At 38.8% G+C, this 72,089-nt stretch overlaps 3 protein-coding genes across 3 annotated transcripts; 2 read left to right on the top strand and 1 right to left on the bottom strand.

The window, feature by feature from the left end:
• Positions 1 to 36,108: 36,108 nt before the first annotated feature.
• LOC145117488 (protein FAR1-RELATED SEQUENCE 5-like) lies at positions 36,109 to 40,699 on the top strand. The gene is made up of 10 exons (XM_079053777.1): positions 36,109 to 36,114; positions 36,292 to 36,447; positions 36,576 to 36,587; positions 37,524 to 37,578; positions 37,660 to 37,723; positions 38,058 to 38,128; positions 38,203 to 39,001; positions 39,082 to 39,277; positions 39,602 to 40,237; positions 40,331 to 40,699. The coding sequence occupies exons 1-10, from the start codon at positions 36,109 to 36,111 to the stop codon at positions 40,697 to 40,699; spliced, it is 2,364 nt and encodes a 787-aa protein (XP_078909903.1).
• A 16,002-nt stretch (positions 40,700 to 56,701) lies between these two features.
• LOC145117479 (uncharacterized) lies at positions 56,702 to 57,313 on the bottom strand. The gene has a single exon (XM_079053768.1). It carries the CDS (start codon positions 57,311 to 57,313, stop codon positions 56,702 to 56,704), a length of 612 nt encoding a protein of 203 aa, XP_078909894.1.
• An 8,217-nt stretch (positions 57,314 to 65,530) lies between these two features.
• Positions 65,531 to 67,452, top strand: LOC145105762 (uncharacterized). The gene is made up of 2 exons (XM_079042838.1): positions 65,531 to 66,653; positions 67,159 to 67,452. The coding sequence occupies exons 1-2, from the start codon at positions 65,636 to 65,638 to the stop codon at positions 67,398 to 67,400; spliced, it is 1,260 nt and encodes a 419-aa protein (XP_078898964.1). The 5' UTR covers positions 65,531 to 65,635; the 3' UTR covers positions 67,401 to 67,452.
• Positions 67,453 to 72,089: the final 4,637 nt, after the last annotated feature.

The following is a 72,089-nucleotide window of genomic DNA, read 5'->3' as shown; positions in this document are numbered from 1 at the left end:
ACAAATGGGGTTTGGATCGTTTAGGGTTGCTTCTGGCCGTCAAGAGGTAGTAAGGGGGCTGAGGTAAGGACTTAAGGTCCTTTAAATAGGGTGCAAACCCTAAATTCTAGGGTTTTTCTCTTCCCAGCACCAACTCGTCGAGTCCAGCCGCCGACTCGGAGAGTTGGTCACTTAACACGTGGCCAAAATCCCGCTCCGACTCGACGAGTCGAACACCTACTCGCCGAGTAGACTCTTCTATTTACACATAGGACCCCGAGATCGTACTTCTGAAATTCGGGATGTTACAACTCTCCCCCACTTAAATTAGGCTTCATCCTCGAAGCCTGCTGCGGTACACGATTTTTGATGACACTCCTGCATTGCAGCCTCCGATTTCCTTGTCAACCCTGGTCCTTCCAGAAACTACTATCGTACCCTTTTCAAAGACAACTCCTTCCTGAGCAGGATCCTCGCCTGATGCTCTAAATCGGCCACCGACCTCTTCTCCTTAATGTCAGTACACATCACTCTAAGTATCACCCGATGATAATGCCACCTTCCTGTCATGAGCATACCTTCATGACTTGCGCAAGTTGAATACTACTATAATCCACTGGGCTCTGCCATAGTACTAATCTATCTTCCCCTTGCCAAAACTGGCGATAAACCGGATAACTTGCAATATTGGAAACTCATCCTGTTCCCTTCCTGAATCTAGTCCCTTTTCCGTGCTGACAGGATGACGCATCCTTCAGCTATATCCATAAACACTCATACCTGGCCCAATCAGCCTCGGGCTGGAATACCAGGTATGCCTATGACAGGTCCAGTCATCTCTAGGATGGAATACCCTCGTATCCCCACACATGTTTGACCCAATCAACCCTCGGGTTGGAATACCAAACACATCAGGTCCAGTTAATCATAGGGTCTGGTCATCCTCAGTATGGAATACCCTAGATTGGAATACCACTATATACATAACCCAGGTCCACACTCGTACTTGGAATCCAAGGATCTATCCTTGCATCTCCTTCAAACTCCTCTGATTCAGCACAACCGAGTACAACTTGCCCAAATCTCAACAATACGTCTGCCCCAATCACGCTCCAGCAAGGAACATAACTATCACCATCCCTACGCCCATAGCCTATGACTGGAATACCCTCACATGGTCCTCAGCATAGGTATGGATTGCTTCCGAGTCTGTCGACCCCGCTACTTCCACTTTTGATGTCCAATACTCCATCCTGGAGATACTCACCTCTTCTATTTCCAAGGAGGCCTAATCCATGCCCTTGCAAAATCAATCAGTGCATCAGTGTCGAAACCTCACCCTACACCATCCACTTGTGGAACATGTCGCTATCCCATAACACATATATACTCAGAACCTGATCGTATAACTAACAAATCCATACAGAGTCTTCAGCATACCCTCTCAACATATTCAACTCTTGGGAACAGACCCACTGATTGCTATAGCATAGCAGTATACTCAATACCCGCACCTAGATCTACCAACACCTACAAAGTCTTCAACATAACTGAACCACCTTACTAGACCTTTAGTTTATCTGGAGCACTCTCAGAATCTTCAGCATGTTTGGACCGTCTCCCCGCACCATTCTTGGAGCCGTCATCCGAACTGCAATAGGCAGCATCTCCCAAAGCGAACGTCCCATCCGAGAATTTCCAATTCTCCCCCACATAGAGCACTAACTACTGCCTACCAGTGGCAAAGCTGGTACGCAACTCAATTGTCCTTATCTAATTAATAAACTTCAAAAGAATTCGAGTTTCTGCTGATGATCTCCGAATTTCTAAATTGTGACTACTAGTACTGTCTGGCGGTTTTCTATCCTACCTCTTTCTCTTGAATACATCACCGGACCCTAACCACCTACGATCCCTCAAAAATAAATTCTCCCTAGCATCTCCTATGCCCTAATAACTCACGCGGAAAGGAAATGAAAACTCATAATACAAACATGAACAAAAGATAGGAGAAAAGACATAATGGTCGCCACCTCGGGTACTGCCCTGACCTCCTCAGCTGTAAGCTGAAAGGCACGTCCTTGAGCCCTCGGAGGCTCTGCTCTACCCTGACCCCCACCAGTAATCCTCAGGGTGGCTGGTACTGGGGCCTGCACTGACCTAGCAGCCAATAAAGGGCACTGGGCCTTCATATGGCCCAGCTGCTTGCAATGGTAACAAAGTCGGACTCCGACAGCTGGAGTCTGCTGTCTGTAGTCCCTGGCTATGTGACCCTCCTTGCCACACTTGTGGCACCCATAAGGAGACCGACAACCTCCATCATGTACCATGCCGTACTTCCCACAAGTGCGACCCCTCTGACTTCCCTGTCGATAATCAGTGGCCCTCAACCGTTTCGGCGCAGGCTGTGACTGCACCAGGGCCTGCCTCTTCTCCCTCAACTTGAGCTCAATCTCTAACTCGTGCCGCCTGGCGGCCTCCTACAGCTCCAACAAGGTATCACATCTCTGCGTGGACACGAACTGTCTGATGTCCGTCTTGAGCATGCTCAGATATCGGGTCATCTGATCCTGCTCCGAAGCAAACTCAGGGAAAAACATCGCCCTCTCTGTAAACATCCTGGTGATCTCCGTCACCGACTCTGAATCCTGTTTCAGCTCCAAAAACTCTTGAGCCAGTCTCTCCCGCTCAACCCGCAGAACATAACGAGTACTGAACATGTCCCGAAACTAATCCCAAGTTACCGCAGCCCGCTGCGCATCAGAGTATGATCCTGTAGTCAACCTCCACCAATCCTTCGCCCCGAGCCTCAAAAGGTTCAGAGCACACCTCACCATCTGATCAGTAGGGCTTGAACATGTGAAGAAACATCCCTCCACGTCTGACAACCATCTCATAGCAATGATCGGATCCTGAACCCAGTCTAAAGTAGGGGCTTCGTGTTATCGAAGTCCCGATACTGGAAACCCCGAATAGCTCCTCCTCCTCATCTTGCCGCTATTACAACCGCAGTGGCTGCAGCGGCAGCTGTCTCAGCAAGACCTGCATAGCGGTCATCGAAGTACTCCACCATAGCGGTCTTGATAGACCCAAACATTTCCGGTAGCTGAGCCCGGAACATAGCAGCAACCTCATCATGCAGGATTTCACGAATCCTGGCATCCAACTCATCCATCCTCATCTGACCAATGACCTCGGGTGGTGCTGATCCATCCTGACCACCCTCTCCTGATCCTGATCCCGATCTGGATCCAGCCCCAAAGCGTCTCGTACCCACCATACTGAAATACACCAGAAAGAATATCAGATACTCCTCATAACAACCCGGGAACCAGCACCCAACCAAAACCCTAGGGGTTGTGACTTCCTTGATACACATATGGGTCATGTGCTTTCAGTAGTACGGGCCCATACTACCTTCCACACCTACCCATATTTGTCTCAAGTATCATCACAACACCCTAACAATATACATAACCATAATAAGCGCTCAACCCTCACTCCTAGAGGAATGTTGAATATGTCATAAATGGCCTCCCGGCCTCTCACTACCCACCCATCCATGAAACTTCCACCAATCCTGCAGCACCAGTGTATGCTAGCCCTACATAACGCTGGACCCTATAGACTTTCGAATATCCAATCCTACCCTAAGCTCCCAATCAGACAAGAACAGAACATGAGGCCAAATCAAACATTCTCAGGCTATTAGATCTTAATTATGTATGACTGTGATGCATACACTAAACAACTGCAGTACTGATGTCAATCTCATATAAAGGAAACCTTAGGCTAGCAGGCATCATGTAATCAGGCAATTCTATCATGCAATTCCTGAAGATCCCTAGCCTAGTACTAACATGTTGTTCTAATATATCACATAATCAAATAACTTGTATGGTATTTTGGGGTCTACTTACTGGCTCCGGCTGATCGTACACCCTGCATCCTCCTTTACTTATTTTGAAAACCATTTTAGAAGTCATTTTGAAAACCTTTCCTTGATTTGAGAGTGGATGCACACGAATGTTCCTCCAATTCACTCAAACCAAGGCTCTGATACCAACTTGTAACACCCAAAAATTTCAAACCAATTTAAACTTTTTAGAAACATGTCAAATCCATTAAAACATTACAAATTGTTTTCAAAATATTATTTATCAGAGTATTCCCAGAAACATGAACAAAATATGAGGGGCTGTACAATCATGCCTTTGCCTTTCCACGGTCATCCGCTGTACCTGAAACAATAATCGATAAAATGTAAGCTCGAAGGCTTAGTGAGTTACCCCCAAAATACCCATACACACAAACATACACATACAACAAAGAAGAGCATACTATGGGTCCAATCAACCATCGGGTTGGAATACCCCAGGCCCTCAACCATCGGGTTGGAATGCCAACATACTATGAGTCCAATCATCCTTGGGATGGAATACTCACGGCCCACAACCATCGGGTTGGAATGCCCACACACCTATACATACGACAGCTACTATGTGTCCATTCATCCATCGGGATGGAATACCCCAGGCCCTCAACCATCGGGTTGGAATGCCAATCTACTATGAGTCAAATTATCCTCGGGATGGAATACTCTCAGCCCACAACCATCGGGTTGGATTGCCCACATACTATGAGTCCAATCATCCTCGGGATGGAATACTCGCAGCCCATAACCATCGGGTTGGAATGCCCATATAACCAATCAAACCTGTGCACCTATATCAGATAATCATATAACAGTCTACAAGATAACATACTAGGGTCCTATCATCCTCGGGATGGAATACCCTCCATTACCAATCAATCATGTGCACATACAACAGGTAATCTCCTACCAGCATATAAACAGTCAGACCAACTACACGTCACTAAGCATAACCACATCCGATCTACCAGGATACCGATCTAGCCGATCATACTAGCATATAACCATCCTATCTACCAGAATACCGGGCTAACATGTCACACCCGTAGCAATCTCAAGTAACAAATCAAACGGCCGGCCTTGGTGCCTTAGACCCTTGGGTACAGTGAGGATAACTCACCTCGCAGCTGTCGAACTGTAGAGATAAGATCAAATTCTCCGATCACAACCGCGAACTCCACCACCTAGCACTATCATGGAACCAAATCTATAAGTGCCCAAATTACCAGAATATCCTTGGAAGTCAAACCGGTCAACTCTTGGTCAAAGTTAATAATCAACACTCAAGGTCAACAATCCATGCTGACCTCACTCGCCGAGTACAGTGTACTGACTCGTCGAGTTCCTCACAGAGTCATAAACCCGAATCAACTCGCCAAGTTTCAAGGAAACTCGTCGAGTCCAAGCATGTGAAACAGTCGGGAAACTCCAAACTGACTCGTCGAGTCTTCTTTCAACCTCTTCGGATCCAAGTTTAACTTATGGCTGTGAATCCTTCTTCGACTCGCCGAGTTGGATTATCCAACTCGCTGAGTCCATGCAACCCATCTCATGTCCAGACGATTTTTAAGCATCTCTAAAGCTCCAAACAGTAGATCTTTCCTTCTAAGGCATGTTTCTCACGTAAAGTTGAAAACTTTACGTGAATACAAGGTGCTATTGGCCCAAATCAAGCTAGGGGTAAGGTTCAAGGCTAGAAATGTTCAAAAGCATGCCAAATGTTGATACTTTATCAATTCATGGACCAATACAAGTCTAGATCTGAAGTTGCAACCTCAGATCTAGACCCAAAACCCGAAATGCATCTCAAATATGCTTAAATGGCCCCAAATCTCATCCATGAGTAGATCTTGGTGTAACAAGGTTAAGGTAACATCTTGTTACCTTCGAACTGATGCCAACAGAAAAAGGGTCGAATCCTCCAGCTCCTCTATGATCAATTCCTCCTAGCCTTCTTCTTACAATTGCTTCAAGGCACACTTTCCTCCTTCTCACACTCACAAACGGGGTTTGGATCGTTTAGGGTTGCTTCTGGCCGTCAAGAGGTAGTAAGGGGGCTGAGGTAAGGACTTAAGGTCCTTTAAATAGGGTGCAAACCCTAAATTCTAGGGTTTTCTCTTCCCATCACCAACTCGTCGAGTCCAGCCGCCGACTCGGCGAGTTGGTCACTTAACACGTGGCCAAAATCCCGCTCCGACTCGATGAGTCGAACACCTACTCACCGAGTAGACTCTTCTATTTACACATAGGACCCCGAGATTGTACTTCTGAAATTTGGGATGTTACATAATTTCAACATTCTCCTCCTTAGTCCTGATTTTGTGTCTTGTAGATCTTCAACACCCAACAAATTTCGCATTTCAACAAACTCTGTAACCACAAAGCTTGACATGCTACTGAAGTCGCCGCCATGAACTCATATTCGCAAGACGACAAGTCTATTGTTCATTGTTTTTGTGAACACCATGTTTTTAGATTTCCTGACAAATAAAAAGCCATCCCAGATGTACTTTTCCGATCTTCACGATCCCCATTATGGTTGTTGTCATTGTAGTTGAGTATCTTCTTGTCTCTTCCTTTTCAATACACTAACCTATAGTTGATAGTCCCTTTGACGTATCTTAAAATTTGCTTAACTGCTTTGAGGTAACTTTCTCATAGTGACTCCATGTATTTGCTGACGAATCACACATAATAACTGAGATCTGGTCTGGTGTGACTTAAATAGTGTAGACTCCCAATGAGACACTGATAAAATGTAGCATTTACCGGCACCCCTTCTTCATTTTTGGTCAAGTCAAGCTTTGGATCCATCGACTTTTTGCTAAATTGCAATCATACATACTAGCTACTTGAAATATATTTTTCGCATACCCCATCTTCTCAATAGAGATTCTATTATTGCATTCTTGAACTTCTATTCCAAGATAGTATGATAAATTCCCAAGATCACTCATATCAAATACTTCCCTCATCCGCCTTTTAAATACAAGAATTCCTTCATCACTTGAACATGTTATTATCAAATCATCGAGATAGACTCCAACAATTAGTATGGATTTTGATTTCGTGTGCTTGTAGACGGCTTGTTCATGGGGACACTTTTGAAAACCCAACTCTTTGAATGTTTTGTCAAGCTTGTCATTCCAAGCTCTCGGTGCTTGTCGTAAGCCGTATAAAGCTTTATTCAACCTGTACACCATGCGTTCCTTCCTTGTGATCACGAAACCATCAGGTTGAGTTACGTACACCTCCTATTGTAAGTCACCATTCAAAAAGACTGACTTTAAATTGAGGTGGTGAACCTGCCACCCCTCAAAATCAGTCAGGGCCAACAGAGAGCATACTATTTCTATCCGATCCACCGGTGCGAAAACCTCGCTAAAATCTACTACTTTTTCCTGCACATATCCCTTCGCAAGAAGCCTCGCCTGGTGTCATACTATTTTACCATCAAAATCTCTTTTTAATTTGAAAATCCATTTCAAGCCTATGGGTTTTTTACCACGAGGTAGATTAGTCAACTTGCAGGTATTGTTCTTTTCAATCGACTCAAGCTTCCCTTTCATTTCTTCTTTTCATTCACCAATAGATGTCGCTTCTGAGTAGTTTGTTGGTTCATCACCAACAAGCATTAGCTCCTCTTGCTCATCCTCTATTGCTTGTTCGATCATAGGTTGAAGGACTTAACTCTTTATTGCTCCCAAAAGGTGCGATTGGGGTAATCATCATGTCAAAGGTAAAATTGATGAATCCCTCCATTCACTTTGAGTCGGGGATGGAGCGACTGCTTATGGTGATGAGTTTGAGTCAGTTGTTCCAATTTCTGTAGAGCTTCCAATTCCTTCTCCCTATGTTGTGTTAACTTGTACTTTAAGCCAATTTGATTTTGATGTGGGCTGACTTTCTTGGGCTCTAGTCGAATTCCACTTGACCTTTTCTTCAAAAACTACATCATGAGCCACACAAACTTTGTTTTGAATAGGGTTAAAGAGTCGATATGCCTTGATTCCATCTTCAACTCCCAAATACACCATTTTTACACTTCTGTCGCTAAACTTTGACAGGTAGTTTACTGCTTTTTTCACACGAACTACACAACTGAAAACTTTAATGTTCCCAAGAGACAAATTTCTCCTTTTCCACGCCTCGTAAGGAGTCATGTGTAACACCCGTGTTTTTCGGCTTGTCATTAATGATGATATAATAGTCTAGATTAACCTTTGTAACCAGTATCGAAATAATAAAAATGTATTATTTGAGTATTATGTGTTTATTACTTAATTATGTGACTTAAATGAATTAAGGATAAAAATAATCGTTATAATAAAATATTAGATAACCCCATTATCTATGAAGGAACTTGTAGTGGTCGCGACAAGGATTCCGGATATATAAAGAATGACGAAATCCGAGTTATAATGAAGAAGTTATGACCTGTCGAAGTTTGGCGATAGAACCGATACGACATTGCGTGATGTAAATCGTGAATTTACGATAGAGCGATTTTTAGCCTTAGCGATCTAAACAAAAGTCGTAGAAAACGTTAAACCGAGAGCGTGCATAGAAATAACGTCGAAATCTGACTTCGTATGAGGAAGTTATGATTTTTCTAAGTTTTGACTTAGCAGTATGCAGCCCAAAGTTTGAATATGAGATCGAGTGATTTCTAGCCGAAACAATCTAAACGAGAATCGAAGATCTCGTCGATAGTAGTTCAACGGTAAAAAGACAGATGAAAACGGACATCAGATGAAGGAGTTATGAATTTCTAACGGAGTTTTCCTGTCCCGACCTACTAAAAATAATATAATAAAAATAAAGTCAAAATTAGCCGACGGAGTCTAAATGAGAGTTGTAGAGCATAATCTCACCTACGCGTGGATATAAAGAACGTCGAAAACGGAGCTCGTATGCGAAATATATGAATTTCTGAAGTTCGGGGCACGAACTTCGACACTGTGTCAGAGCCCACGATGTGAACATAGGGTTCACGACGTGAACTCAGAGATGACGTCTCCCAAAGCCTGACAGGCTTACGTCGCGAGTACGCACCGGATGACGACAAAGGCCACGACGTGAACTAGTGGTTCACGACGTGAAATCTGAATTTTCAGCCCTATAAATAGAAACCGAAGGGCAGCCGGTTATGGTTGCTACTTCACTCTCTCTCTCACTCTCTATACCCTCTTTAAGCCTATTTTAACCCCCCGAAGTCCCGGTATCATCCCGATACCCGAAGCAAGTCCCGAAGCCCCGAAGATCCCGAGGAAAAGAGTTTTCAAGCCGAAACTCTGCCCACAAGAAGCCCAGTGTTGAGAAGATATCCCGGTTACATCGAAGCATATTACTTTATAGAGCCGTAGTGCTATCCGATCATCTTCTTATCAAGTGAGTGTGTAGTCATTTTCTTCTAACACATAGATATGAAGTATACTCTATAAAATATGTGCTATGTATTTATATATTATTTGTTATTTGAGATAGTGTTGAATGAATGTTTTACACAGGTTTATGGAACTGTATGTGTATTTTATCTACAAATATGTTGGGTAGAACATGGGTAGATAGTTGATGTGTGATTAAATAAAATGATGAGAGGCCTCGATGTTGTTGCTGATTCAGTCATCTAGCGGAGTTTAGATGACGACAACAGACTTTTCTAGACAGTCCAGTGGAACGCTGGCAGGCTCATAACTTGTAGGTGTTAATGAACATGGGTGTTCATTTGCTGTACTCCATCCCCCACATGGTTGCCTTTAGGATATTTATTGCTGAGGAACTCCCTTTGCAGTAGTGTCTGTCCCGATGAAAATCCTTAGACTAGGTACCTTGTGATAGCTATTTTAGGGACATAAAGTGAGGATAACGGGAATGGGTAATCGGGTTATTGTTGGTTGAAGAACTTAATATAATTATTTGTTGTGGGTTGAAAACCCTATATGCTCACCAGGCTCCCAAGCCTGACCCACTCAATTTTCTTTGTATTACAGGAAGTGGCACAAGAGCATAAGTTGGATGACTTATCAAGATATTTTCGATCATAGACCTGTTGCTGTAAATAAATGTTGTAAGGTCTATTATGTTTTGTTTATGCTTTTGGTCTGTATCGGAACATGACATCCCGAGATTTTGTAATATAATGAAAATACATTTCTTTAAGAAATGTGTTGATAAATTCTTATCATATTTTGTTTTGGGAACAAATTCCGCAACTCTTTTAATCATAGGATTACTCTGATTTTATTTAAAAGCATAAATTAAAACGGTCTTTTCTGGCCGTGAAAATGGGGATGTGACAGTTGGTATCAGAGCATTAGTTTAAGCGAACTAGGAATTTGTAGGATTTCTAGACTTAAACTTAGAATGCTAAGTGGTGATCGTGAGATGAGTGTCTACCATATTTTAAGACACAAGCACTAGTATATTTTAGGAAATATGCCTAAAATGCTTTTATGTGCTAAATGTTATATGTTTGCCATATATGATATTATTTGTTCGGATCAACGGTCTGTTGTCGACCAAATCTGAAAACCTTATGTGTTTAGGATTCTAAGCGTATGACTCCAGTATTAGAACTAACATGTAAACGTTTCGGAGTGATATGGATGATTTAAATATATATCGTAACTGAGGATCTAAATTCACCTTATTCGGTGTATAAATTGAAAATGGTAAGGACCAGAAGTGGAGTTGGAAACGCAAACGGAAGCAGGAATCAACAGCCTCAAACACCAGTGATTGAGCAGGCACCGGTTGTAGCTGTTGTACCAGAGCCAATGACAATGGCTGGAGTACAAATGATGATTCAGACGATGTTGGATCGTTAGATGGAGGAGACAAGACGTTTGCTTCGACAGGACCGAGAGGAACTTACTATACCTGTTGAACAACCCGAATTGAATGAAGGGAAATCAGAAGGAGGGAATTACAGTAGATCTGTTGGTCAAACCGAACCGCTTGTGGTTAGGACGATTAACCATGAGGATGGAATCGAGAGAAATGAGTGCAAGTACAAAGACTTTATGACTTGCAAGCCGTCAACTTTCACTGGAAAGGAAGATCCCATCGGAGTAATGGATTGGATCTCGGAAATGGAGTTAGCGTTCATGACATGTGGTTGCAAGGGCAAGCTACAAACCATATTTGCAGCACGTCAGTTCAGAGGGGGTGCTGTTCGATGGTGGAACACTCTGGGGAAAACCCTAAGCCCTAATGAGCCACTGCAACTAACTTGGACATAGTTCTTGGTTCAATTCAAGCGAAAGTATTATTTGGCCCAAAATCTGCTTGAGTTAGAGAACTAATTCCTAACATTGTCCCGGTCGAGCTGACAAAGATTGACATGTATGCAAAGGGACTACCATGGGAGTATGCGGTGCCAGTGCGTCAGGCACTTACTTTGGAGGCAGCTATTTGGGCTGCCAAGTCTGTTGAAGATATGATTAAGGGGAGAACCGCCAACAACGTTGAAGTTGGCGAAAAGAGAAAGTTTGAAGGAACTTCAGGTTCCAACAAGAAAAGTAAATTCTCAAAATATGGTTCGAGAAGAGGAGGAGGTGAAGCCAAGTGGTGCGATAAATGCAAGAGGAAGCATCAGGGGAAATGAGACGGAGAAGTCACATGTTTCAAATGTGGAAAGATGGGGCATTATGCCAACGAGTGTCCGTCCAAAAAAAGAGTGTGTTTTGGATGTGGTGAGGAGGGGCACATCTCGAGAGACTGTCCGAAAAAGAAGGAGACAGCAAAACCCAACATTCCACCAAAGCCAAAGGCGAGAGCCTTCCAGATAACACTCGAAGCAGCGAAGGAAGAAGCTGATGTCGCTTCAGGTACCTTTCTCGTAAACGAATTGCCTGCCCAAATTTTGTTTGATTCTGGAGCCAACTACTCCTTTATTTCGCATGAATTTGGTAGAAAACTATCTTTGCCTGTTGATAGACTAGATAATGCTTTATTAGTCGAAGTTGCTAGTGGTAAGTTTGTACCTGTTAGCTATCACATGAAAAACATCTTCATTGATTTGAATGGGAATACGTTCCACGAGGAATTATTGCCGATTGAGCTAAATGGTTTCGACATCGTGCTGGGAATGGATTGGCTTAGCGCCAATGATGCCGAAATATTGTGCAGAAAGAAGATAGTAAAAGTAAACCCGCCAGGGAAAGAGTAATTTATGGTGTATGGGGACAAATGCAGAGTGAACTCTGGAATCATTTCCCTAATGAAAGCCAGAAAGTGTTTGGCCAAGGGATGTACATCATATCTAACATTCATGATCGATGCTAAGAAGGAAAAGAAGGAGGCAGAGAATATTCCGGTGGTGTGTTATTATCCGGAAGTATTTCCCGAATATCTTCGTGGATTACCGCCTGATAGACAAGTGGAGTTCAGAATAGACTTGTTACCAGGAACGATGCCAATAGCAAAAGCACCGTATCGATTAGCACCAACGGAGATGAAGGAGCTGATGATGCAACTTCAGGAATTATTGGACAAAGGTTTCATGAGACCTAGTTCATCACCCTGGGGGAGCTTCGGTGTTATTCGTGAAGAAGAAAGATGGGAGTATGAGAATGTGCATAGATTACAGAGAGCTGAATAAGGCAACAATAAAGAATAAATATCCATTGCCAAGGATTGATGACCTGTTCGATCAGCTGCAAGGCTCAAGTTATTTTTCGAAGATCGACCTAAGGTCAGGATATCATCAGCTAAAGGTGAGAGAGCAGGATGTTGAGAAAACGGCTTTCAGAACAAGATATGGACACTACGAGTTTATGGTTATGTCGTTTGGACTAACCAATGCTCCAACAACATTCATGGATTTAATGAACAGGGTTTGTAATCCATTCCTTGATAAAATTATGATAGTGTTCATAGATGACATTCTGATTTACTCAAAAAGCCAAGAGGAGCATGACAGACACTTGCGAGAAGTGTTAGAAGTCTTGAAGAAGGAGAAGCTGTATGCAAAGTTCTCCAAATGTGATTTTTGGATTCGAGAAGTCCAATTCTTGGGTCACGTGGTCAACCAAGAAGGGATAATGGTTGATCCAGCAAAGATTGAAGCTGTGATGAAGTGGGAACAACCGAAAAGTCCCACAGAGATCCGAACTTTCTGGGATTAGCGGGATATTACTGAAGGTTTATCCAAGGCGTTTCTTCGATCGCTACTCCATTAACAGCTTTGAACCACAAATGAGCTACTTGTACTTGGAGTGATAAGCACGAAGAAGCATTCGAGAAACTAAAGAAGAAATTATGTGAAGCACCGATTCTTTCTCTACCCGACGAAGTTGAAGACTTCGCAGTTTATAGCGATGTGTTTGGTGTTGGCTTGGGTTGTGTTCTTTTATCTTTCCAAATTATTTTCAAACTCTTTTATAAAATGATTTTACTTTTGAAACAATTTCGTACCAAGTCCTTAGTTTGAGTTCAGACACACCCGAAAATGTGCCCGAATCCCTCAAACCAAGGCTCTGATACCAACTTGTAACATCCCAATTTTCAAGACCAAAAATTTCATTTTTATTAAGTTATAACATAAACCAACAGTATAAAAGCATTCATAATAATATCTCATGTCAAAACCAAAGTGTCAATAATCAAAACATAGTATCATAAAACCATATCAGAGTGTAATCCCAAAGATCTCATGTGCGGAAAACATAGTGTGATGCGCTGCGATCGAGTCGGCTCCTTTCCTTTGAAAATGAAGTACCTGAAACCAAAACTAAAAATCGTAAGCACGAAGCTTAGTGAGTTCCCCCATCATACCACATACCATACATAACACATACTGCCAGGCATATCTGGGTGCCTGACCTATCCCTTCAGTCCTCTCGACCGATATCCTTGCCTAGCATATTTGGGTGCCGGCCTACCCCTTCGGTCCTCTCGACCGGTCACCTTGCCTAGCATATCTGGGTGCTGGCCTACCCCTTCGGTCCTCTCGACCGGTCTTTGGGGACTATTTCACCCCCTACTACTTCCACATAATATCATGTCACATATATCATAATCTGTCTAGCATAGCAGGGTACTAAACTACCCCTTCGGCCCTATCGATCGATAACCAGGGACTATTCCCCCTACTACCACTATCACATAACATCATATCATGCTAACACATAAAACATATCAGGTAACAGCAAACCTAGATGAATATCACAAAGACAATCATCTATCATACTACTCCTACTGGTGGGCCGGCATTGTGGCCGTAGACCCACCGCTACTGGAAGGTAACTCACATTGCACTGCTGAAGTCCCGTAGACTCAACCCCACACTGCTGAAGTCCCACAGACTCAACCCTAGCTGCTGGATGACAGATTCCCGAACTGTCAACACCAAAATAACACCCAATTAATAATTGGGTTCCACTACATAACCATAAGTACATACTTTGGATAATTACTACTTTAACCCAAGCTCAGCTTTATTCAAGCCCAAGGCCCAATTCATAGGCCCAAAGGTCATCTATGAGTCAAAGCCAACATATGGCACAATTTTCCAAATTGGACCCAAACCTTCACATGGTCTCACTCTAAGGCCATTTATTATAGTCCAATATTTGACATTCTAATGGCCCAATATCATATGATCATTAAGGCCCAAACTATGGCCCATCTATGGCCCAATTTTCCAAATTGGGCCCAAACCCCTTACATGGGCCTTACCCTTGGCCCATTAAATTATTTTAGCCCATTTGCTTGTTCTTGGATGGCCCATTATTATCCCAATCACCAAGGCCCAATAGAAAGGCCCAACTTAAGGCCCAAGTGAAATTAGTGTTTCACATAAAATGATGATTAGGGTTAAGTTTTCCTACTTAACATATTAAGGACTTAATCCATTAAGTCCATTGTTGACTTAGGTTGATTGCAAATGATTATTAATTAATATTCTAAGTTAATTAATTAATCCCGATGCGATCCCGATAAACCCCAAATTAGGGTTTCACGGCATTAGGGTTTCCAACCCATATTAGCCCAATAGGCCCAATAGTTAGGTCCTTTGACCAATTAGGGTTCATTAGGCCCATTATGATTCCACTAGGCCCATTAGGATTTCACTAAGACCATTAGTCACATGCTTGGGCTTTTAAGTCCATGAAGCTTCATTGGGCCCATTAGGGTTTTCGTCCCTTGTCCAAACATCCCAAACTAGTCACTATCCAACAAGGCACACCGCCACCCGACACGGCGGCCGGTGGCGGCAGCCACCACCCTACGGTGGTGGTTTTAGTTTTCTTTTCATTAATACACTTTCTAATTACATTTTACAAGGCTTATATCCCAAAATAAACACACACACACATAGAGTCATGCTAACGCCGGAACACGCATACATACGACGACAGGGCTAAGATACAGACACCCACCACGCCGGACTTCGGTCTTGGAGGAGGAAAATGACGACAGAGGGTGACGGACTGAGCTGTGGAACGCACAACGGCGGCAGCAAGCAGCGGCTGGGCGGTCATCGTCGTTTCGCACACGAAGGAAAAGGGGAGGAGTCACAGGAGGTACTTCTTTTTAGTGAAACGAATGCAACAACAGTGTGACATCTCCATTTTCACGGCGAGAAAATACCGATTTTTTGTTTATGCTTTATAAAAATCAGAGTACTTCTTTTAATAAAAATGTTGCGGAATTTGTTCCCAGAAAAACATGATAAATACGTTATCAAAGCATTTCCGAAGAAATGTATATTTATTCCTTTTAAAACCTTGGGATGTCATTGTCAATACAGAAACATAAGCATAAATAGAACTTACATTCATTTACATTAGTGATCTACATCTCTTTTAAATCTCTCAGTGTAACTGACTTCGTATCGACACCTGTGATACAAATAAGCTTGAGTGGGTCAGGTTGGGAAACCTGGTGAGTACATAGGGTTTTCAACCCACAATAATATAATTATTATGTTTAAACATCAAACAATCAACCCCATTACCCATCCCCATTATCTTCTTAAGGGTTTACCCTAAGAATCAGCTATTCCTCGTTCATTCATTCCTAAGGATCATCCTAAGGAAACGGCACGAAGTCCATCGTTGCCAATGACACAGTTGTCAAGCACAACTGCTAATATTATCACTTAGGCGCATCTGCCAAAATTGTGACATTCCCTATGAGGCGCTTCTGTCGGTATTGTCCTTTAGACGCTAATGTCATGGTTATAATTTTCTCTATTAGGGACAGCTACCGAAACTATCCTTAGAGCGCAACTGCTAGGATGTGTACCGTAGATCAAAAACATCTACAAGTTGTGGCGCAGCTGCCAGTGCTCATCTATAGGGTACTAGGTCCATTGCTGCCAATGTTCACCTATAGGGCATTAGGTCTATACCACTAATATTCCTCTATTTCAGCTTTCACCCCTCGTCATTCATCTACCCATGTTTTACCCAACATATTTTGTAGATATAAAAATACATATACAGTTTAAATTATTTAAAACATGTATAAAAATATTTCATCCAGCATAGACAACAAGTATTCAGACAATATGCACACATAGCACGTAATTTATATTAAATACTTCATATCTATGTGAAAGATGAAAGGGACTATGCACTCACCTGATAAGGTGGTGACTCTGCACTCGGACAGCACTTCGTTGTGTTAAAACAATTTTCCTCGGACAAAACCTAGTATCATTACCACTAGAGTTTAGTCTAATGCTCGACGAGACTAATTAATAGTCTTGCTATTTATTACTATTATATAAGCACGAAACAATATTTCTCAACCACTATGTACAGTCATGGGCCAGACATGAAACACCGGAGGGCAGGATCATTTCAACCCAAGCGGCCCTCCAAACCAGATTCCCCGTACCACGAGTGGTTAAAAAGATATAATAACGACACTTATATAACCCATAATAATAGCCCAAATAATTATTCTAAGGTCCTAATAACATTACTATAATTAAATAAAAGCTATATTAAAAATAGCATAGGCGTAGCTCACTTACAGCGGGTTTTATAGAAAACCGGGCTTCGCTTGGAGCAGCGTTTCTGAACCGAAAGACCCTTTTTCTCGGGACTCCGGGAGCCTCGGGGCTTCCTTCGGGTGCTAGGGGGTTTACCTAGGCTTGGGGGGGGGTTAGGGGTGGTAGAGAGAGAAACTAGTGAGAGAAAGAGTGGAGAAAGGTGCAAGAAATTCGGCAGCCCTCGCTGCCCTTTCATAGGCTGAGCTGCGGACTTATGCTGGGCGTACCGAGGCCCTTACGCTGGGCGTAACTCGGATAAGGTTGCCAGGTGTCGCGGCTTCAGTGGGGCGACGTGGAGCTTGCTGGGCCGAGGAATGTGAGGCATACCTGGGCGTACCGAGCTCAGATGCGGGGCGTAATGCGAGGCGTCGTGTCGCAATCCGTAGCAGGTCCTCCTATCAGCGATGGACGGTCCAGATTGAGCCACGTCATCATTTTCGCAACAGGTCTCGCAAATTTATTTTCCGACTTCTAAAAATCATACATCTCGCACACAAGCTCCGTTTTTGACGTTCTTTATATCCACGCGTTGGCGGGAACGTACTCTACAAATTTCGTTTAGACTCCGTCGGCTAATTTTGACTTTATTTTAAAAGTTATATTATTAACAGGCCGGGACAGGATTGGTCCGTTAAAATCTCATAACTCCTTCATCTGACGTCCGTTTTCGTCTGTCTTTTTATCGTTACGCTACTATTAACGAGATCTTCGAGTCTCGTTTAGGTTGTGTCGGCTAAAAACCGCTCGATCTAATACTCGAACTCCGGGTTGTACACTGCTAAGCCGAAACTTCGAAAAATCATAACTTCCTCATACGAATTCAGATTTGGGCGTTCTTTTCATGGACGCTCTCGGTTTAACGTATTCTACGACTTTCGTTTAGATCACTAAGTCTAAAAATCGTTCTATCGTAAATTCACTATTTACGCTTACCGGTGTCGTGCCCGTTTTGCCGCGAAACTTCGACGAGCCATAACTTCTTCGTTATAACTCGGATTTCAGCGTTCTTTATATGCACAGAACCCTTGTAACATATGCTACAACTTGGTTAAGATTAATCCTTCTAAATAATCCTCCATCAAAAACTCATTTTTGATGTTCTTTGTCTCTAAATTGACTAGCCCGGATCTACGGGTGCTACAATTATCTCCCCCTTAGGATGATTACGTCCCGGAATCATCAACGAAACAGGATTGTATAATAACTCCATACGTTATCTCTTTATCCTAGGTAATAATCGTAATTTTTATGTTTCTTCGAATGCATATCTAACTCTTTGACTTCTTGACTACAGGCGGCGCTCGATCTCGCACCTACTCCCTATCTCACGTTAGACCCCAAATTATGACCTTCAAGTCACAATCTCGATCCTTACTGGAGACTCCTTCTTCTTAATGCACTTAAGATAAGTCATTTGATTTCCACAATAGACCGATGGGTCACGTTCTAATGACCTTTCATCGTATGTTGTAATGCTTAAACTCATGTCTTTTAGAGTCAAATTTCAGAACAGACTATACTTTCCTTCATGTTCTAATGTGATACAATCACATTTCAACATGTAGCATTTCTAGCTACAAGCTTCTTTAACAACTATCGCGATACTTCTACTGATCGCTTTGATTATCTTTCACTTCAATCTTACGGCTTAAGTCAGATGTTACATCGAACTTGGTTCTCTAGACCACGTAACATACTCATCGTAGTCGAACTCAATTTGATATGACCACCAGGGTTGGAATAACAATCATCTTCTTAGTCATTACCGAAACAATGGTAACGACATACTTGAATAAAACGAAATCAATTATTGGCTTCTTGGTAACCTTGTAACTTTCCCTGATCCAAGTGCGGGTCCTATGCTTTCGGTAGTATAGGCCTCTACTACCATTCACACCTACTCATACTCGTCCCAAGTATTGTCTCGCAGTTTTTCCAAGTCACCATAAAATAAAATCACACCACAGCTTAACACATCAGATGGCAAAACGAAGGTTTTATATTATTCCTTGAAACGATTACATAGGTGTTCAAGTTCACCCTACATTATGACTCTAATAGGCTACATCATACGATACTATCCCTTTGGCTACTTCGTAACTCGATCTTTGGATATCAAGCCTTCACTCCTGAATCCTTGCATTTTCATCTGCTTCGTCAAGGATCATTTGAAATGCTCTTGCCTTTGGCTTCGGCGGCACATTTGGCTTTGTAGCCCCTTCTCTCTTTGAGAAGTCTTGCTTGAAGTGCCCTTCCTCGTTACATCCGTAACAAACCCTTGTTTTGAATGTACACTCGTTGGCATAATGCCTATGCTTCCCACACTTGAAACAAGTTACCTCCTCACCGCATTTTCTAGAGTGTTTCTTTTTGCACTTCTCGCACCATCTTTCTTCACTTCCTCCTCCTCTGAACTTCCCTGTACTGGACTTGCTCTTCTCATCGGGCCTTGCCGATCCTTCGAATTTCCTCTTTTCACCAACCTCAATCTTGCTGGAGGCTCTTCCCTTTATCATCTCCTCAACAGACTTGGCAGCCCAGATAGCTGCCTCCAAAGTAGGTGCCTGACGTACTGGCACTGCATACTCCCATGGAAGTCCCTTGGCGTACTTGTCAATTTTTGTCAGCTCATCCGGGACAAGACGCAAAGCAAACTCCATCTTTTCTGTGAAGTTGTTGGTGTATTCATCTATCGACATGTTTCCCTTCTTCAAGGTCAGGAATTGGTTCTCTAGCTCAAGCAAGTTTTGGGCTGAGCAGTACCTGCGTTTGAATTGCACCAGAAACTCTGCCCATGTCAATTGCAGGGGCTCATTGGGGCTTAGAGTCTTCCCCAGGGTGTTCCACCAACGAACAACACCTCCTCGGAACTGGTGCACTGCGAAGGTGGTCTGTAGTTTACCTCTGCAACCACACGTCATGAAAGCCAACTCCATCTCCGAGATCCAATCCATAACTCTGATCGGATTTTCCTTCCCAGTGAAGGTTGATGGCTTGCAAGTCAGAAAATCTTTGTACTTGCATCCGTTCCTTTCGACTCCGTCCTCCTGATTATTTTGTCGAACTATTGGTGGGTTGGCTTGACCAACGGTCCCACTGTAGTTCCCTCCCTCAGACTGCCCGTCATTCAGCTCGGGTTGTTCGATCGGTATGGTAGCTTCCTCTCGATTCTATTGGAGTAGTCGTCTGGTTTTCTCCATTTGGCGATCCAACATCATTTGGATCATTGCTTGCACTCTGTCCATTGTGATTGGCTCGGGAGCGGCTACCACGACTGGTATTTGCTCTATCACAGGGGGTCGATTTTTGTTCCTATTTGCATTCCTGGCTCCACTGCGGGTTCTTTCCATCTTGATCTATTCACCGAATAAGGTGAATTTAGATCTTTATTTAGGATTGACAATTAAATCATCCTTATCACTCCGAAACGTTTACATGTTAGTTCTAATATCGTATCTAAACGCTTAGAATCCTAAACATATAAGGTTTCCAGATCCGGTCGGCAACAGACCATAGATCCGAACAGATAACAGCATAGTAGGCACAAAGCATTTAGCACATAAAAGCATATTAGGAATTTTCCCTAAATAAGCTAGTGATTGTGTCTATTCAGGTGTATTACTTAAACTCATTAGACACACTCCTCATAATCATTGCTTAGCATTCTAAGTTTAAGTCTAGAAATAAATCCTTATTCCTAGTTCGCTTAAACTAATGCTCTGATACCAACTGTGACATCCCCATTTTCACGGCCAGAAAAGACCGATTTTTTGTTTATGCTTTATAAAAATCAGAGTACTTCTTTTAATAAAAATTTTGCGAAATTTGTTCCCAGAAAAACATGATAAATACGTTATCAAAGCATTTCCGAAGAAATGTATATTTATTCCTTTTAAAACCTTGGGATGTCATTGTCAATACAAAAACATAATCATAAACAGAACTTACATTCATTTACATTAGCGATCTACATCTCTTTTAAATCTCTCAGTGTAAGTGGCTTCGTATCGAAACATGGGATACAAATAAGCTTGAGTGGGTCAGGTTGGGAAACCTGGTGAGTACATAGGGTTTTCAACCCACAATAATATAATTATTATGTTTAAACATCAAACAATCAACCCCATTACCCATCCCCATTATCTTCTTAAGGGTTTACCCTAAGAATCAGCTATTCCTCGTTCATTCATTCCTAAGGATCATCCTAAGGAAACGGCACGAAGTCCATCGTTGCCAATGACACAGTTGTCAAGCACAACTGCTAATATTATCACTTAGGCGCATCTGCCAAAATTGTGACATTCCCTATGAGGCGCTTCTGTCGGTATTGTCCTTTAGACGCTAATGTCATGGTTATAATTTTCTCTATTAGGGACAGCTACCGAAACTATCCTTAGAGCGCAACTGCTAGGATGTGTACCGTAGATCAAAAACATCTACAAGTTGTGGCGCAGCTGCCAGTGCTCATCTATAGGGTACTAGGTCCATTGCTGCCAATGTTCACCTATAGGGCATTAGGTCTATACCACTAATATTCCTCTATTTCAGCTTTCACCCCTCGTCATTCATCTACCCATGTTTTACCCAACATATTTTGTAGATATAAAAATACATATACAGTTTAAATTATTTAAAACATGTATAAAAATCTTTCATCCAGCATAGACAGCAAGTATTCAGACAATATGTACACATAGCACGTAATTTATATTAAATACTTCATATTGATGTGAAAGATGAAAGGGACTATGCACTCACCTGATAAGGTGGTGACTCTGCACTCGGACAGCACTTCGTTGTCTTAAAACAATTTTCCTCGGACAAAACCTAGTATCATTACCACTAGAGTTTAGTCTAATGCTCGACGAGACTAATTAATAGTCTTGCTATTTATTACTATTATATAAGCACGAAACAATATTTCTCAACCAATATGTACAGACAGGGTCCAGACATGAAACACCGGAGGGCAGGATCATTTCGGCATGAAAGCACTTCTGAATCCAGCAACCCAAGCGGCCCTCCAAACCAAATTCCCCGTACCGCGAGTGGTTAAAAAGATATTATAACGGCACTTATATAACCCATAATAATAGACCAAATAATTATTCGAAGGTCCTAATAACATTACTATAATTAAATAAAAGCTATATTAAAAATAGCATAGGCGTAGCTCACTTACGACGGGTTTTATAGAAAACCGGGCTTCGCTTGGAGCAGCGTTTCTGAACCGAAAGACCCTTTTTCTCGGGACTCCGGGAGCCTCGGGGCTTCCTTCGGGTGCTAGCGGGTTTACCTAGGCTTAGGGGGGGGGGGGAGTTAGGGGTGGTAGAGAGAGAAACTAGTGAGAGAAAGAGTGGAGAAAGGTGCAAGAAATTCGGCAGCCCTCGCTGCCCTTTTATAGGCTGAGCTACGGACTTACGCTGGGCGTACTGTAACACCGTAAATTTTCACACAAATTTTTCATTTTTAAATTTACATAAATGACCTCAACACACTTCACAAAATCTCAAGATATCAATTATCAAAACACGTGTTCATAATTATTTGAATAAAATCCAGGATCCTCGAAACACAACTCCATCTCGTGTGTACAATCAAGCCGACGCCTTCCCGCGATCCAGAGAAGTACCTGAAACACATAGCACATAACACGGTAAGCATGAAGCTTAGTGATTTCCCCAAAATACCACTCATATCTCATCAGCCTCTCCTGGCTATACTCAGATAAGACCCTCTGGTCAAATGTGTCTTAGTGGGACCCTCTGGTGCCACAACTCGGATGGACCCTCCGGTCCCTCAACTCGGTGACTCAATTAATCACAGTATACATATCACAACAACAATAAGCAGGATATCTCAACACACAACATATGCACATAGAAAATGCATACTATCACACAACTCAAGTAAGCACATAAGATCAATATTTACACAGATTACTATAACAGCATAAGTCATAAAGACAGTATGCACGATAATACATATCACATTATAAACAAACAAGACCCTCCGGTCCATAATGTACAAAGACCCTCCGGTCTATAACGTACAGTGACCCTCCGGTCAATAATATACTAAGACCCTCCGGTCAATAGTGTAAATACGACCCTCCGGTCATCAACAAGAACAAGACCCTTCGGTCACACACAAATTACAACACAGGTAAGTATAGTGAGAAGACTCACCTCGAATGGCGAACAGATCCTATAAATGCTGCTGCTACACTTCGGCTTCTATCACTAAGCCAAACCCACAAATAACCCCATTAGGATCTAAGACCAACCTTCATATTATTAGGTCTAAATATGGTCCACCAATCCGGACCATAAATAATCCAAGCCCAATGAGCCCACCAAGGCCCAATACCCAATAGGTCCACAAAAGTCCTCTAATGGCCCAACTATGGCCCAATTTTCCAAATTGGGCCCAAACCCTCATATGGGCCCTACCCTAAAGCCCATCTAAATATTCTAGTCCACATGATTTCTCTTGGATAACCCTTCAGAAGTCCAGTCATCAAAGCCCAAAGTAAAGGCCCAACTCAGGCCCAAGCAAAATTAGGGTTTTCACATGAAATGACGATTAGGGTTAAGTGTTCTCACTTAACCCATTAAGGACTTAACCTATTAAGTCCATTATTCCACTAAGCCATCACACAATGGAATCGGGATGAGTCACAACTTCAGTCCACTGGTCCAAACGCGGGTCCCAATAGGCCCAATCCAACAAACCCAAAATTAGGGTTTTCTAAACCCTAATTAGGGTTTTCTAAACCCTAATTAGGGTTTTCTAAACCCTAATTAGGGTTTCTAGCCCAATAACGAACCAGCCCAGTCCAAGGTTAAGTGTTTAGGTCCATTAGGGTTCCACTAGGTCGGGCACCACCCACTGCCCCCTCGGGCGGTGGTGATCGGCGGCGGTTCATGGCGGCAGGCGGCAGCAGCCACCATTCCAATGGTGGTGGTGGTTTATGCCCAAAAAAATTTGCATGAGACCCATCACACCCCAAAATACACACTTTCACACAATAACACACACAACCACCCTCCACGGTGGCTGTTGGTGGCAGAAGACGGTGGCAGCCACCACCTTGAGGTGGCGGCGGTGGATTTTCTAGCCAAAATATTTATGCCAACGCATTCAACTCATGGCAGCATCACATACATGAATACGAATCGAGATCGAGCCCCCAACAGCCGACTAGGAGGCTGTGGTTGTCGGAAAACCACACACAGCGGCCCCATGGCTGCCGACGTCAACAGTTGTGACGATTTCCGGTGTGCAGTCGCTGAAAAGAACGAGTGAAGCAGAAGGATACGATGCAAGCTAACTAACCGTGCATTTCCAGTGGTTCCCGATCCTCATACGACGAAAATATCGCCTCCTTCGGTCTGTGACACACCTCCCGGTTATGCTCGTCGTTGTTGGCAGAAGGTGGTGGCGGTTCAACAGTTCGGTAGTGAGCGGCGGACGGCTCAACAAACGTGGCGGTAACTGAGGGAGCTCCCATGGTGGCGGCTGGCCAAAAGTCACGCATGGCGGCTGGAGGTTAACGCTTTAGGTTTAGGGTTTTTAGGATGCGACATGGGAAGGGATACGAGTATAACTCGTGTCTAATTTCAAACAGTTTCCCATTAAGTCAATATTTGTCCTTCCTCCCACAATCTCTTTCAATTTAAATCCGAAATTACCCTTTTAGCCCCTATCTCTAAAAGTCCCTTCATAATAGGTCCCGAAATTTCCAAATCAGCCTCCTACGCCTTCAATCTTCTCAATTTAAGTCCATTTATTACCAAACGCACCCTAACTTCCGAAATCCTATTCAAATTAAATCCAAGACTTACACTTTTAACCCCCGAATTTTAAAATTTTGCACAATTAACCCTCGAGACCAACAGTTTGCTATATTATTAAAGATTTTAGGGTTCTTACTCATATTAACCCTTATCTATTTATTTATTTAATATACAGGATGTTACAACTCTCCCCGACTTAAATTAGATTTCGACCTCGAAATCTTTCCTCATCATCCCATACATGCCCGACAACTTGAACGACATAGCCCCAAGCCCGAGCATAACCCCAGTCGTTCAATCCAACATAGCTTTCTCAACCAAACACATGCAACCACTAAGTTCGCTTTACTCCAAACAATATTACACCCGATCAGCAGCCACACCTCACCTCCAACCTCTGTTGTCTAACACTCACTAACTTCATGCGTGCTGCGGTCCTTCCCAATCCAAACGGACCGACTTTCCCAGGTCTAGAACATCATATGGAAACCTCAATCACTCAAAAGAAATCCATCAGGAATTCGGCATCGCAACTCATTTGTCCTTTACCCAGATAGGGTGAAACCTAAACTCGAGAGTCCGATTTAACAGCAGAATTGGAACCACTCATCTCTAATCTGATACTCAACTCCCGACCCGATGATCCACGAATCTATGCGTACATTACTTCTCCAATTCCTTCCGATTTGCGACAACCTCTCCTCAATTCGAGATATAAAGAATCCCGACCATCATGGAGATCCCAGACTCGCCCCTAGTCCGACCACCAGGCTCCCAAAGACTCGGTTGGTAAGGCTACCCAAGCGTAAGAACTCCTCTGTGTCATGCTCTAACTAGGGAATACTACGGCTCCCCATAGTCTTACGACACTCTCACACTGACTCGTGAATGCTACGGCTCCCCGCAGGCTTACATCACTAACTCGCCATGGGCTCTCCCCATGGTTTTTCCCCTGATATTACAAAGTGATTACTCCCACCTGGATCCTTCCACTCTCTTAGCATCCCACAATCTCATCATTAAGTCATCACCATATTGTGCTCATTGAACTCATGCTCCGCGATCCATCATGGATAGGTGCACCCACCCACTCCTGACGACAATTGTCGCAACAACGCACTTTCTCTCGATACAATTCACATTCTTGAACCATCCCCGTCTGATGACAATTACTTGATGGGTTCCCACTGGAACAATAGCTACTCGATACTCCACTTATCATATCATAAACTTAAGTCTCAAAATAATCCAACAACTTAGGGCATCATACCCGGATACCCCGATACACCATCACCGAATCTCACGCTCGCTTTCCTCAACCTCTGATCTTCCACTCACGGCATCATACTCGGATACCGCGATACACCATCACAGAATCTCATAATGTCTTGCTACGACCATTGATCTTCTTCTCGCACAACTCATAACCTCGAAATACTCCACTCACAAATTAAAACACGGAGAAATCGTCAATGATTGAGATCACGTTGATGATCATCCGAAACCCCATCCTCTTACTAATCAAAACCCATCCGAAGCTACTCATAATAACTTTGAAGCTAATTTACAAATCAAATGCTGCTCCTCCCGGAGTATAGATAACAATCTCTACTTCGAACTGGAAAATCCCAACAATTGAAACTGAACCTCAACGAGCTAACTGCCTCGAACCCAACCATTGCACACTTGGAGAGTCCCTGACCACAATTAGATCCATGACTCATGGTTACTTGTCGTGGATACACTCGTTCTTTCCTGTACATGTACCATATGCATCATCTCGCTCTGCACCTTGCCTCGTCCACCAATAAACCGAACTCTCATATGCCCGTACCGCAGATCCCCATAACCAAATCTTCTAACCGCAACTTGAACAGATTGTTGATCTTCTCAACAGAATACTCAGTTCTCCCCCACTCAGGGTTCGACCACCACCAATTGACATATCAACAGTCTACTCCACAGACTGTTTCACCAGATACACCACACTTGACTCTTGAAACGTACTACATCACACTAGATGATCTTCCGAAGAAAGACCAAGCAACTCCATATCTCCCGAATCTCAGATTAAATCCTCGGAACTACCCAATGTGACTGTCTTCAATCACCTAGAACCTTGTCCGGCTGCACATAAAATTACCCCGACGGTCTTAGAATAGCATTATCCCCTTTCCTGGAAATAATGAACTATCACATTCTTCGTTCTCTGAATCCTCAATCATCACCCCACTGCAAGAATAGACATAGCACGGGAGACCTCCTCCTCGCAGTCGATCTGTTGCATAGCAATGAAAACCGACAACTCAATATACACCTCTTGTTTTCCTAAAACAGTTGCTGGTACACAACTTACCAAACTCAAACAAGGCATACTCGAGCCCTCGCTAGTCACAGTACTCACTGACGACCCTTCCCAACATAAGAATGTAACTCAATGCTCTCATACAACAAAATTCTCTTGGTGTCAATATCGCAACTCCCTGGTGCCCCATAGGGTCTTCTTCTAATCTTTGACATCAGAAACTCACTCACCCATCCTCTCAAAATGGGAAAAAAGGAATAATATAATCCTCAAAATAGAACCTTGACATCACAGGCCATCGTCCGACCACTCAACTCATACTGCAATCCGCCATGACGCATCATCTCCACCCCTATTTGAGTCTGGCGACTCCACTGGCACCTCACCAGTCAAAACGCTCGAGGTCTTAACTCAATTTTTCCTACCTAGGGTATACTCCATTTAAGCTCAATCGACATGGCCCTCTGGCCCCACAATCTCCCATCTCCACTCCCAGTCTGAATAATCACAACCGGGTAACTGATAAAGGCGGAAACACACTTTGCTACGAATCATGATACCCGAACCATTTAATTTCTCCTCCTCCTGCTACTTAGAACCTCCGGAATTCTCCCTGTTTCGAGTATGGGTCCTCTGCTTTCAGTAGTACGTGCCCATACTACCTGCCACATCTACCCATACTTTCCATAAGGAGCGTCCTAGATTTTCTAAGTAACTATTGAACTTTCTCGATCACCATTCCCCTTACACATGCTCACCCTCTAGCGAATACTCACCTCTAAACAGCGTACTCATCGGACTAGGATTACTCTCTAGGTTCTCACACTTCTCTGCCATCAGCTGCTGAAGAACTCCTCGTGATGCCAGCCATATACCTCCTGAATATCGTCATATTCACTTAGTAGCTGACTCTCATCATTCTAGAGTTCCACAAAGCACAAAGCAAGCAGCATTCGGGCATCGAATAACCACCACATGAAACCACTCTAGCATACCACTCCACTCGCTCTTCTCATAACTCAAAAGGCATCACCGAACTCAGGAAATTCTACCTCTCGTGGAACTCTAGCTACTCTCTCAGTAGATTCCTCAAATGCTCATCTAGGTATCTCTCCTAGATTACTCCTCTGCTTAAGACTCCCTCTAACAGATTCCTGCTAAGTACTTCTACTCAGCACATACAGAGCAAATAGCAGATAATATCAATTAATAGCGTCCCCTAGGCTAAGGCATCATGAATCAGGCAACTCTAGCCCTAATTTCTAAAATACCTAGCCTATTATCTAGCATGCAGTTCTAATATCTCATAAACATCTCATAATACAAACAAATAATGGTATTTTGGGAAATCACCGTTCGGGCACTGGCTGATTGTACACACTGCTCCATTTCGTTTTCTCTTTAAAACTCTTACTCGTTTTAGAAAAATCATTTCTTTTTATAAAATTTTCTCAAATCCTCAGTTTGAGTTCAGAGATACCCGAGAGCACATCTGAATCCCTCAAACCAAGGCTCTGATACCAACTTGTAACACCGTAAATTTTCACACAAAATTTTCATTTTTAAATTTACATAAATGACCTCAACACACTTCACAAAATCTCAATATATCAATTATCGAAACACGTGTTCATAATTATTTGAATAAAATCCAGAATCCTCGAAACACAACTCCATCTCGTGTGTACAATCAAGTCGGCGCCTTCCCGTGATCCTGAGAAGTACCTGAAACACATAGCACATAACACGGTAAGCATGAAGCTTAGTGATTTCCCCAGAATACCACTCATATCTCATCAGCCTCTCATGGCTATACTCAGATAAGACCCTCTGGTCAAATATGTCTTAGTGGGACCCTCTGTTGTGACATAAGAACATGGTTTGGCATGCGGAATTAAAGTTTGCACAATGAACATGGTGATTTGGGTGTTCAAGAGATGTATTGAATATGTATGGTGTTACAAAAAGGGACATAGATCTACATCTAAATAAATAACACACACTTACACACTCACTTTTACACCTCTCAAGCACACCTCTACAAGTGGTATGAACCCACTATTTATAGAGGTGTTTACATGTCTCTCTCTCACTCTCACTAACACATGGGTCTAAAGGCTAATGCACCACATGCAAGTGGGTCTACAAGAGTCAAACCATTACAAAGTCATACATGAAGAACTTTGCACCCCAACATTCTCCCCCTCAAAGTTAGGAATGGATGACCCACTTCAAATCTTCCAAAATTGAGCAACTACGCGGTTTGAGCCTCAAAGGTGACACATGTCGAAACGAACTTCAATCTTCAATTCTTCCATGATTCTTCAATTTGGGCTCTAGGATGTGAAACCATACAAACCGAGCTGCAACGAATGATTAACTCCAAATAATCACCCAAAAGTTGCGCATAAAAACACACCCCAAAAATCTTCAATAAAACCAAACCCATTTCGAATACACCACTTCTGAACTTCCAATTTCATCATTTCGTAAGCTTCAAAAATTAAGGTCACTTCGGTCGTCAAATCCGCGTAATATGAAAAATTCAAGTTCGAATTTCCATATAAATTTCTCCCCCTTTTTATAATCGAAATTTGATTATAAAACCTTCAAGGAAAGAGAACGTGCTCTATTCGGAATTTTTCGTGTCAAAACTCCCCCTTAACATGTGGCATAAACTTTGTGCTTTAATTCGGAAAATCAAAAAAATTTCAATTTTTAGCTTCGTTCACGGACCGCCTTTGACAAAATTTCTCAAAAATGGGTAGAAATTGTCAATTTCAAAATTCTGCAGTGACCCGGTGCGCCCAAAACAGTAAAATATGCAAAACTCTCCCCCTTTTTCAAATCTGGGTAAAAAGCGTCAATTTGCACAAACTGTAGGGGCCTGAAATGCACTTTCTTCAATTTTCAGCAAAAACAGTCCTTTTTCGAATTTGGGTATGAACCGCCAAACAATCGAAGCCTCAGGGACTATTTTCGAAAATTCTGCCATTTGTGTTCCAAACATTCGAAATTTCAGAAAATATTCGAATTTGGGTGAAAAGTGTCAAACATTCGAAACTTCAAGTAATTGTTGAGTTTGCCAAACATTCGAAATTTCAGGGGCTGAATTTGAAAAATCTGCTTTTTGAACAAAACATACGAAGACTTGATCAATCATACGAAGGGTTGAACCATTTATGCCACTTCGTTAAAAGAGCAGGGACCAAAATTGTAACTGTTTGTTTTCTTCTTCCATTCATACGAAATTACAGCACTCTTCGTATGAAATTAACCAACACTCTTCGTATGAAATTAAACCATTTTCTCTCTCCTTTTCGCATGTTCATCTGCCCATTTTCTCTCTCCTCTTCGTATGTTCATCTGCCCATTTTCTCTCTCCTCTTCGTATGTTCATCTTCCCCAATCAAACGAAAAATCTCAACATACGAAGCATACGAAGCCTACCCAATGAACAGTAATGAACAGTAACTTCTTAGCCATTCATCCAACCTCTGAATCGACCCATCGTATCTTCAAAATCCAAACACAGTTCTTCGTTCCTTACAGTTCTTCACTTCGTACATTTAACAACAGCAAATACCCTGATTCGCTTTCCACAGTTCAACCCAAATCAAAATTTTCTTTTACAGATCATCGACTCCAATCAAGCGAAATCCAATATTGAGTATTAAAACGAAAACCCATATTCAACGAACATCGACCTTTCGATCCCAAATCCACAATTCCAAATAACGAACTAATAAACTTCAAAAACCTGTGAATCATAACCCATTCGATTTCGTTAACAACACAAAATCGACAATCGCCTTTACACATCAACAATCATTCGACTGTAAACCAAAGCTTCAACCATCGACTCCCAAAATTAATCTTCAATCGTTCAAACCTTCGATTTCATAGCCTTTGAAACACAATCCATTGCCCAGTTCGTTCCAAAACTATAGATTTATCAAATCTCATACCCAATATCAGCTAACCATTCGAAATCGATCACAAAAACAAACTTCCAAACATCAATTCTCGATTTCACATAACCAAACCTTCGAAATCATAAGATGCGAATCAAAAATCGATTAACTCAACTTCCAGTTCGATTTTCAGTTCATCGATCTTCAATTCTAATACATATTTCAATTTCAAGGTCAAAACTCAGTCGAATGTATTTTATTCAAAATACAGTTTGACTGTCGAATCCTTGATGCAAACATTGATCGACTCTAACAATTGAATCAAATAAGATCTTGAATCTTCAAACTATTTCAAATACAGTTTGAAATCGAAATTTGATTTTGACACTGAATCTTCAATTGAATCAACAATTGATATCTTGATCATAGTCGATTTTAGATTTATATAGATCAAATAAGATCGACTCACAAGATAAATTTTACAAGAATTGATTATTCGATATCAAGAATAAAGAGACGAACAAGTCTTTGAAGTGTTTTACTAATGAATCAGATTAACAAACATTTTGGAAAAGTATTCGGGCTTTTACAATCTGATACAATGAACAGTTATAGGCTTAAGTGATTTTGGGCTAAATCAATTTGAAATGGACTAAATGGATTAAAATATTGAGATTTGGTATTATATCAAAATGATTGAAGAACAGTTAACCAAATGAAATTTGTTTTGAGATTTGAAACTTTTAACAAATCAAATAACAAACAATTGCCATTTGAGAATCAAATCAAACAAACGAATATGTGATTGAATCAGGCTTGATCTACAAAAAATTTATTGGATCATAACAAATGGATTTTTCAAAGAAAATTTGATCCAACGAGTCAAAACGATCAAAAATTAAAAATGCAACGCACAATTCAATGAGATTAAAAGAGATCATAGAGAGAGACTCACCAAAATTGCTTCAATTGTGACAAAAGATGCCAAACCGAGAATCGTTCTTCAAAAATCACCTTGATCTTGAATACCCGCTCTGATACCAATTGTTGTGACATAAGAACATGGTTTGGCATGCGGAATTAAAGTTTGCACAATGAACATGGTGATTTGGGTGTTCAAGAGATGTATTGAATATGTATGGTGTTACAAAAAGGGGCATAGATCTACATCTAAATAAATAACACACACTTACACACTCACTTTTACACCTCTCAAGCACACCTCTACAAGTGGTATGAACCCACTATTTATAGAGGTGTTTACATGTCTCTCTCTCACTCTCACTAACACATGGGTCTAAAGGCTAATGCACCACATGCAAGTGGGTCTACAAGAGTCAAACCATTACAAAGTCATACATGAAGAACTTTGCACCCCAACACCCTCTGGTCCCACAACTCAGATGGACCCTCCGGTCCCTCAACTCGGTGACTCAATTAATCACAGTATACATATCACAACAACAATAAGCAGGATATCTCAACACACAACATATTCACATAAAAAATGCATACTATCACACAACTCAAGTAAGCACATAAGATCAATATTTACACAGATTACTATAACAGCATAAGTCACAAAGACAGTATGCACGATAATACATATCACATTATAAACAAACAAGACCCTCCGGTCCATAATGTATAAAGACCCTCCAGTCTATAACGAACAGTGACCCTCCGGTCAATAATATACTAAGACCCTCCGGTCAATAGTGTAAATACGACCCTCCGGTCATCAACAAGAATAAGACCCTCCGGTCACACACAAATTACAACACAGGTAAGTATAGTGAGAATACTCGCCTCGGATGACGAACATATCCTATAAATGTTGCTGCTACACTCCGGCTTCTATCACTAAGCCAAACCCACAAATAACTCCATTAGGATCTAAGGCCAACCTTCATATTATTAGGTCTAAATATGGTCCACCAATCCGGTCCATAAATAATCCAAGCCCAATGGGCACACCAAGGCCCAATACCTAATGGGTCCACAAAAGTCCTCTAATGGCCCAACTATGGAAAATTGGGCCCAAACCCTCATATGGGCCTTACCCTAAAGCCCATCTAAATATTCTAGTCCACATGATTGCTCTTGGATAACCCATCAGAAGTCCAGTCATCAAAGCCCAAAGTAAAGGCCCAACTCAGGCCCAAGCAAAATTAGGGTTTTCACATGAAATGACGATTAGGGTTAAGCGTTCTCACTTAACCCATTCAGGACTTAACCTATTAAGTCCATTATTCCACTATGCCATCACACAATGGAATCGGGATGAGTCACAACTTCAGTCCACTGGTCCAAACGCGGGTCCCAATAGGCGCAATCCAACAAACCCAAAATTAGGGTTTTCTAAACCCTAATTAGGGTTTCTAGCCCAATAACGAACCAGGCCAGTCCAAGGTTAAGTGTTTAGGTCCATTAGGGTTCCACTAGGCCGGGCACCACCCACTGCTACCTCGGGCGGTGGTGATCGGCGGCGGTTCATGGCGACAGGCGGCGGCAACCACCATTCCAATGGTGGTGGTGGTTTATGCCCAAAAAAATTTGCATGAGACCCATCACACCCCAAAATACACACTTTCACACAATAACACACACAACCACCCTCCACGGTGGCTGTTGGTGGCAGAAGACGGTGGCAGCCACCACCTTGAGGTGGTGGCGGTGGAGTTTCTAGCCAAAATATTTATGCCAACGCATTCAACTCATGGTAGCATCACATACATGAAGACGAATCGAGATCGAGCCCCTAACAGCCAACTAGGAGGCTGTGGTTGTCGGAAAACCGCACACAGCGGCCCCATGGCCACCGAAATCAACAGCTGTGACGATTTCCGGTGTCCAGTCGCTGAAAAGAACGAGTGAAGGAGAAGGATACGATGCAAGCTAGCTAACCGTGCATTTCCAGTGGTTCCCGATCCTCATACGACGAAAATATCTCCTCCTTTGGTCTTTGAAACACCTCCCGGTTATGTTCGTCGTTGCTGGCAGCAGGTGGTGGCGGTTCAACAGTCCGGTAGTGAGCGGCGGACGGCTCAACGAACGTGGCGGTAACTGAGGGAGCTCCCATGGTGGCGGCTGGCCAAAAGTCATGCATGGCGGCTGGAGGTTAACGCTTTAGGTTTAGGGTTTTTAGGATGGGACGTGGGAAGGGATACGGGTATAACCCATGTCTAATTTCAAACAGTTGCCCATTAAGTCAATATTAGTCCCTCCTCCCACAATCTCTTTCAATTTAAATCCGAAATTACCCTTTTGGCCCCTATCTCTAAAAGTCCCTTCATAATAGGTCCCGAAATTTCCAAATCAGCCCCCTACGCCTTCAATCTTCTCAATTTAAGTCCATTTATTACCAAACTCACCCTCACTTCCAAAATCCTATTCAAATTAAACACAAGACTTACACTTTTAACCCCCGAATTTTAAAAATTTGCACAATTAACCCTCGAGACCAACACCTTGCTATATTATTAAAGATTTTAGGGTTCTTACTCATATTAACCCTTATCTATTTATTTATTTAATATACGGGATGTTACACATATCGAGGCCCTTACGCTGGGTGTAACTCGGATAAGGTCGCCAGGTGTCGCGGCTTCGGTGGGGCGACGTGGAGCTTGCTGGGCCGAGCAGTGCGAGGCGTACGTTGGGCGTAACGATCTCGGACGCAGGGCGTAATGCGAGGCGTCGTGTCGCAGTCCGAAGCAGGTCCTCCGATCAGCGATGCACGGTCCAGATTGAGCCACGTCATCATTTTCGCAACAGGTCTCGCAAATTTACTTTCCGACTTCTAAAAATCATAAATCTCGCATACGAGCTCCGTTTTCGACATTCTTTATATCCACGGGTAGGAGGGAACGTACTCTACAACTTTCGTTTAGACTCCGTCGGCTAATTTTGAATTTATTTTAAAAGTTATATTATTAACAGGCCGGGACAGGATTGGTCCGTTAAAATCTCATAACTCCTTCATCTGACGTCCGTTTTCGTCTATCTTTTTATCGTTACGCTACTATTAACGAGATCTTCGATTCTCGTTTAGGTTGTGTCGGCTAAAAACCGCTCGATCTAATACTCGAACTCCGGGCTGTACACTGCTAAGCCGAAACTTCGAAAAATCATAACTTCCTTATACGAAGTCAGATTTGGGCGTTCTTTTCATGGACGCTCTCGGTTTAACGTATTCTACGACTTTCATTTACATCACTAAGTCGAAAAATCGCTCTATCGTAAATTCACTATTTACGCTTACTGGTGTCGTGCCGGTTTTGCCGCGAAACTTCGACGGGCCATAACTTCTTCGTTATAACTCGGATTTCGGCATTCTTTATATGCACGGAACCCTTGTAACATATGCTAAATCTTGGTTAAGATTACTCCTTCTAAATAATCCTCCATCAAAAACTCTTTTTTGATGCTCTTTGTCTCTAAATTGACTAGCCCGGATCTACGGGTGTTACAAACAGCACCCCGTAACACCCAGCTCTGATTCCCTTACCCGACTTCTCTTCTCACCGGGAGTGACAACAGCGACAGTAGCGAGTCGATGGCTGCTCGATTTCGCAGCAACCAGCCACCACAAAGGAGACGTTGGCGCGACAGCCCCTGGTTCATTCTTCCGACCGCAGCGTTCTAGTAGAGGGAAAGGTATCGCGGGTCAGCCGAGATGGTGGCGGCTGGAGCATGAGGTGGCAGCTACCCAGATTAGGGTTAGGGTTTTCTAACGAACCAATATATATATATATATATATATATATATATATATATATATATATATATATATATATATATATATATATATATATATAGAGAGAGAGAGAGAGAGAGATAGGTTCATTTGTTTAAACTAATTATTGTGTTATTGTATGGACAAATGTGGACCAATTATTCTTAAAGGGTATTAATGTAATCTTGCAATATAATTTATATTTTCCCAGTTAATTAAATTTTGATTGATATCAATCAAATTCCTAAATATCAGGCTATTAAATATGCATTTTATCAACGAATATAACATATATATATATATATATATATATATATATATATATATATATATATATATATATATATATATATATCGTGTACGTTTTAATCTATTGCAGATTAATAGTTCATCATCTTCAGAGCAATTATCTTATTCTGATATTTCGTTAATGGAGGTATGTTGTTCATGGAAGTTTTTTTTTATAGTGTTGAAGTATCGTTTATCATATGCATATAAATTTTTTTATATTCATAATTCAGAATAATCATTTATCAGATTCATATCATATTTGTTCTTTACAGTATTTCAGTGATGAAATTCATTTTTTGAATTTTATTGTTGTGTTTTTCAGAACAAAGATAATATTGATAACAATAAGAAGGACTTTTCTGATAACAATGATCGGAATGTCAATCAATGCCAAGTGCATAAAGATCGGAAGAAAATAAGAAGATGTGGGATTTGTTTTGGTGTTGGTCATGACAGGAGGAATTGTCCTCAAGCAAGGGTCAACAGAGAGTAGATGTTTACTTTGTCAACATATTTTATGATCTGAATAATGTTTTCAATTTAGTCTTATCGGATTTTATGGAGGTTTATTTCAGTATAATAATGATATGGATTCATGAATTATAGGGGTTTCTCCTTGTAAGTTTATGTTTTCATTCAATTAATATTAATAATTTTCATTTTGAGTTTGATTAAAATTCCATAATTTTATTATTTATCATATGACTACAGAGATGTTGTAAATGTATTGTTGTTCTAATATTTCTGGACAAAACAGTCTTCGTAAATTGTGTTATACTTAATGTTATATGTACACATTCTGTTAGAATGTTTGATATAAAACTCATAATAAAATTATTCGTACAGAACAAAAAAACACACAATTCTTATTATCAAAAGTAGTAGAATGTAACTGTTGATTACAATATACATAAAAAACAAAAACACAATGCTTATTATTCTTAAAGAATAATAAGCATCTAAATTCGTTTTACCTATTTGATTAATCAAAGATTCCGTTAGAATTCTTGGGATCAAATTCTACCAGAATGCTATTTTGTATTACAATATACAGATCAAACATGAGCAAAATAAATTTACTGTTATTATTATCACATATATTTTTACAGAATAAGATTGTGGTATCATGATATCGTGGTATAAGTATGTCTATGTTAAGTTGTACGAGAATATACAGAACAAATGTGTGAAAAATAAATTTATTGTAGATATTGTTTGAAATTTTCTCAAAGAATAACACTTTTTTGATATTAATTGATTTCTTAGTATACGCGTTTATGTCATAACAAACCAGAAATCATTTGTAAATTCAATAAAAAATAATTTTTTTTAAAGTTTGTAGAATTAATTTATTAAAAGTCTAATTTAAAACGCAGGATGTGTTGAAGTCATATCTATGCAATTTATTATATTTGGAATTTGAATATGTCAAATATTTACAATATCATGATGAATAATACGATTTTGTGTTGATTATTATCCTTACAATCTTTCTAAAAGTTTTAAAAAACCAAATATTTGATAACAATGAATACATATATCACGTATTTTTAGTTACATATCAATTACACGGTTTCTCCTTTTTTGATATATACTGAATTGACTCAAAGTTTGTAATATTGAATTTATTTTGCTTTCCCCAATCAACTGGTGTTCAATCGTGCTGTTACTTATCTTATGGATGATACAGTATCAGCTGGTGACGATCATATTCATGATCAACATGAATATCCTAATGAGTATGAAGATTTCGGGTTACGGGATCATGATTCTTTACGTAATGTCGACTTTCAATTATCTGAGAGTAGCAGTCTAAATTTAGGTGAATTTACTTTATAAGTTTTTTATATTTGTTAATTTGTATAATAATAATGTTGAAATTTTATATTGTTTTTTTGTGATATGGCGTAACTTGCACTTGCAAAGATGAGGATCCATTAGAACACATTCAAGATCACATATATGACAATTCTGAATATCATTTCGGTGATTCTAGTAATCATAACCCAGGTGATGTATTTTAAGTATTTTTTTCGTTTTTATATATATTTACGTATTCATTACACATACTCTTATTAAAAGATGCAGAAAGGAATTCGAGTTCAATGATAATGAGGCAGATTATACTATAGACGATGATAACATTGATTTTCAGAAAGGTTAGTATATGAAAAAAAAAGTTTAATAAACTAGATTAATTCTTTGCCACTTTTTTAATTTTTCTTTTATGCAGAACAATCTCATGTTACACATGATTATGTTTCTCCTGGTGGATCATCGTATTGGATTCCTGTTGTTTCAGACAACATCAAACCTAAAATCAATTCAATTTTTGATTCATATACAGCAGCATTATCAATGTATTACAATTATGCATCATTAACAGGCTTTGATGTCAGGCTTGGACCATTTAGAAGAACCGAATCTGGAATTACCACACAACGACATTTGCTATGCAATCGGGAAGGTAAACCAACAACCGCTAAAGTGGATACTTTGGACCCTAAACATAATAAGATTCAGAGAAGGAAAGACTCATTTAGGTGCGAATGCAAAGCGAAAATTGTTGTTATTCTAGTACATGGTACTAATAAATATAATGTTGCTGAATTTGTGGAACAACATAATCATAAGTTGTTTGGTAAGGACAATATGTTTTTGTCTCGTACAAAGAGGAAACTTGATTATTCACAGGAGATCTTTATTCATAACTTGTCAAAGCAAAATATTGGTGCCTCAAGAGCACATAGATTGTATTCCGGACTTCAGGGTGGTTCTGACATTCGAGGTGGGTTGGTTTCTGATTTCAAGAACATTACGAGAAATCTCAATTCTTACATAGGTGTCAGGGATGCAAAATTCCTTGTAGTGAAGATGCTGGAAAGGAAAAAAAATATCCCAAGTTTTTCTTTCGATTTTAGAGTTGTTGAGAAAAAATTGAATTCGATTTTTTGGGCTGACGAAACTGCAAAGTACAACTACAATGCTTTTGGAGACGTTCTTTCTCTGGATGCCACATTCAGCATGAATAAGTATTTTTAAATTTTGCAACGTTTTCACATAATTTTTCTTGCTTCCAATAACGCTTACCAAGTTTTATATTTTTAAACAGATATGATATGGTTTTCGTACCTTTCACTGGGATAGATAATCATAAGAAATGTGTGACTTTTGGTGCTGGACTTTTGAGTAGAGAAGATGCTAGTTCTTACTCTTGGCTGCTTAGAGCATTTTTGAAAGCATTCAAAAAACAACCTACGCTTGTTCTTACAGATCAAGATCCAGCTTTAAACAAGGCTGTTAATGAAGTATTTCCAATGTCAGCACATAGGTTTTGTATGTGGCATATTACAAAAAAAACTTCCAAACAAGGTGAATATTGTTTTTATATTCAACCCAAACTCACTATGTTTACCTTGTTAGCACATATTGTTCAATCAGAAATTAACTATTTCAGAACAAAATCTATGCCACAACTACAATTCAAAACCGACTTCTTGTTTGAATTTAAGATACATTCTGTTAGAATTTTAACAAAAATTCAGTTAGAATTTATAGTTTACAACATTCATACCCTTCATTCCTTGTGCAGCACAATTATATATTTTATACTAACATATTTTTTTTTTCAGATAACATCACAACTAGCCACAAACTCAGCCTTTCGCAAGCGTTTTCACTCTATAATTTGGAATTCTAAGCTGGAACCACATGATTTTGAAAAGGAATGGAAATCTTGTTTAAATGAGTTTAACATTTCAAATAACAAGTGGTTGCAAGAGATGTATGGGTTGCGTAGACGATGGGTACCTACATTTTTCAAGGACATACCGATGTCTGGTCTTATGAGAACTACATCATTGTCGGAAGGTCAAAATTGGTCGTTTCAGAACAATACCCTTACTGGTTCTTATCTTTTAATGTTTATGATGACATTTGAGGGTGTTATGGAACGACAAAGGCGTAATCAAGTTGTCAACGACTTTAACACTGCTACAACACTTCCTAGATTCATCACATCTAGTCCAATTGAACCACATGCTTCAAAGGTTTACACTCGTAAAAGTTTTTATCAGGTGCAGAAAGAGATATCAGATTCTGATAACACTTGTTTCCAAATGAGTGTTACTTCTAATAATGGTGTTGACATTATTATTGTTTTGGAGAAGCAAAAGAACATAACAACAAGGCAACCATCAAGTCCTGTTGTTGATGACAAACTTGAGGAATACCATTACGATCGTCTTACAGAGGATACCCAATACATCGTACGTTATTACTTTAATAATGCATAATTATTTTTTTTAATCACACAACAATACTTTATTACTGAAACTCATATTTTATCATACATATTCCAGGTTACACACTCAACAATAGATGGTTCATACAAATATACCTGCATGCATTTTGAACATGTCGGTATTTTGTGTAGGCACATATTTTGTGTTTTTAAGTACTATAGTATTGAACAGATTCCTAAAGAATACATTATGAGACGGTGGCGTCGGGATGTTGTTCCAACAGAGTTACTTAAAAGGCGTTTTTCTAATTCTTTACTAGACTCTAACTCTGACATGACGACTATTGAAAATTTTTCAAACGTAGATCGTTGTGTTTCATTTTTAAGCCATGATGCATCGAAGTTAAAGTCATACCTTGAAGAGTTGAATAAGCTGAAGAAAAAATTTGTAGATGATTGTCCAGCCCCTGAGATGCCATCCAGATAATCATTCTACAACCAGATTATAGGCGTAGAATTAACTAATGATGCTCCCGATATTGACAATCCATCAGATATTCGTAATAAGGGAACTGGCAGTCGTGGTAAGAGATTAAAATCAAAAAAAGAAATGCTGGAAAAAGTTTGTTCGAAGCCTAAGAGAAAGTGTGCTTTATGTAAACAGATGGCTAACCATGATAAACAAAATTGTCCTCTTAAAAAACGTGTCTAAGTAGTATGCTTTATATGTAGTTTTTCTTTTAATATTATATTACAGTAAAACTTTTTTGTTTCATATTTATTTATTTTAATGCTTACAAATTTCATAGTCTTTAATAAAATTGTCATATAGTGTAATACACTTTTGCATAATTTGTAACAATTCTTATCTACCATTAATGACTATCCTAACTTGTAACAACATAATCTTCATACATTCTACCACGATTAATGTGTATCCTATCTGAAATATAACATTGAAACAAACATGGAAAATCATAATGTTCATACATTCTACCACTTGTAAAACAGCACATATATTCTATCAGAATATCTTATACATATAATATTATTGAAAAACAAAACTTACATGTGCATTACAATCCATATTTCACCCACTTATTTTGTTACACTTTACCAATTGTAACATAAGTTATTTTCCCTCATCAACCAAAAAAATTAAATATACCTGTAGGTTGAGTACTAATATTCTCTTTAACGGGTGTTGATCTGGTACGGTAGTTCCTTCTCACATTTGTTTGGCTTGTAGTATCAACATTAATTGAGACTGGATCAGCTTCTGCAACAACTAATGAAATGAATGATTAAAGTCGATTAATAATAGTTTTCAAAGTAACCATCCATACTTCCTTACCTATAAAAACTACAAGTATTATATAAGTTTTTATTTTGTAAGAATGAAACACATATCCAAAACCTGTTTCTACCAGAATTAAAACCAAATAGTAAATACAAATAAATTAAATCATCAAACATCATAGTACTTAAAAACATATACATTTACTTAATAGCAATCTCCAGATTAACCAGTCACAATCCAATCTATATGACCCCTATATACACTTACTTCTGTTACAATTCACTAAGCATGTACACACATACCTTCACAATGAATCTATTTGAATTTTAATTCTTGGGATCAAATTCTACCAGAATGCTAATAAGTATAATATAGACACATACACTTCTGTTACAATGATTCTATTAGAATTTCACTTCTTCTCATTCTGTAAGAATGCAACACACATAATTATAATGTTTATATTACAATTAAAGCCAAAGCTTTGCTACAAAAAAACTGAATCATCAAAAAACACAATAACAAAGACAAACAAACAAACACATATACAAATACTCAATATTAATCCCCATATGAACATTAATTTTTAAAGATTTTGTGAGAATTAGATTTATTTAACCACTACATCCCCTTCTCATGTTCCACATTCTTTACGAATTTAACACATTTAATTAAACTAATTATGTTAGAACTACATACACACTCTACATACAACTAAACTGCAGCATCAAAATAATAGGAATAAAACTACAAATTATAAAAACAAAAAAACCAAATAAAATAAAACAATACAACATTATATTACAAAATTTTATCATAACATAAAGACCTTGAAAGATTTATGCATTTTTTTAAAAAAATATCTCAAAATACTAAAAAAAATTTAAATAACAAACAAAACCTTCACACCCTAAATTACCACAACAGCAACTACGTTGCCTCCTTTTACATATTTAGTATTCTGTAAGAATGTACTTCACATAAAATCAACACAGAACCTTTTAGTTCTTACAGAATATCCTCAATACTGACTTATATCACAAATACAACAACATATTACTAAGAAAAAAAAGGACAGAAACAACATCGTTTTTGGCGGTTACAAGACACAACAAAATACACAATCATAGACCCTGTTCTTGAAGAATCACATTACCATATCTGTAAAGTAAAAAATTTTACTTAGTTTGTAAATCCCCAATTTCAGAAAACCAGAATGAAAAAAATACTCCATTTTTACAGATTTTTGTTCTGTGTTACTTAACCGAACTTGACAACCACATGCATCTACTTCATTGTTCAAAAATTCCAAAAGAATGTTCTGTCATCAAACGATTACCTTAAAAATAACTAAAAAAAATACCTCTAGGCGGAGTAACGAAATCATCATCGTCTTCATCTAGATTCAAAACCGTTGCTTGTGTGTTCTTAAATTTTGATTTGAAAGAAGTCGTCCTTGTATTCCTCATTCTACTGCAATTTCTTTTTTTTTTCGAACGATCACAGTGCAATTTCTTTGAACAATCTTCGATAATATAACACTTTATACTAAGAAAACAACAGAATCTACTGCTATTTTTGGTTGATTATAGAAGATATACATTGATTTCGTGTTCTGATACAGAGGGTAGTGAAATCCGGATTTATGCGAAGTTGTAGGGATTATGCGGGAAGTTATGAAAATAGAGCAGTTTCCTATTTTAATGGAGAGGACAAATGTACACATATACCCTTCCTGATCCCTTTTCTTTAAATGTGAAGACTTTTTCATTTATTGGATATCAATTTAATGATAATCATTTTCATTTAAAAATTACATATTTCATTGGCCTACAACTAGTAATACAATAACACAATAAATAGTGTTAACAAAATAACCTAAGCCTATATATATATATATATATATATATATATATATATATATATATATATATATATATATATATATATATATATATATATATATATATATATATATATATATATATATATATGGAGGCTGCATGAGGGGGGTGACGGGTGTAACCCGTGTTTCACCAAACTTCTCTCCCTTTTTAACAATATCGGCCCCTCCCTTCAGAATTAGTTTCAAAATTAACCCCCAATTTACCCTTTCAGCCCTCAGCCTTAAAATTCATTACAAATTAAGTATAATACTTACCAAAAATTCCCTCCTCTACAATTTATTTTCATATGAAGTCCATATGTTACCATTCAGCCCTTAGTTTCCAAAATCTCTTAAATTAAGTCCCCGTAATTTACCAAGTAGTCCCTTCATTCACAAATATTTACGAAACAAATCCGAAACTTATACTTTTAACCCGTGACTTCTAAAATTGTAACATTTGGCTCCCGAAAACCAACTCTCCACTAAAATTATGGATTTTAGGGCCACTATTCATTTAATATTTTATTTATTTATTTATTTATTTAATAAACGGGGTGTTACAACTCTCCCCCACTTAAATTAGATTTCGTCCTCGAAATCATTCCTTACCATTCCTTACATGCCCAACCACTCTAGTAACATGGTCACCATCCTGGGCACGCCCTACCCTTCCCAGGGTAGCCGTGACCAATCTCCGCAAGGCCCTAAAATTCGCAGGTGAACGAATTTCTCGTAACAAGATCACATCCACTCCGTCTGAAATCTGTTGTCCTGAGATGGGTTGATTTCCTAACAGACCACTCATACTGAATCATTGTCGTCGGATCCAGTCCGTTTATCCCTCAACTGACTATTCGTTATCTAATAGTTCGAGGTTCCCACTTCAAAACAGGTTCATAGACCTAACTATCACTGCAGATCACTTATACTTGGCCAAGGATCAGCTGATCCCGCTATGAGTGACTTGTCATTTCCCAATCAACCAACTATCTCGGGCATATTTGCAATCTAAAACACATATACTGACACTGCCCAAATGTTGAAACTGCTTGAACACTGAACTGCCTGAAGCAGTATGCTGCTATATGTCTGCTTTCCAAAATCTACCGAGGCCATCCTGGTCTCAATTCGTTTGTCAGTCATCTGAAATATCGGATTCCAGCCCGGTCGTTGAGCTAAAGGGCTCCCACATAGTCTTCCCACACGACTTCTGAACGAAATCCTTCTCTGGAAATAGTTGACACTAGGTATCATGTCGCTGAGGCTCTATTAACCTTCTGATCTAAATGATCGGGTCCATGCGTCAAATCCTGACGTTACCGAATCCAAGGCTAAAGGTGCTTGCTACCCGACCAATGGTAGCCTAATATACCAAATGACCTTACGCAGTCCATTACTTCCCTGATCTCATAACTATAAGGACACTCCTACAGTCTTATCACTGGCTCAACCTGATCTAATCCTTATGGGTAATTCCGAAATCCAATCCGTAGATTTCCATATCCTCAATGTTGCACCCGAACTGGTGGGTACTACTATCCCTTTCACGATCTATGAACATGCTCATGCTATCTACCAATCTAGTGGATGCTACGGCTACACCCGCAGTCTTACAACACTCTAGCACTATCTGCCAACCCTGGTGAATGCTACGGCTACACCCGCAGACTTACAACACTTTCCAGATTACCTGACCATTAGTGAATGCTACGGATACACCCGCAGTCTTACATCACTTTCCATACTATCTGACCACTAGTGAATGCTATGGATACCCCCGCAGTCTTACAACACTTTCCATACTATCTGATTGCTAGTGAATGCTACGGCTACCCCCGCAGTCTTACAACACTTTCCATACCAGTTGAACACGCACTCGACCTAACATACAACTGAACTTGAGTCCTAACTGGAGCTTTAACTTGGTTCCTGAAATCTGCTGTCTGAGAGTCTCGAAGGTTGCCTGCTGCTCAGGCTCCCAGTGAAAGGCCACCGACTACTTGGTCAGTCGGGTCAAAGGAACCGCAATCTTAGAGAAGTCCCGCATAAATCTCCGGCAATAACCCGCTAGACCCAGGAAACTCCGAATCTCAGTTGGAGACCTCGGAATCTCCCACTGCATCACGGCCTCTATCTTGGCCGGATCGACTAGAATACCCTTCTGGTTGACAAGGTGCCCAAGAGATTGCACCTCGCGCAACCAGAACTCACATTTGGAGAACCTTACAAGAAGTCTCTCCCCCACTTAGATTTGACTAAGTCTTCACGGCTCATGCTGATTGAAGGATTCCCAGTCCTTCTCTCTTTCTAATATCCCATTGATGACTACCTGTGCTTACTAATGCTAGCGATCAATCACCTGTTACACCTTGAGATCGCCCATCCTCGGAAATCTTGATGAGTACTCTTGAAATCTGGTCCATTCTGACACCTCAATCCACTTCTCATGCTGACCATTGGAGGCCTTAATTCCCACTCTGGCTGACGAATTCTCGTTCCCACTTATAATCTTGAAACACCACTGAACTCTAAACAAGCACACCCGTATGAAAGTGCATTTCTCTTGAACCTCCAAGGCCCGAACACTCATGAATCTAACACCCGCTACTGATACTACCATCTTCATGCTACCAATCCTTTCCTAGCAATGGTAGTGCTTGAACTCCAAAGTTCTTCCATAGACAGCTGACGACCATACCCGAACAATGGTAGAACCACTAAACGCTGGCTTCACTGGAGAACTATCACTTTAACCCTGACCGAGTATCCTCTAATAAGACTCCTGCACAGATATCGACAAGGATTCAGAATGATAACGATACACACGGAACCCACTCCGCAAGGTACGTCCCTCTGTAGGTTCATCAAAGACCTTTCGACATGCAAGATGGCATATAAAAATCCATGATAAACCCAAAGCAGTAACAGAGAACCGACTCGAGATCTGACTTATCCAACTCTCTCACAATTCTGAAGCGATACAGATTCCCAATATCCACCTTGAAATACCAAAAGATGACATACCTGCGAACATCCGACAAAATCCTAGTCTTGATGACAGGAACCAACTATAGAATCTTCCTTCCCAAAGGATTCTAAGGGTCCACAGACCTTGGGTTTCAAAGGAACCCCTAACTTCCCCATGACAATCTTTCCCAAAAAAGCCCCAAGACGACTACCGGGAGCCTCTGAAGTCCTTCCTTGGCTGAACGAAAGACCACCGAGGTCTATTTCTATAACTCTGCAAGTAATCTCTGATGAGATGAACTTTTGCGATCGTGCATCGACTGGCCCATGACCTGCTACTGAGCAGGAACTAGAACCTGAGTTTTGTTCTTGGGTGTTTAACACCATACTGAACTGACATTCCAAGGATTCGAATATACCCAACAATCCTTATCACCTTTCGCTGACATAACCAACCCCGCTACCTTGTAGCAGCCAAAACCCTTAGAGCGATAAACTCCCTTGTGTGCTTTCCCGTACGTGCTGCATTGATTCCGACCTCGCTGGCCTTTCACCCAATGATCAGAAGTCATGGGTCTCTTTCTGGGACCCTCTACTATACTCACCCGACACGACACTCTCTTCCCAGGGCACTCCAAACCAATCTCGCATCTACAAACTCTTGGAGGTCATATCCTTCAGGGTCTGACACCCTGTCACGCTTACTAGCTCACTTGCCAATGGCTAAGCTGCAACAACTGGAACATCCACTGTCCCCAAACCGGGTCACGAACTCCTCCCCGAAGCTTCTCAGATTCTCCAAGACTCTCACCAATTCGAGTACGAATAATGTGCTTTCAGTAGTACGGGCCCAATACTACCTTCCACACCTATCCATACTTTCCTCAACAATCCTCCTGAATCCTCCAAGTCACTTCCTCAAACTGGTACCCAAGTCTCACTACACCTCGCTACTAACCCACTAAAACATATCCTAGGCTTTCCTAGGTTCCCGAACTCACCCAGTCCTCAGCTGCTGAAAGATTCCCAGTAATGTCAACTAGCTATCTTATGAATATAGCCACATGCAACAGAGATCAGATAATCCTTCGAGTAAAAGATTCATCCCTAGAACGGTTAGACTCAGACGAGAGTTACGCAATAGGGTTAAATTCGTCACTCTGAGATTATCCAGCCTGTGTCACATGTGACTTAGCATATTCAATTAATAGCTAGCTCACATTACTAAGAGTCCCACAGAGCACAAAGCAAGCAGCATTCAGACAATGGAAAATCTAACCATCATATTCCAATTATACCATTCTATCCTCTAATCAGGAATCTGTACATGCAATACAAAGGCTCATACAATCGGGCATAACCTAAACAGGCTATCCTATCACTGACTGATCAGTACTAGCATGCAAGTCTACAAGCACATACAATAGGCATATAAGGCATCCTCCTAGATCCTCAGCTCTAATCTAGCATGTAGTTCTCATAATTATATCATAACATTACATATCATAACATGTATGGGTATCTTGGGGAAAAACTTACTTGAGCTCGGCTGATTGCACGCATCACACACATTGTTCTTTTCAAACTTCTTTTATCCTTCTAAATTCTTTTCAAACTCTTTTATAAAATGATTTTACTTTTGAAAAAATTTCGTACCAAGTCCTTATTTTGAGTTCAGACACACCCGAAAGTGTGCCCGAATCCCTCAAACCAAGGCTCTGATACCAACTTCTAACATCCCAATTTTCAAGACCAAAAATTTCATTTTTATTAAGTTATTACATAAACCAACAGTATAAAAGCATTCATAATAATATCTCTTGTCAAAACCAAAGTGTCAATAATCAAAACATAGTATCATAAAACCATATCAGAGTGTAATCCCAAAGATCTCATGTGCGGAAAACATAGTGTGATGCGCTGCGATCGAGCCAACTCCTTTCCTTTGAAAATGAAGTACCTGAAACCAAAACTAAAAATCGTAAGTACGAAGCTTAGTGAGTTCCCCCATCATACCACATACCATACATAACACATACTGCCAGGCATATATGGGTGCCTGACCTACCCTTCAGTCCTCTCGACCGGTATCCTTGCCTAGCATATCTGGGTGCCGGCCTACCCCTTCGGTCCTATCGACCGGTCACCTTGCCTAGCATATCTGGGTGCTGGCATACCCCTTCGGTCCTCTCGACCGGTCTTTGGGGACTATTTCACCCCTTACTACTACCACATAATATCATGTCACATATATCATAATCTGTCTAGCATAGTTGGGTACTAAACTACCCCTTTGGCCCTATCGACCGGTAACCGGGGACTATTCCCCCTACTACCACTATCACATAACATCATATCATGCTAACACATAAAACATATCAGGTAACAGCAAACCTAGATGAATATCACAAAGACAATCATCTATCATACTACTCCTACTGGTGGGTCGACATTGTGGCCGTAGACCCACCGCTACTGGAAGGTAACTCACCTCGCACTGCTGAAGTCCCGTAGACTCAACCCCACACTGCTGAAGTACCGCAGACTCAATCCCAGCTGCTGGATGACAGATTCCCGAACTGTCAACACCAAAATAACACCCAATTAATAATTGGGCTCCACTACATAACCATAAGTACATACTTTGGATAATTACTACTTTAACCCAAGCTTAGCTTTATTCAAGCCCAAGGCCCAATTCATAGGCCCAAAGGTCATCTATGAGTCAAAGCCAACATATGGCCCAACTTTCCAAATTGGGCCCAAACCTTCACATGGTCTCACTCTAAGGCCCAACCATTTATTCCAGTCTAATATTTGACATTCTAATGGCCCAATATCATATGATCATTAAGGCCCAAACTATGGCCCATCTATGGCCCAATTTTCCAAATTGGGCCCAAACCCCTTACATAGGCCTTACCCTAGGCCCATTAAATTATTTTAGCCCATTTGCTTGTTCTTGGATGGCCCATTATTATCCCAATCATCAAGGCCCAATAGAAAGGCCCAACTTAAGGCCCAAGTGAAATTAGTGTTTCACATAAAATGATGATTAGGGTTAAGTTTTCCTACTTAACCCATTAAGGACTTAATCCATTAAGTCCAATGTTGACTTAGGTTGATTGCAAATGATTATTAATTAATATTCTAAGTTAATTAATTAATCCCGATGCGATCCTGATAAACCCCAAATTAGGGTTTCATGGCATTAGGGTTTCCAACCCATATTAGCCCAATAGGCCCAATAGTTAGGTCCTTTGACCAATTAGGGTTCATTAGGCCCATTATGATTCCACTAGGCCCATTAGGGTTTCACTAAGCCCATTAGTCACATGTTTGGGCTTTTAAGTCCATGAAGCTTCATTGGGCCCATTAGGGCTTACAATGCCCATTAGGGTTTTAGTCCCTTGTCCAAACATCCCAAACTAGTCACTATCCAACAAGGCACACCGCCACCCGACACGTCGGCCGGTGGCGGCAGCCACCACCCTACGGTGGTGGTTTTGGTTTTCTTTTCATTAATCCACTTTATAATTACATTTTACATGGCTTATATCCCAAAATAAACACACTAAACAAAATAAACACACACACACACATAGTCATGCTAACGCCTGAACACGCAAACATACGACGACAGGGTTAAGATACGGACACACACCACGCCGGACTTCCGTCTTGGAGGAGGAAAATGACGACAAAGGGTGACGGACTCAGCTGTGGAACGCACAACGGCGGCAGCAAGCGGCGGCTGGGCAGTCATCGTCGTTTCGCACACGAAGGAAAAGGGGAGGAGTCACACGAGGTATTTCTTTTCTGCGAAACGAATGCAACAACAACATCCCGTAACACCCAGCTCCGATTCCCTTACCCGACTTCTCTTCTCACCGGGAGTGACAGCAGCGACAGTAGCGAGTCGATGGCTGCTCAATTTCGCAGTAACCGGCCACCACAAAGGAGACGGTGGCGCGACAGCCCCTGGTTCATTCTTCCGACCGCAACGTTCTAGTAGAGGGAAAGGTATCGCGGGTCAGCCGAGATGGTGGCGGTCGAGCTTGATGGTGGCGGCTGGAGCATGAGGTGGCGGCTACCCATATTAGGGTTAGGGTTTTATAATGGACCTATATATATACATATATATATATATATATATATATATATATATATATATATATATATATATATATATATATATATATATATATGGAGGCTGCATGAGGGGGGTGACGGGTGTAACCCGTGTTTCACCAAACTTCTCTCCCTTTTTAACAATATCGGCCCCTCCCTTCAGAACTAATTTTGAAATTAACCCCCAATTTACCCTTTCAGCCCTCAGCCTTAAAATTCATTACAAATTAAGTATAATACTTACCAAAAAGTCCCTCCTCTACAATTTATTTTCATATGAAGTCCATATGTTACCATTCAGCCCTTAGTTTCCAAAATCTCTTCAAATTAAGTCCCCATAATTTACCAAGTAGTCCCTTCCTTCACAAATATTTACGAAACTAATCCGAAACATACACTTTTAACCCGTGACTTCTAAAATTGTAACATTTGGCTCCCGAAAACCAACTCTCCACTAAAATTATGGATTTTAGGGCCACTATTGAATCAATAATTTATTTATTTATTTATTTAATAAACGGGGTGTTACATAAAGTCTCGCCGTGGAAGGGACTTATAAGATTCGGTAAAAGGGGAAAGTTGAGTCCAAGGTTTATTGGACCATTTAAAGTTCTTCAGAGGATTGGGAACCAAGCTTACAAGCTCGAACTACCAGAAGAACTGAATGATATTGATAACACTTTACATGTGTGTTATTTGAGGAAGTTCACGGGAGAAGTTCCCGACATAATTCCAATTTCTGAATAAAGGATTGATGAAAACAAAAGGTTAATTGAAGAACCAGAGGCAATTGTTGACCGAAAGACTAAGAAGTTGCGATGCAAGATGGTCGAATTAGTGCTTGTCCGTTGGAAACATACGAATGGGCCAAATCGCACTTGGGAGACGGAGAGTGACATGATGAGTTCCTATCCGCATTTGTTTGCTGATGTGTGATTCCGGGGACGGAATCATCCTAAGGAGGAGAGAATTTTAACGCCCGTGTTTCTAGCCTTGTCATTAGTGATGATATAATAGTCTAGGTTAACCTTTGTAACCCGTTACGAAATAATAAAAATATATTATTTGAGTGTTATGTGTTTATTGCTTAATTATGTGACTTAAATGAATTAAGGATAAAAATAATTGTTATAATAAAAGATTAGATAAACCCAATATCTATGAAGGAAGTTGTAGTGGTCGTGACAAGGATTCCGGATATATAAAGAATGCCGAAATCTGAGTTATAACGAAGAAGTTATGACCTGTCGAACTTTGGCGACAGAACCGATACGACATTGCGTGACGTAAATCGTGAACTTACGATAGAGCGATTTTTAGCCTCAGCGATCTAAAATAAAATCGTAGAATACGTTAAACCGAGAGCGTGCATAGAAAGAACGTCGAAATCTGACTTCGTATGAGGAAGTTATGATTTTTCTAAGTTTTGACTTAGCAGTATGCAGCCCAAAGTTCGAATATGAGATCGAGTGATTTCTAGCCGAAACAATCTAAACGAGAATCGAAGATCTCATCGATAGTAGTTCAACGGTAAAAAGACACACGAAAACGGACGTCAGATGAAGGAGTTATGAATTTCTAACGGAGTTTTCCTGTCCCAGCCTACTAAAAATAATATAATAAAAATAAAGTCAAAATTAGCCGACATAGTCTAAATGAGAGTTGTAGAGCATAATCTCACCTACGCGTGGATATAAAGAACGTCGAAAACGGAGCTCGTATGCGAAATATATGAATTTCTGAAGTTAGGGGCACGAACTTCGACACTGTGTCAGAGCCCACGACGTGAACATAGGGTTCATGACGTGAACTCAGAGGTGACGTCTCCCAGAGCCTGACAGGCTTACGTCGCGAGTACGCACCGGATGACGACAAAGGCCACGACGTGAACTAGTGGTTCACGACGTGAAATCTGAATTTTCAGCCCTATAAATAGAAACCGAAGGGCAGCCGGTTATGGTTGCTACTTCACTCTCTCTCTCACTCTCTATACCCTCTTTAAGCCTATTTTAACCCCCCGAAGTCCCGGTATCATCCCGATACCCGAAGCAAGTCCCGAAGCCCCGAAGATCCCGAGGAAAAGAGTTTTCAAGCCGAAACTCTGCCCACAAGAAGCCCAGTGTTGAGAAGATATCCCGGTTACATCGAAGCATATTACTTTATAGAGCCGTAGTGTTGTCCGATCATCTTCATATCAAGTGAGTGTGTAGTCATTTTCTTCTAACACATAGATATGAAGTATACTCTATAAAATACGTGCTATGTGTTTATATATTATTTGTTATTTGAGATAGTGTTGAATGAATGTTTTACACAGGTTTATGGAACTGTATGTGTATTTTATCTACAAATATGTTGGGTAGAACATGGGTAGATAGTTGATGCGTGATTAAATAAAATGATGAGAGGCCTCGATGTTGTTGCTGATTCAGTCATCTAGCGGAGTTTAGATGACGACCACAGACTTTTCTAGACAGTCCAGTGGAACGCAGGCAGGCTCATAACCTGTAGGTGTTAATGAACATGGGTGTTCATTTGTTGTACTCCATCCCCCACATGGTTGCCTTTAGGATATTTATTGCTGAGGAACCCCCTTTGCAGTAGTGTCTGTCCCGATGAAAATCCTTAGACTAGGTCCCTTGTGATAACTGTTTTAGGGACGTAAAGTGAAGATAACGGGAATGGGTAATCGGGTTATTGTTGGTTGAAGAACTTAATATAATTATTTATTGTGTGTTGAAAACCCTATATGCTCACCAGGCTCCCAAGCCTGACCCACTCAATTTTCTTTGTATTACAGGAAGTGGCACAAGAGCATAAGTTGGATGACTTATCAAGATATTTTGGATTATAGACCTGTTGTTGTAAATAACTGTTGTAAGGTCTATTATGTTTTGTTTATGCTTTTGGTCTGTATCGGAACATGACATCCTGAGATTTTGTAATATAATGAAAATACATTTCTTTAAGAAATGCGTTGATAAATTTTTATCATATTTTGTTTTGGGAACAAATTCCACAACTCTTTTAATTAAAGGATTACTCTGATTTTATTTAAAAGAATAAATTAAAACGGTCTTTTCTGGCCGTGAAAATGGAGATGTCACATCATGTCTTTTACTCCCTTTGTTGGTACTCGGTTTATAATATGTAGTGCATGACCGACAACTTCCGCCCATATCTAATCTGGTACACTCATTGTCTTCAATAATGACCTGGTTGTTTCCATGATGCTCCTATTGCGATGTTTAGACACCTCATTTTGTTATGGGGAATGAGGTGATGTTAGTTGCGTCTTCACCTTGAAAGTTCTTTCGGCTTCTACATGTACCTTGAATTTTTTAAATGTCGTGTATTTCGCTTTAATCAGATACACCCACATGTATACACTAAAGTGATCAACAAGAAAGAAGAAGTATCGATTTCCTCCTGTGGTATCTGGTGTTATTGAGTACCATCTTGATTTCCAGGTATTCCACTTATGCCCTGAAATGAAAATTGTTTGCAAATTGGTCCTTACTGGCATTCATGTAATTTTTGGAGACTGCATGAGTACGATGGGCATAAGTACGTACGTAGGGAGTACTTGGCAGAGTCCTAAACCCTAATATTTAGGGTTTGTGCACTATTTAAACACCTTTATATCCCCACTAACCTTTCTTTCATCAGCCTCCAGCCCATTTCGTACCCTAGCTTGCCCTAATCTCTTGAGTGAAGCAATCTTGACCTTGAGTGTGCATTTTGGTGTTCTTGAAGGAGGAAGAAGGAAGAGAAAACCAACTTAGAAGAATGGATCACTATGGATCCAGAATCACATTATCATTTGACACCATTTGAAGGTAAAAAGCTCTTAAGTTGATGAAGTTATGCTCAAATCTTGTTTAGACATGGGTTTGTGTTTATTTTGGTCCCATAAGCTTGGCATTATGAGTATAGGTTACTCTAATTCATATAAGTTGTCCTTTCAGACATTTTGGAGTGTTTAGAAGCATAAAAATGTAATCTTGGACCTTAGTTTCCTTCCATGCATGAGCTAGGATGTCTTTATGAGCTAAGAAGTTAGGGTTTTTGGTATTGAGCACTTAATAACCATGTAAGACCACAAAGTTTGAAACTTTATGGTTAAGGACATCATTTGAGGACTAGATCTGGATTTGGACGAAAGAGCTTAAGGGATTAAGCTCTTAATAGAAGGGAATAATGGTTGAAACGTACATTAGGCGTACTCTATGGTACGCGGGGCATACGAGGTCAACACCTCATTTCTGGTCAAGGCCTGAGTACGCTAAGCGTACAAGCTGAGTACGCTGGGCATACTCAGCTGAGTTGACTCGGTTGACTTTTTGACTTGTTGACTTTAAACAAGTTTGAAGTAAGGGTATTTTGGGTATTTTGAGTTGTAGTTGAGATTTGTCACTATCTGATGTATAGGTGACTGGTAGAGCTGATATTCAGAGTAGTGAAATATTCAACTATCTGTTCAGACTGAGAGCTGAGTTTTTCCTCTCTATACTTATGGATCGAAGGCACCAATGCCAACCCACTAGATTATGTATCTTGGTATATAATATGTTGCTTTGTTGTGGTGAATTATTAGATTTGTGTTCTGGTATATAGGATAATGTTATATTTTAGTTATCTGTAGATCTGCATGTTTGTCTTATGACTGGTTATATGATTATCTTTTGATGGATATTTGTTATTTGTTATGCATATGTTGACATGGAGTGGTGGGGTCGAGACTGTACTGCTTTGTGTTGTTAGTCAACAAACCGGGGTATTCCAACCGAAAGGTTGTGGGCCGGGGCATTTCAACAGGAAGGTTATGGGTCAGGGGTAATCCAACCAACAGGTTGTAGACCCAGTATGTATTAGGCAATCCAACTGAAAGGTTGTGGGCTTGGGCATTTCAACCAGCAGTTTTTGGTCCAAGGGTAATCAAACTAGGAGGTTGTGGACCAAATATCTGTTTGTTTATATATTTGTGTGGTGGTACCTTGGGGGAACTCACTAATTTTTGGCTTACAGTTTTAGTTTATTGTTTCAGGTACTTCAGATGATCGTGGCAAGCCGAAGGTGTGATCGTGCACATCCTTCAGATTTTATGTTATTGGATTTTAGGATACTCTGATTTATGAATTATACTTCTGAAACTATATTTTTTTGTAAACAATTATTGTCTTGGGGTTGTTTTGGAAAAATGAAAATTTTACTCTGATTTTTGGGATGTTACATATTGGCCCGGAAAGATCCGCATGTACCAATTCTAATTGTTTGTTGGCACGAAATTGAGTTTCCTTTGGAAATAGTTGTCATGTTTACTTGGCAACCAAACATCCTTCACAGACTTGTGTTGGATGTTTGATTTTTGGTACCCCTTTACCATGTTTCTTTCGACCATTGATTCTAGAACTCGTAAGTTTACATGTGCTAGTCTGGCGTACCACGGCCATGCAATGTCATCTTGACAAGAATTAAAGCAAACGGGTTGTATGGTGTATATAACAATTTTGTACAATCTATTTTTTGAGCATTGTACCTTCATCATCAACTTGTTATTCTCATTATGTAGCCTCAAGAATTCATGCATTATCTCGACCTTATACCCCATTTCTGTCATTTTCACTAAACTAAGTATATTAAGTTTCAAAGATGGAATGTAATATACCTCAGATCTGACCATTTGCTCTCCATTTTTACATTCCAGGAGAATGGTACCTCTACCTTTGATCTGTACTTTGGACCCATCTCCAAACCATACTTTCCCGATTACTTTCTCGTCAAGCTCAACAAAAAAATCACGCACCCTAATCATATGGTTGCAGTCATGTGGTTTCTTGCACCATTATCTAGGTACCATGTGCTCTTATCATCGACTTTTGTTACTAGAAAACTTTGTCTTTGTTGAGAAACACTAGATCATCTTTTGTTTCCTCCCATATGCTTAGAAGTAAAGCATGCTCTTCTTCGTGTGACTTGGTAAGATTGACATCAACTTCTTTGTGTTTGGGATTTGGACACTCTGAGGCATAGTGTCCATAATTTCCATAGTTGAAACACTTAATGTGTCCCTTATCTCTAACGCTTTGATGACTGTTGCTAGCATCTCGAGGTATTGTAAAGTTGTTGTGACCACCTCTACCACAACTGTTACCTTTTCCTCGACCACCCGTCAGGCCGCCTATGTCATTTTGGAATGACCATCAACCTCTTCTAGTAGCATGATAACCTCCCCCTGAATTCTTCAAGACATTTTTGCCCTCAGCCTTTCTGAAAAGTAAATTCCCTTCTTTGCTCGAATTCCTGCTTCGGAGTTTCAACCGATCCTCATAAGCCTTGAGCCTGCCCATTGCTTCTTCGAACGAGATAGTTTCAATATCCGAGTATTGCTCAATCGATGCTACCAGCTGAAGAAACTTATCAGGTACTGAATCAAGAAGTTTTCTGACCAACACGTTGTCTTCTAGGGTTGCACTGAGGCTGTTGTACTTCGATATCATGCCATTAAGTTTTCTGGAAAAATCGTCCACAGTTTCTCCTTCCTTCATGTGGAACGATTCAAACTCGCCTTTTAGGATGTGTAACCTTGCCTTATGTACCCGATTGGCTCCAAGATACCTCATCTTCAAGGTATCCCATATCTCACTTGCAGTCTTCTTTTTTATCACGTGCAATAAGATGTCTTCTGGTACCGCCTGGAAGATTAAAGCTCTCAATGATTTGTTTTTCTTTTCGTCCACCTCCACTCCGGCTGGTGGTTCGATGGATTCCCAAATTCCTTGGCACCCATAATTGCTTCCATCTTTATACTCCATGTCGTATAGTTCGTATATGTCAACATCGAGATTTGAATGGCACTCCACCGTTCTCTCTTTGACTGGATGACAACATAGTTTCGTAGCGGATGTATGTGGGCATGAACCGTGAAGCTCTGATATACCAAATGTTGGAAATCAGACAGCAAGAGATCAAACTACACACTCAAACATACAAACTGAATTAGGAATCAAAGGTACACACACATGGAAGAACTTTTGGATGTTTTATTTTGATGTTCTGTGTTACAGTAATACCCAGAGGAAAAAAAATGTGACGTTATTATATTAACAGTGGCTCCTATTGTCTCTCATAGGTTCGATCCTCACCATAAATAATGGCAACTCCCATCTTACTAGGTTAATTCCAGTTATCCGAATGGCAACTTTTACTTTTCTGGTTAATTCTATTTCCAGAGAGTGAAAGGATGAAACCATATACTCGGTTCTAAGTTTATAAGCACCATTACCATTGTTTCCGGCCACTAACCAATACAAAAGATGCACTAGAGAATACTAAAACTAAATTTAAAACTCTACAGAATAACACTATCAATAACATTAGTGGAGTAATTACCGATAGCATCACCAAAGAGCAACAAACCTCCAGGTTTTCATTTCTATAAATTGCAGACTTATAGCATTCGAGGGTCTAGTCGTCTAGGAAGAGCATTCCTTCCATGAAGGCATGAACATCACAAAAATATATTCTTCTCCGTTTTTAAATAATAATAATAATAAAAGAACAAATGCATTCATAGCCTCGTCGGTGATTAGTCGGGGAAGGAAAGGTTCATCGTTGGGATGGGTCATGGGTGAGATTGAGATAGTTTTCCGGCACTGCAGTGGAGGGGAGGTTCAGAGCCAATGCGTACACGGACTCTTCGGCAGCATAAAGGACTGTTGTAATTGGGAGCGGCGATAAGCTTGTCCTTTTTTTACTTTTTTTTAATCTAAAAATTTACAATTAATGGGGGCTATAATTGCTTTTGCCACTTCTTGATAAATATTTTTCAAACCACTGTGTATTTGTAAAAAGTTTTTACGGTTACAATGTTTTGGTAAAAAACTCTCTCGTTAACCACATTCACCTAGTAATATGGTAACCACTTATTCCACTTTATTGCATTAAAAACTAAATTAAACATAAACCAAAGTAGAATTAATTTCAGCAGTGTACTGTATTATGATCAAAGAGAAAAAAAGGAATGTGGTTGTTTTTTAGGAAGGGGAGCTGATATTGTCACCCCTACTTTTTTATATTCCACTGAAAAAATACAGATGTACAATTATACCCCTGTTCAATTAAAAGAGAGCGACTTTATGTTTGTTTAAAAAAGGCACACAAACCCCAAAAGCAGAAGACACCAGTGAATAAGTAATTTGATCTAACATCTCTAAATTGATTTTTTTTAAAGAAAAAAGTGACGTCACTGTTCTTCCGTGTATAAGAAATCGACACTTGGAGTGGCAATAGTAAACGAACACAAAAATCTGCTCCGTTAAAACTAGTGTTGGGAATTTCATGTTCATCGGACAGCATTTGCAAATTGCTAATAGTGTTTTTTCTTTTTCACTTTATCGATTTTTACTAAAGAAACTTTCCGGGTGTTTGATGAGAGTTTAATTTCTGTTTTTGAAAAGTATCATGGTAATGGGGAAAGTTTTCAAGGATTCGCTTAAAGCTCTTGAAGCTGATATTCAACACACCGATACAACGATACTCTGTAAGTATCTCTCATCAATAATCCCCTCTCACTCCCTGCTATGTTTCTGTACATGAATGGAATAAAAAACAGATCCAGCTGCTGGGTTTGTATCACACGAACAGAAGAAAAGAAAATTAGGTTTTTTTAGGCAATTTTATATGATAGCAAGAACTTACAAAAAAACCTCACTACAAAAGCCCTAAACTACTCTCATAACAAAACACTCAAACCCTAAACTAAAAATACAATCAGAAGATGTAAGAACTAAGAACTACTCACCTGAAACAAATGATCAACAAGAAAAGAACAACAAATATACTGAACACTAACGATCTAACAATGAGAGACTCTAAACATAGAGAAACCCTAATCGTAGAGAAAAGCTTCAAGTTGAGAGAAACCAGATGAGAGAATGATCGAGAATTGTGATCAGATACACTCTCTCTCTTCTTTTATATGCCAACCACGTAAAATGGATTCAACCTGAATTCAACCCGAAGTCTTCTTGACCCATTTAAGATCCGCGTGCATTTCCTGTAAAATCACTTAAACCCAGAAGAATAACACTTGTACATATCACACCCTCTAGATTATAAATAAATACGAGATTGTAATATTTAACCTTGTTATTTTCAACATCCCCCCTCAATCGAAATATTTATTTTTCATTTTTTAAAAACATCAACAAGACCCATTTTGTTAGATAGAAAATCATGTTGCTTTATAGTTAAAGATTTAGTAAGAATATCTGCAGTTTGTTCAGAGGAACAAATTTTAACCAATTTTATCACTCCATTAGAAATTTTTTCCCTAACAAAGTGGAGATCAATTTTAAAATGTTTTGTCCTCTCATGAAACACAGGATTTAAAGCCAACTTAATAGTTGACTCATTATCACAAAAAACTGAAACTGGAATTAATTCCTTAATTTCTAACTCAAACAAAATTTTTAAGACCCAAATTATTTCACATGTAACAGAACCAAGAGCCCTATATTTAGCTTCAGTAGAAGATCTAGAAACAGTAGATTGTTTCTTACTCTTCCAGGATATCAAACAACTGTTAAAATAGACCAAATATCCAGACACTGACTTTCTTGTAGTCAAGCACTTAGCCCAGTTAGCATCTACAAACCCTTTCAGTTCAAAACTATCAGATTTTGTTATAGCTACTCCCTTTCCTGGACTATTCTTTAGATATCTTAAAAGTCTAAAAACAACTTTTAGATGAGACCTGTTAGGTCTATGCATGAATTGACTAAGCACTTGAACAGCATAGGAAATATCGGGTCTAGTAACAGTTAAGTATATCAATTTTCCTATAAGTTTTTGAAACTCAGTTTTATTGTCTAATAAAGCATTTTCTTTATCTTTTCCACCAGAATCTATTATAAAATTTGTTTCCAAAGGAGTACTTACAGGTTACACCCAAGCATACCATATTCATGTAATAACTCTAAACAATATTTTCTTTGATTTAAGCATAAACCATTATTAAACCTTACTACTTCAATTCCCAAAAAATACTTCAAAATTCCAAGATCTTTAATTAAAAACTGAGTTTTCATGAAATTTTTAACTTTCTGTAATTCAAGTTCACAATTTCCAGTCAAAATAATGTCATCTACATATACAAGTAACACAGTCAACGAACCTTCAAACTTTCTCACAAATAAGGAATAGTCACTTATACTTTGCTGAAAACCAAACAAAAATAAGGAAGAACAAAGTTTTTCATTCCACTTTCTAGGGGCTTGTTTTAACCCATATAATGATTTAGTAAGTTTACAAACCCTAGAATCACCAGTATAATAGTATACAGGAGGAAGAGACATATAAACATCCTCAGTTAAATCACCATATAAAAAAGCATTATTAATATCAAGTTGATATAAAGGCCAAGAATTATGAACAGACAAAGAAATAACAATACGAACAGTCATAATTTTTGCAACTGGAGAAAAAGTTTCTTCAAAGTCTATTCCTTCTCTTTGGTTATACCCTTTAGCTACCAAGCGAGCTTTATACCTTTCTATTTCACCACTAGATTTGTATTTAATTTTGAAAACCCACTTACAACCTATTGGTTTTCTATTTTTAGGCAAATTAGTAATTTCCCAAGTATTATTTCGATGAAGAGCTTCCATCTCTTCATTCATTGCTTTAACCCAGTTTGGATCAGTTAAAGCTTCCTTATAATCTTTTGGTTCAACAGTTTTATTTAAATTTGAAATAAAACATTTTGTGTTATTATCTAATAAGGAATAATTGATAGATCTTTCAATGCCATATTTATATTTACCTTCAACAATATAATCAACAAACTTTACAGGCATATGTGACTCACGTCTAGACCTAGAAGAACCTACAGACTGCTCAACAGAAGGGATTACGGGTAACTGACTACTTTCCTCAGACATATCAGAAGAAGAAGGAACAAAACCAGTAGAAGGAGGCACAACTGCCTCGCCACTACGGTTGACAGTATCATTAGAATTAATATCATCCAGGTGAGTGGCTGCATCAGCACCATCCAACTGTGACTCTATTCTCAACTCATCAGGATTAATAGAATCATTTAAGTATTCATTAGTATCAAAATCATCATAGGAAAATGGATCACTAGGGCCAAAATTATGTAAAGTTTTGTCAACATTTGTTGACTTTAATTTGTAAGGAAACACAGACTCATAAAACTTCACATCCCTGGACATAAAAGAAGTGTTAGTATCCAGACTAAGAAGTTTATAAGCCTTTTTATCAGATGAATATCCTAATAATATACATTTTTCAGCACGCTCAGAAAACTTATCATTAATATTTTGTTTGACAGCAAAGCAAAGGCAACCAAAAATTCTCAGATGATCAAAATTGGGGGCCTTTTTAAAAACAAGTTCATAGGGAGAAGAGCCATTTAAAACTGAAGTAGGCATTCTATTTATCAAAAACACTGAGGTTAGAACAACATCTGCCCAAAACCTTACAGGAACTCCTGATTGAAACAAAAGAGACCGTGCAACATTAAGAATGTGCCTGTGCTTTCTTTCCACAACCCCATTTTGTTGTGGAGTATAAGCACAGGAAGTCTGATGAATGATACCTCGTTCTATACAAAAATATCTCATTTGATTATTAACAAATTCAGTAACATTATCAAAGCGCACAACTTTAATATTAACACTAAATTGATTTAATAAAATATTCACAAAAGACTTAAAACAATCAAAAACTTCACTTTTAGACTTTAAGAGAAAAACCCAAGTAGCCCTAGTAAAATCATCCACATTAGTCAGAAAATACTTAAACCCTTCTACAGAAGCAAGTCTATAGGGACCCCAAACATCTAGATGAATTAATTCACCTAACTGAGTTGAACTATGTTGACTAAGAGAAAAGGACTCTCTAGTCTGTTTAGCTCTATGACACACATCACAAGGGGGAAGAGATTCATTTCCTAATTTCAATTTATCTTTTAAGGAGTTTAAGGCTTGGTCAGCATGATGACCAAGTCTGCTATGCCAAGTTAACTTTGAAACACAACATTTAGAATTATTTAGACTAACTGAATTACCTGAGGGAACATGATCTAGATAATATAGTCCCCCAGACTCTCTACCATTCTCCACCATCTTCTTTGATAGTGAATCCTGAATTTTACAATTATGTTCAGAAAAAGTAACCTCACATCCATTATCCTTACACAGTTTATGTACAGACAAAAGATTAACATTAAAATCTGGCACAGCAAAAACATCAAATAAAGTAAGATTAGAGGATAAGTGAATATTCCCAATCTTATTTATTGATGCAGAAGAACCATTAGGATGTTTTACAAGAAGATTAAGTTTAGACACATCCACAGTGTCTTGGAGTTGTGACTCGGAGGCAATCATATGTTGATTTGCCCCAGAATCAACAATCCAACTTTGAGAATTATTTGAACTAACAAAGGAATTAAAACAATATGTTGATGTACCTGCCATATTTGCAGCAACAGATACATCCTCACTAGCAGAGTTCTCATTTATGAGACGAAGAAATTTAGAATACTGTTCACTTGTGAGATAGTGACATTCACTACTAGGAACAGAATCAGAGGAAACTACAGAATTGTTGGTTGGAACAATAGAAGAAGAATTCACAGAAAAAGACTTATTTTGATTATTATTATTATCATTCTTTGGTTTAAAATCTTTTGGATAACCAATCAATTTATAACATCTTTCTATGGTGTGACCCTTAAGATTACAATGCTTACACTGTAACCCTTGATTTCTAAACCTATTTTGACCTTGACCTCTTTTTGAATCAGTAACCTTACTATTAAAAACAGACACTTGAGGTTTTGAAGAAGAAACAGAACTCAGAGAACCATTCTTTTGAAGAGACTCCTCTCTAGAAAGAATTGAAAAAGCTGTTTTAACATTAGGTAAAGGTTCCATTAAGAGAATGTGACTTTTAACTTGATTATACACATCATCAAGACCACTCAAAAATTGCATTAATTTCATCATTTTAGAATGATCATTAAGTTTAGTAGCAGCCTCACATACACATTCAGTTAAACTAGTCAAACCATCAAATTCTTTCCATAAAGAGTCAAGTTTATTATAATAGTCTGAAAGAGAAGAACCATTTTGTTTTAAGGTATTTATCTGCTGATGGATATTAAAAATTACAGAACCATCAGCCTTATTATAAGTTTCAAACAATTCATCCCAAATACTTTTAGCATTATCAGAATAAACATGACTAGCATATATAGTTTCGGATATTGATCCTAGCAACCAATTACACACAACAGCATTTACACGTTCCCATTTAGAACTTTTAGTGTCATCAGTTTTTTCACGAGTTATAGTTCATCTACAAAAACCAATTTATTCCTGGCCTTAAGGCCCCTAGTCATAGCATTATGCCATACTCGAAACTTTTCATTACCAGTCAATTTAATTGTTATTATAGAAGTAACTGCATTATCAGACGGATGAATGTACAATGGGTCATCAAAATCAACAGGAACATCTTTGGGAGTACCACTCCCTTCAGGTGTTTCACCAACCATGATTAGTCACAAAAGACACACGAAAAGAAAAAAAACCAGATAAGGATGAGAGCAAGACGAACCTGTACGAAATCGTCTTCAAATCACCAAGATCTTCAACAGATACTACACCGTAGCTTTGATACCATGTTAAAAAGCTCACAATCACAAATTTTCCAACATCTTCATTTCTTATATCATTTAAGGATAAAGAAACAGAAGGTTTGCAAGAACTTACAAAAAAACCTCACTACAAAAGCCCTAAACTACTCTCATAACAAAACACTCAAACCCTAAACTAAAAATACAATCAGAAGATGTAAGAACTAAGAACTACTCACCTGAAACAACTGATCAACAAGAAAAGAACAACAGATATAATGAACACTAATGATCTAACAATGAGAGACTCTAAACATAGAGAAACCCTAATCGTAGAGAAAAGCTTCAAGTTGAGAGAAACCAGATGAGAGAATGATCGAGAATTGTGATCAGATACACTCTCTCTCTTCTTTTATATGTCAACCACGTAAAATGGATTCACCCTGGATTCAACCCGAAGTCTTCTTGACCCATTTAAGATCCGCGTGCATTTCCTGTAAAATCACTTAAACCCAGAAGAATAACATTTGTACATATCACACCCTCTAGATTATAAATAAATACGAGATTGTAATATTTAACCTTGTTATTTTCAACAGATATTAACACCCATCGTTCTTTTGATGGTGTTCACCGCTTCAAGTTGCACTCACAACTCAAAATAAGAAGCTCCACCACCATCACCCACAATCAATTTCTGGCTACTATTTGTACCGAAGGTGGTGGCCGAAGGAGAATTGGCTGAGGCAACACCAAATGAAAAAGAATTGTATGTTTGTTGAGTGTGATTTGGAGTTTTCAGGTGCTAGCGTTTTTTGAAAAAAAGATTAATATTTCTCTCTCTTAAGTTAACAGGGGCATAATTGTCAATCTTAATACACTTAACGGCAAAAACTAATGAAGTATTGAAGTTAGTGTTGTGTAAGACAATAAAACCATAAAGACTGCTCGTGCCATATTTTATAGACCTGGACTTTAAATGTGGTTTTTACCAACTACTGGACCATTTCTGTAATTTACTAACAATGGCTTTGAATAAGTCAAACATTACCTAATCTTATCAGTGTTTTTTGTTTCCCTCCTCCAAACTCTTTGGAGATCAATCGTTTTAAAACGAAACGAAGATTTCCATTTATCAGTGTTCCGTTTCCCTATTCCAAACCTTAAACCCTAAAAACTAACCTTAAACGCTATGCCGCCTCATTTTACCCGGTTGGCTTTTTGCTCTAATCTTGTAAAATGTTCCTGGAATCTACGTTGGACATCTGTTAGATCGCTTGCATATGCAGCATGCTCGGACGTTTCAGACTCATCTTCGGATACCAATGTGTTATGTCATCCGCTTGAAAAAGTCGGTAAGTTTAAGGCTATTGAAACGTATGACCAGTTGAAAAGAGAACGGAGCAGTGCGTTGTTATTTATTCGTCAACTGAAAGAGTCTGGTTTTAAACATGATTTAGAAACTTACATGGCAGTTATTCGATTGTTGTGTCATTGGGATTGGGGCATGGATGCAAGGTCAGATAACTTAATTAATGATGTTATTGATAATACAAATTGGGAAGTTGTTGCTTTTGAAATTTCTGATGATCTGTTTGACGCATTGATGGAGGAAAAGTTGATAAAAGCTGTTGATGGGTTGGTTGAGGTGTATGCAAGTGCTGGAAAGTTTGAGGAGGCCATACACACCTTGTCCGAGATGAAAAGTAGGGGAGGACTTGTGGTGTCAACACGAACTAGTAATTTTGTAATGTGGGAGTTAATTAAACAGGACAAAGAGGAGATGATAGTGTCGGTTTTCAGAGAACTGATGAGGAATGGGATGATTCCGGATGTGCTTACATATGCGATTCTGATGAGAGATATTTGTAGGAATGGTTGTTTGAAAGAAGCTTGGAACGTGATTGAAGAAATGAAAGAGGCTGGAGTTGAACCTAATGCTTTGATTTATAGTATGTATATTAATGGGCTTTGCCGCAAAGGGAAAACTGATTTAGCTTTTCAGTTAGTAAAGAATTTGAGGAAGTCAAATAAGCCGGTTGATGTTTTTGCATATTCTTGTGTCATTGGAGGTTTTATAAAAGAGTCGAAGCTACAAGATGCAGAAGATGTGTTTCTTGACATGAAGCTTAGAGAAGTTGTCCCTGATGCATTGTGTTATGGCGACTTAATTCGAGGGTATTGTCAGAAAGGGGACATTGATAAGGCATTAGATCTTTGTAAGGAAATGGAATCAAGAGGTATTAAAACCGATCATAAGTTTGTCAGGCGGATGATGCAATACTTATGTGCTTTGGACATGCATGATGAAGCTCTATGCGTGTTCAAGCATTTTACTCAGCAATCAAGGGTTTTTGTTGATGGGATCTCGTTTAATATTGCTATCGATGCTGCATGTAAACTAGGGAAAATGGATGATGCCATGGGGTTGCTAGAAGAGATGAAAAACAGGAAAATCAAGCCTCTTGTTATACAGGCACAAGCAGGTACTACCAAATACCAACCACTAAGATGTATGTATGTATATGACATATTTTTACCAATTGTTGTTATAATTGCGCAAGTGTTCTCCTTTTTCTTTCTAACTCCAACACATGCAAAATTATTACATCATAACATATTTGTTTTTCTTTTCTAAGCCTAGAACAAGTAAAATTATTTTATTTCATTTTCTTCTTCATTCATTTTTTTTCTAACTTATTAGGCTTATGTAACTCCCACATATTAATGTAAACCCTATTTAATACTAATCATATATAGTATAAGTTTGATATCTTTCCAAATTAATTATCTTTAAATTTGATTTATTAAGGGTTAAAGGCTAATTAAATTTGGTACAGATGACCAAAACCACCAAAATGGTCATTTTGACAAAAAAAAATGTTGTAGGGTTCAAGATGTTCTTAATTATATTTCAGTTTTAAGTGGTCCAGATGACTTTAGTGACCAAAAAGGTAAAAATGACAATTTTGACAAAAAAAACTATTGTAGGGTTTCAAGGTCAAGGGATTCAACCAAACGTGGGTCAAGATGAAGGGGTTCAAACTGAAGGTGTTGATGATGGAGTGATTCAAGATGCTATGGGTCAAGCTGAAGTGGGTAATGTTGGACAATTGCATACTACCCAACAAACTCTTGCACTACATAAGTTGACTAGTCTCAATACTCATCATGATGTGGTTCTGAAGAAGTTTAGGAATCTGCTAAAGATGAAGATTAGGAAGGCAGTTTAGGATAAAGATTGTGGAGGTAGCAGCTTGGACAAGCATGTCCAATTAGATGAAGCCTAGGTGTACCTAGTGACATTTTATTTTGCATGTTAAGATGTTTAAATCTTTACAAGTACTTTTTTAATTATGTTATTTTCATATGCTTTTTGTAGACTATATGTTTGGTAAATTTATAAGCTTATCGAGCTTTAACATGCAAGATAAATTTTGGTATTTTGATAAGTTGATGTTTCATGATTTGATAGCAGCCTCTTAATGTATTCTATTTTGGTAAGTTCTTAATTTATTATGCTATTTTCATAGCAGCCTCTTAATATATATGCTATCTTGATAAGATCTTAATGCTTCATTGTTTAATAGCAGCAGCCTCTTTATTGCAGCCTTTTGAACAAGCTTTTGCTAATGTATGTTGTAACATGTGACAAAACAAGTAATGACATGTGGACATAATTTACATTGATTCATGACATTGCAACCATTACAAATAACACCAACAATTAAACCAATTTATCATAACTAATACAAAACATCATTAGAAAAAGCACGATTAACATTACATTAACCAAAACCCTTTCTCATTTTACATGAAAACATCAGTAACATTGCAAAACCCTTTCTCATTTTCCTAGCCTCTACTCGTGCACAGTCAACTGTTTCCCCAAATCTTTTTTCCTTTTTCTCTTTATATTTTTGTAACTTTGACTTTTACATTTTGGCCTCTTTCTCCATTTCTACAACTAACAGTTTCTGTTTTTCTATCAATTCCTCATGAGCCAGTTCTTTCTCATGCACATTATATAAATAAAAGATGATTATAAAAGGTTGTTAAATCCGGGTTCTCTTTGGTCCAGCTTTTGCGTGTTTTGACTTTCTTCGTACAATAATTAATACATGCCTCGACCAGTGAAGCTTGATCTAGGGCCAAAACCTGGAATAGTATTTGATCCAACACATTCTCATACCGACTTAATAAATTAGAGTAGAGTGTATATACATTAAAACAGAGGAAAACGTAAACTTTTTGGGCTTAAAATTGGTTACTTCTTTCACATCCCCATTCCCCATTACTTGTCTGATTACTGATAACATGCCTAAAAAGAAACACCAATTAAAACGATAATTTAAAAAAAAAAAAAGTTATATAACTGATAGGATCAACTTAAAATAACTGAAATTAGTTGCTTACATACTTAACCATAACATCAGACATTTAACTGCTCCTACTTTATATGCACTCAAGTAGCTGCTGATATGAGATTCATTCCAACAAATTCCTTCAGAAGCAAGGATTTCTTGTATCCTTTATTCCTATTTTCTGCTTGCAAACATTAAATAATTTTGTTGGAAGTGATTTTGTGAAAATACCAACAACTTGATCACGACTCACTATGCTATTTAGTTCCACTTCCTTTCTTTATTTGGTCCTCGAATTAACAAAATGAAAACATACATTGATGTGTTTACTTTTGTCATGATATGTGCGATTCTTTGCTAACTCAATCACATATATGTCCTCAATTTGAAACTCTATTGGTTTTTGTTGATTCTTCAATTCTTAGAGCATATTCATATGCTAAATGACATGACACACCATCCATGATAATGTTAATGTTAGATTTAAATTAATGTTACAAAAAACAAAGAAATAAATTATGTTTTTTGTATGGGAACCAAATTGGTCACACACATAAAAACATAAATGAAAATATTCCTACCGTATAAATGTATACTATTTATCAACTAGTCAACTAGTAATATATAAATAAGAATTAAAAGTTGGTTCATAACTAATTAATAGGTAAAATAAATGAACAGTCGTATATGTATGTGTATTCTTATTAATTAATTAACAATATGTATATGTATATGTATTATCTCCATCTCCGTATCTAATAAAAGAGTATCTATTTTCAATGTGAAATACCAAAACTATCCTTATCAGCCTAATAAAAGAGTAAAACTTACACCCATCTTTTTGCCACGAAGCTTCTCATTCTGTTTCAACTTCTATCTTTTGGTAATAACTAAAAACGATCTCATAAAATCATCTACAAATTAAATCTGTTTCCTTTTCTCAAGCGCAAGAAATCAGCAACCAATCATCTCCGAAATTGAATTGACAGGCTCGTGCAGAATTCATATAAACCCTAAAACACGGCTTTTAATCATCTCCGAAATTAAATCGGCGACCGGCGGTTGTGGTCGTGTTCTTGTGCTTTTCTCAGATTTCCTCCATCACATCTCTCGGTTCCGTCACCATCCGCTCCCTCACAATTGGTAGTCATAACTCTCTTGCTATTTGCACAGGGTTGGAATCAAAACTACAAATTTTGTATCAGTTGTATCAGGGTTGGAATCAAAGAGGAACTTTGTGCATCAGGCTTAAACTAAAACTGAAAACATCCCCAATCAAGTTAAAGCTCTTGAAAAAAGTCAATGGTGTTAATTTAGGTAAATTATAAATCTCCTTAAAAACAAATAATCAATTTTGCAAGGAATTATTTCAGGTATCATTGGTGGTTGGCATTGCTCGGATGTTCGTGATATAATTACTCTATTTTGAAAGACATTATTTGTTAAATTGGTGATAGGTTTGAGATAAAAAAAAGATCATCGTAAGATGATCATGGTAAGATGATTATGTTGCAGATTGTAAGTAGTGACAACATTATTTCTTATATATAGTAATTTTTTGTGAGATCTTTCTTTTGCTATAGTGAGCTATGACCATGAGGTTTTGTGCCATTCAAGTAACTAATTTACCTATTTTTTTTATCCCCAGCATATACAACTGTATATTGCATTCACACCAAGCAGTGAACAATTCCTAGAAATTAATGCTATGTTTTTGTTTTTTACCCGATCATATTTGGTTGTTATATATTTTGTCATCTAAGTTTTTGATTAGTAGATGGTAACTATCTTAGTTTTTGGTATATTATATTACAAATTATATATGTATATGTTGGTTGTACGTATTTAATATAAGTATTTAGTGAAGTGTATGCTTATTTTATTAAAATACTTGACCTGATTGTATATATTTATTATAAGTGTTTGAGTTATCTTCTAAGTTCTTTTGCTCGTCACCAACCATTACTTACATGTATAGTAATCAACTATTCTTCTGAGCTATGTTGTCCCTACATCATAGCTTTGTTTTATTTTTGTATTTTCTAATTGATATTGCATTGTACAAATTCATAACTTTATTAAATATCTATAGATACATAACGTAGATCGGATATTCATAACATTGATATATTAATTTTAACTAATCATTATAAATTTACAAGCAAAACTTTTGTTTTTGTAAATTAATAATATTTTTACAAAATCTTTGATTAGTCGTTACGATTTAAAATTATCAATAATGTTTTTCTTTCTCCATCATAGTTTACATGGGTTTAAACTTAGTTCATTAATAAATGTTAATGGTTACGAGCTAATGATAAGAGGGTCTTTGGGCTTCTTTATTACACAAGAAATGTTTATGGGAAAGTCACATAAATATCATAAATAAAAAGGGTTTGAGAAGTCATCTGGACAAGAAAAGAAAACATTCAAAACCCTTCAAGCCCTCTTGATTTTTTTATTTTTTTATTTATTTATTTATTTATTTTTTTTTTTGAGAGAGAGAGAGAAAGAGGCCCAAATTAATTACCTATTTTCTCTCTCCTAAACACATAAATATCATAAATAAAGTGGGCTTCAAAGCAGGCATCATTTCATTACTAAAAAATGTAACAATGAAACAATCCTCTTTCGTTGACGATTTAATTATATTTTTCATGGTACCTTCCTCATGCACGTGATGGCCCCCAGGTCAAAAACATGTCATTAGTCATTACCATGTTACATGTATGTATGTATGAAGATGGATGGTAGCATGAAATATGAATGCATGCTCAAACCCGAAGCTGCAAGGAAACAAAGGATGTCAACCGGAATTACTCAAAGCGCAGTCAGCTAAGGGCCCACTTGACTAATTGTCCTAACTTTAACGTGCGCTTTCATTTCATTTTAGTTTAAGAAAGAGTATCTTGAAGTTTTTAGTGTATTTAATAGTATTTAATTGTTAAAATTTAAAGCATCCATAATTTATAATTATATGTTTTATTTATAATTTTTTTTGTTTTTTTATATATAGAAAACTTGGTAATAACACATACTGCACGGTTGATAAAATAAAATAAAATAAATATTATAAAAATCATAATCATGATAGATTTGTAAACATTTATTTTTATATAGGTGTGATGTCTTGTTCGTAAATACATAATCGTTATTTGAAATTAATATGTAAAATGGTTTGAAGAATTTATATGAGCAAGGTTCTTTAAGTGATGATAATGTTGTACAATGAAATATAAAATTTAAGATGCTGAAAAAAAAAACAAAAACAATCAATCATATAAATAATATTGTTGTGTTTTAAAATTATGAGGCGTGATAATGTAAGAAACATGAACACAAAATGGTAAAATGTTATGGTATACATTGTTATTTTGATTTTTTTTTTAAAGTACATTGTTATTTTCTATTAAAAATAAAAATATCTTGTTGTTTTGGTTTAAAATTATAAATGCATTGTAATTTTTGTTTATAAATATAAGTATGATTCTATTTTGGTTCATAAATTGAGATTATGTGTCGTAAAAAAACTCAACAAGTAAGTTTTATTATTGTGGA

Source organism: Lactuca virosa, chromosome 1 (genome assembly GCF_052849685.1).
Source record: "Lactuca virosa cultivar CGN04683 chromosome 1, Lactuca_virosa_CGN04683_v6, whole genome shotgun sequence".
NCBI classification, from domain to species: Eukaryota; Viridiplantae; Streptophyta; class Magnoliopsida; order Asterales; family Asteraceae; genus Lactuca; species Lactuca virosa.
The sequence above is the reverse complement of the archived record's forward strand: the minus strand, read 5'-3'. Positions and strand labels throughout refer to the sequence as shown.

Excerpts from the sequence above, each read along its gene's own strand:
- LOC145117488 (XM_079053777.1), top strand. Across the intron at positions 37,579-37,659 it reads ATATACTGAATTGACTCAAA|TATCAGCTGGTGACGATCAT; the intron begins GTTTGTAATATT and ends TGGATGATACAG. Across the intron at positions 39,278-39,601 it reads TAAACAAGGCTGTTAATGAA|ATAACATCACAACTAGCCAC; the intron begins GTATTTCCAATG and ends TTTTTTTTTCAG.
- LOC145117479 (XM_079053768.1), bottom strand. The coding sequence starts at position 57,313 with ATGGAGTATAAAGATGGAAGCAATTATGGGTGCCAAGGAATTTGGGAA.
- LOC145105762 (XM_079042838.1), top strand. The coding sequence starts at position 65,636 with ATGGCAGTTATTCGATTGTTGTGTCATTGGGATTGGGGCATGGATGCA. Across the intron at positions 66,654-67,158 it reads TGTTATACAGGCACAAGCAG|GGTTTCAAGGTCAAGGGATT; the intron begins GTACTACCAAAT and ends AAACTATTGTAG.